General features: G+C 41.8%; 2 protein-coding genes across 2 annotated transcripts; both read right to left on the bottom strand.

The window, feature by feature from the left end:
* Positions 1-18757: 18757 nt before the first annotated feature.
* Positions 18758-39796, bottom strand: LOC147465666 (protein IN2-1 homolog A-like). Its single transcript, XM_086521266.1, has 3 exons — positions 39640-39796; positions 38900-39526; positions 18758-19917 (listed from the first exon to the last, which is right to left on the bottom strand). Exons 1-3 carry the CDS (start codon positions 39748-39750, stop codon positions 19270-19272), a joined length of 1386 nt encoding a protein of 461 aa, XP_086377392.1. The 5' UTR covers positions 39751-39796; the 3' UTR covers positions 18758-19269.
* Positions 39797-56510: 16714 nt separating this feature from the next.
* On the bottom strand, positions 56511-62107 carry LOC147465665 (transcription factor MYB41-like). Its single transcript, XM_086512069.1, has 3 exons — positions 61609-62107; positions 58684-58813; positions 56511-57474 (listed from the first exon to the last, which is right to left on the bottom strand). Exons 1-3 carry the CDS (start codon positions 61706-61708, stop codon positions 56607-56609), a joined length of 1098 nt encoding a protein of 365 aa, XP_086368195.1. The 5' UTR covers positions 61709-62107; the 3' UTR covers positions 56511-56606.
* Between the last annotated feature and the right edge of the window lie 9982 nt (positions 62108-72089).

The raw sequence follows: 72089 nt of genomic DNA, 5'->3' as shown, positions 1-72089 counted from the left end.
TTCTTCTTGGCAAGTGCACACACCACACACACTCACACACAACACTTGTTAAGGTCACACAAAGCCTCCACACAGCAAGTGTCTGCTACTTTAGACATGTGACCTAGCTAAGCATAGTAATCAAAGACTAGAGTCAACTTACTAAATGAGGAAGGGCTGATCTAAACTTAGTCTTTAGCTTTTCCCTTTCATTTAATTATAACAATAAACTTACCTTCTAATTAATTAGCTCAGGTGCAAGACCTTTGCACAAACCTTGGAGGCACCTGACCTGATGCTATAGCCTACCTGTTAATTTAGAACCTGCTAAATTAGGACAAACTTTGGCAAAAATAAAACTCACCTATGGGCTTTAAAACTTTCACCTCCTAGGAAAAACCTTAGCACAATGCTTTGGAGGTGCCACCAAGCTGCTCTTAAAATCAATTAAATTTAGACCTACTAAATTTAGACATTTTGTGGTAAGGTACAATTTTACTTTAAGGATTTTTAGACTTCATACTTAGAGTTTAAAGAGTTATTCTAATGACTTGAGTTAAGCACAATCAATTTCTATTCTTAGACTCTTATAACTACTCTCGGTCATCTCCTTTATTCTATACCTTTGTCAAGGCACCTTGTGATACATTTAACCTTCCTTGACCTAGCAATTACCCTTGCTCTTTTATGGAATTTCCCCTTTTGGTCCCAATCCTTGACCGGTTGGTCCATAAACATTCAGTCAACTTCACTTGTTCTCTTTTTAGTTTCCCTGGATGTAAGTGGCGGATTTAAGTTGGAAAATACTTTTAGAAGGTTAATATTCATGACATTACCTCTCCCTCAAAATCATATTTGTCCTGGGGTGGAAAAATAAAATCATAGTTAGTCATGTTGCTTTGGGTAGAGGATCCCATTTTACCCGTGGACTTTCTTCCATAGTGGAGAGACCAATTCCACTTGGTGCTTGGAAGGCTTAGCTACTGCAAGCATGTCTTTCCTCAGCCCTAATCATCTTTTATAGTGAATTTGCAAGGTCTACTAGATGCTTGAGAGATTGAACTACCGCAAGCGTGATTTGTGGTATGCTTAAAGAAATCTTAGCGTCAAAACAAGACAAAATTCTTTATAGAATCTACTTTGTTCATACCTGATTCTTACTACATGAGTCATTGTAAGTATTTACAAGGTTTACATTATCCTTTAGCTGAATGTCTTGCATCCACCTTGCATCTTCAAAAGGATACTTCTTAAATTTGACAAGATATAGTCGAATAATCTTACCACTTCTCAAAACCTTATCTTTGTGTCGAAGGATGCTCTCTTGTTGCAAAATCTATTCTTGATCACCAAACTCAGGTGGTTCTTCAATTACTTGTTCTTTGGGTGGCTCGCCCTTATAAGGTTTCAAGAGGTTCACATGAAAGGCATTATGAATGAGCCAAGTACTTTGGTAACCTTAACTTATAAGTTGTTTCATTGAGAGGCTTAAGAATTTGAAATGGACCATAAGGTATTTTTGCTAATTTAGCATAATATTTTTAGTGACCCATTGGATGTCCTTGTGTTCCCTTGCTAGTGTGACTAAGGCTTGCTAGTGTGACTTAGGCATGCTTTTGGAAACTTGAGCAATACCCAATCATTTTCCTTGAAAGTCAAGGCTCGGCTACGCTTATCGGCAGTAGCCTTTTGCTTATGTTGGGTGATGGATAAGCTTATTTGATCTTTTGAAAATATTCTTTTGATGGGAGTGTAAGGAGTAGGAGATGGTATCGATGGGTTTTTTTGCAATCAACAAGCATATGAGAGAGAGAGAGAGAGAGAGAGAGAGAGAGAGAGAGAGAGAGAGAGAGAGGTATTCTTCATGTGTTGTTGGCACACTTTACAATGTGATGTTTTATTAGTTTTAGGGTACACACTATAAGGGTCACTTAAGTGACCCTAGGGGTGGTTCACACCCAAAGAATAATAATAAGTGTACAAGGATGGCCAAAGGGCCTTTAGACCTTAAAGGCCTGATGTGGTGCCTATAAGTACCTCCCACTAAGTGTAAGCAATGCTGATGTTGTGTCTTTACAAGAAACTTAGTGAGAACATCTACAGGGTTATCCTATGTTTTGACCTTTGTGAGTGTGACAAGCCTGGCATATAAAATGGTACCGCACATCAATGTGTTTGGTACGAGCATGGAACATGGCATTCTTAGCTAGGCATACACCACTCTGACTATATCAACCAAGCACAGGAGCATGAGCTAGAAGATCAAAACTCCTCACAAGATGGCCAAGCCAAATGGCTTCTTTTGGAGCCTTTGTGACTGAAATATATTCAGCCTCTGTAGTGCTCAATGCAACAATCTTTTGCAATTTTGAACACCAAGAAATAGATCCACCAGCCAATGTAAAAATATAACCACTAGTAGATTTCTGAGTGTCAAGATCACCCACCATGTTCAAATCACAAAATCCCCGCACTGACAATGTACCCTTTCCATAACATATGCATGTGTCTTGTGTACCTTACCTGAAAATGCTCTTCACTGTCTCCTAATGTGGTTTTCCAGGGTTAGACACAACTCCCACTGCATAACCAATATCCGGTAGTGTAGCAACCATGGCATACATCAAAGAACCACAGGCTGATGCATAAAGGAATACCTTTCATAGCATGGGCAACTGCATCATCTTTTGGGCAATCATGCTTGCTAAGCTTTGTGTGTGGTGATAAATGTACAACAAGAGGCTTAGCATGAGCCATAATAAATCTCGCAAGCACTTTCTTGATGTACTTGTCTTGAGAAAGGAGTAAAAGATGCTTCTTTCAATTCCGTGCAATACGCATACCCAAAATATGTTCAGCTGCACCCAAATCTTTCATAGAGAAATCCAAATTTAACTCCTTTTCCAAAGCATTCAAAGTTTCCTTATGCTTGCCTGCAATCAGCATATCATCCACATAGAGGACTAGCACAATAAGACTACCATCATGAGCTTTTTTAGTGTAAAGGTAGTGATCTGCATGACTACGTTTGAAGCCATGGTTGAGCATAAAAGTGTCAAATTATTTTACCACTATCTAGGGGCTTGTTTCAACCCATACAAGCTGTGTTTCAGTTTGCATACCAAATGCTCTTTCCTTGGAATGATAAAACCCTCAGGATGCTACATATACAGCTCCTCATTCAAGTCACCATACATGTAAGACAACAGTGATTACATCCATTTGGTCCAATTCCAAATCCAACAAAGCACATAAAGAAAACAAAACACAGAGTGTAGTCATATTTCACCACAATTGAAAAGATCTCTTGGAAGTCTATGCCTTCCTTTTGTGCATAACCCTTAGCAACCAAACGTGCTTTGTACTTGGATTTGTCATCAACACATTTGACCTTATAAACCGACTTGTTAGGAATGGTCTTCCAACCTTTGACAAAAGGCACAAGCTCCCATGTATTGTTTGCATACAGTGACTGCATCTCAGATTCATAGCAATCTCCCTCTTACTTTTGTCTTCACAAGATTGGGCCTCTTTGTATGTAAGAGGCTCCCCCTCATCAGTCAACAAAATGAAATCCATAGATGGTTGAAACCTCTATGCTTGCCTTCTAACGGTTGAAACCTCTATGCTTGCCTTCTAACATGTGTAGACCTTTCACCCAATGATCTGCATCAACTGGTATTGGCTCTACATCGTCCAGAATGTGCACACCATCGATTGGTGGTTGATTTTTTGCATTATCTCGCTATTGTAATTCATTTCATCATACTAGTCATGTGGTATAATCCCAGTTTGTGCATCTATTTGTTGTCCATTGTCTTCTAGAAATTGTACAATAGGTTGCTTCTCATTTTCAGCATTAAAAGGAGTACAATATTCATCCAAAGGTGTCTTTATGGTGGCTGGATGATTTTGCTAAGACTTGACCTTCTTTTTGTCAATGTCTACATGTGCAACATTTTTTAGCAATTTAAGCTCATTGAAACCTACATCTTGACTGCGTACTATCTTCATGTACTGAGGTATCCAAACTCGGTAACCCATCTCTCCCTCATCTCCATAACCCATGAAGATGCCCTTGATAGATTTCATGTCAAGTTTGGTCCTCTAATCAACAGGTACATGCACAAATGGATCGCAACCAAAGACTCGTAAATGGTCATATGAAGCCGGTTTGCCATATCAAACCTCTTTAGGGATGCCATTATCTAACGCATGATTTGGAGAGAGATTGTGCACATGGACTGCAGTTTTAAGAGCCTCTCCCCAAAAATTCTTGAGGAAGATTAGTTGTGGACAACATGCATCTCACTCTCTCAAAAACTATGCAATTATATCTTTCAGCCACACCATTAGATGATGGATTATAAGGGGCTATCAATTCTTGCTTAATGCCATACATCTCACACAACTGTTAAACTCATGTGATACATACTCTCCTCCATTATCCGTCCTGACAGTTTTTAACTTTGAGCCCTTTTATGTGGTTGTAAATGCATGAAACTTCTTGAATGAGTCAAGCACATCACTTTTACTCTTTAGTACATACACCCATGTCTTTCTACTGTGATCATCAATGAAAGACACAAAGTATCGTGCACCTCCATGTGAATTCACATGCATAGTGCAAACATCATAATGTATCAAATCAAGAACATGCAATTTGTGAGAGACGCCAGAGGAATAAGAGAACTTCAATTGCTTTCCATAGATACAATCATTACAAAAATCAAGGCCTGGGCCTTTTACATCAAACTTCCCCAAAGAGGAGAGAACATCAAGCCCTTTTTCACTCACATGGCCAAGTCTTTTGTGACAAAGCTCCTTGTGGGAGTGAACTTCAGCTACAACCAAAAACTTGCCAGGTAATGCTTGCAATATAAATAATAAAGAGTTTCCTTCTCGTTGCCCCTTTACAATCAGCATAGAGCCTTTAAGAACTTTCCAAGAGCCACCACCAAACATAGTGTGACAAGCTTTGACATCTAGCTGCCCAATTGAAAGTAGATGTTTCTTGATGCCAGGTACATACCTAGCATCATGCAAAATCAACTCAGCCATTTTCAAGTGTCAAGTGTATAGTGCCAACACCCTCATTCTCACATTCACGGTTATTTCCTAGGTAAACTTCACCCAGACTACCTGCAATGTATGAAGGAAAAGACTCCAAAGATGGAGTAACTTGAAATTGGTAGTGTGTTGTTGGCACACTTTACAATGTTATGTTTTATTAGTTTTAGGGTACATACCATAAGGGTCACTTAAGTGACCCTAGGGGTGGCTCACACCCAAAGAATAATAAGAAGTGTACAAGGGTGGCCAGAGGGAATCTGTGCTATACTCATCAGTAGAAAATATGTTCCCAAGTGTCTTGACTATCAATCGGAGCTTGTGTCTTCCTTCAATTACTTCGAAGAGTGCCTTTCTTATAGAAGTATGTACAATGTTATCGTATGCATACTCTAGAAAGGTAAATGATTTTCCCATTGATCTCTATCATCTACTTTTGTAACATATGCTTTAAGTAGATCAATGATAGTTGAATTTGCTATCTTACTTTGGCCATCCATTTGTGGGTGATAGGCCAAAGATAAATTCAACTTAGTACCCAAGTTCTCAAAGAGACCCTTCCAAAACTTCCTGGTCATTCTTGGATCTCTGTTGAATACTATAGATATTGGTAAGCCATGGTACTTAAAGACCTATGAGACAAAGAGGGTTTCCATATGGTGTGTCTTAATAGTCTTTTTGACCGGTATGAAATGTGCTTGCTTGCTAAACCAATCTACTAGTGTCCATAATCTCGTATTCCCATGTATGGACTTGGGTAATCTAAAGATGAAATCCATGGATATACTTTCCCATGGGGAATCAGGTATAGGCAATGGCTGAAGTAGGTCAGGCTTCCCTCTATCATACTTTTTCTTTTGACATACAATGCATTTGGCAACATAATCCGGTATGTATCTCTTCATTGTTGGCCAATAGAAGTACATCTCTATTCCCTTGAGAGTGGCTTGAATCCCTCTATGTCCCGCATAAGGTGGAACATAAGATTCATACATAACCTTTTCATGTAAATTATGTGTAACGCATAGCCCCATAGAGAAGAAAACCATCTTTCACATTGTATGGTTCCTTATTCCCTAGTGCAATAGCCGACATTATATCCTTGAATTCTGGATCCGTAGCCTACTCGTCTATTGTAGAGGATAGATCATTGTGAGTAGCTATTGATACAACATTCACCCTTGGCCTTCGTGAAAGTGCATTGGCCACTTGGTTGTGCTTACCAGCTATGTGAGCAATATGAAAATTAAAATGTGAGAGTGTTTGCCCATCCCATTTGCTTATCACTCAATGTATTTTGCATCAAAAAGTATTTAAGACTTTGATGGTCTATGCACAAAATGAATGGAGTGCCTAGGAGTTAATGCTTCCAAGCATCTGTATGCCCTAGATGCTTCCAAGCATCTAGGGCATATAAGATAGCTAAAAGCTCTTTTTTATGTATGTCTAGATTCTTTCCTTGGTCATCCAATCTCCTGATTTTGTATGCTATTAACACGGATTGAGAGATAAGATTTACCTTTAAATTTTCAAAATCTTCATTCTCTTTTGCAATCCATATGGATGTAACATTATTTTTAGTCAAATCATACAAAGGGCTTGCTATGAACGAGAATTTTTCTATGAAGCGTCTATAATATGCACACATTCCTATAAAGCTTCTTAATTCACATAGATCCGTTGGTGTAGGCCATTCTTTTATTACCTCCAACTTTGTAGGGTCCATTCGGACCCCTGCTTGAGAGATAATATGACCTAAATATCGAATCCCTTTTGAGAAAATTTCACTTTTCTTTGATTAATGTAAAGTTTGTTGTCTCTGCTTAGGTTTCTCACTATTCTTCAAGTATATGATAATATCATCAAAGAGCATCCCCATGAAGCTTTGATGAGGTCTGAAGAGCCTTTCAATCATTCAATTAAATGTAGCAGGTGCATTGGTAAGTCCAAAAGGGAGTACCAAGAATTCATATAGGCCAAAAGTTGCTCGAAAGGTTGTCTTATGATTATCTTCAAGCACTATCCTTATCTAGTGATAGCCACTTTTGAGATCTATTATACTAAAGTAGGTAGATCCTTGTAGCTTATCAAATAGATCTTCTATCTTGGGAACAAGAAATCTATTCTTTATGGTTATATGATTAAGCGCTCGATAGTCTGTACACACATGCTATAAAGTACCATCTTTCTTTGTACTAGTATAACGAGTGAACATAATGGAGATGAACTAGGCGTGACCATCCCTTTCTCCACAATCTCATTTACTTGTGCCTTGTAATCTCCTCTTACTAAACCAATGAGATTGTGATAAGGAGGCTTATTAGGAGAGCTACCATGTAGAAGTTCTATGGAATGATCATCTTGTTACCTTTTGGGAGGTAGCTCCCTTGGAATGTCATTCATAAACACATCTTGAAACTCATTTATGAAACTAGAAAGTTCTAATTCCTCTTTAATTTCATTTTTAACTTCATTAGCAACACATTCATCTTTCTTAGACTCCTTGACAAAAACCAAATCATTGTCAAAGTTTGAGTCAATGCAAGAGGTATAGTGCTGTCTGCACTATTAACATCTAGTGCAACATCCTTGCATCGATATGAAAAGAGGACTTTTCTCTCTAAAAACTTCATAGTGGCAGCCATTCTATCAAACCATGGTGCCCCTAGGATAACATCTTCATGCTTGAGTGGAGAGATGAAGAAATATTCCTTATCACATAAATTTGCACATGGAGCCTTAGATTCCCAATCAATGGAGTGACTCAGAACTCTTGCCCTTTGAAAGCTCCATATGCTCGTACCACATCTCCCATCTCAAAGTCATGAATTCCTAGCTTGGTAGCTAGCTCAATATAAATAAAATTGTGGGTACAGCTAGGGTCAAACAATATAAAAGTGTCATAAGAGAGTGGTGCTCCTCTAAAATGGCCTTCCTCTGTTAGAGTTTCCACCATGGTGGCTCTAGGAGGATATTTTGTTCACTCCTCTTAAGATATGCACGAGAAATATGACCTTGCTCTTCACACTTGAAACACTTGTTATCTTTACAATAACATTCAAGAGAAAGTTTATTTTTACCGTTGTAGCCCTTTTGTTTTGCATTTCCCTTCTTGTTGTTGTCGTTAGCCTTGCGATAACTCTACATTGCATTGTTCTTTCCCTTTGGCTCAATTGATTCCTTTTATTCTATTGGCTTGAAGCCCTTCTTGGTCCCTTTTTGGAAATGAATCCTTGAAGAGATCATAGTATGATGTATGACGTTTGTAGTGGTTTTAGGTCTTTGTGAGTTGACATACACACTCATTTCCTCAGGTAGGCCATCACAAAATTGTTTCTTTTATTTTGCAAAGTCTATCCTTTTGTGGATGGTGCCTTTGAGATGTAACTCCCAAAACATATCCACATACTTTTGGACAGACTAATATGGGGCCATCTTCAAGCTTTGCCATTCCATGAGGTCTTTGCCTTTGGCATCAATTGAAAGGAATTGCTTTGTAATATCAATCCTTAAAGCCTTCGAAGTCTTTGGAGCTTCACCTTGGCTACGTACACTTGCCCACCATTGACAGGCATACTTTTGAAAATGCATAGAAACATTTTGGACCTTTGAAGATTCCGAGAAATGTTCATCTCCCAAAGCCACGTCAAATTGTTGGATAAAGGCCAACACTTTGTCAGTTGCTTTGAAAGTTCCATCATAGGTAAGAAAGTTGATGTTCTTTCCTCCTCCTTTGAATTTCTTCAACTTATGTGACCTCTTCCATGCCGCATAGCCCGTTTGTTTACCCCTTCTCTTCTCTCTCTTGGATGGCAAGTCACTGTCCTCCGAGTCAAAAGATGGTGATGATGATGAAGAGAAGAAGAGGAAGAAGGCAAAGATGGTGACCTCTTTCTTTGCTTCCTCATGCTTGGCTTTCTTTCTCCCTTCTTTGAATTAGAATGGGAGAGAGTGCTTGTTAGGAGGAGTAGATGACCGCCATGCCCTTCATTTTCTTGGGTAGCATTCCGGGGGGGAGGGGGGGTCAGTTAGTAATTATGTGATTATCATGTGTGTGCATCAGAAGGGGTTTTTTTTTAAAAAAAAAATCTCACATTTTCACATACAAAAGGGTATCATAAAATGGAGTCGCTGAAAAAAATACAGATTGAATAGGAAAAGGGTGTATTTTATGTGTCAAAAATTTACAAATAAGGATTTTAAAAATTAGTCCTTGAATGCACGTGATATACACGATTTATACATAGTGACCCCCCCAAGGGAAAACATCACTTTCAGAGGTAGGTGGAGTGTCACTTTCATACCTTTCCCTTGAAAGTTTAGGGCGCACTTCTTCTTCTTGAAAAGCTTGCCTTGGAGGTACTTCCAATATCTCCTCTTCATACGTAAAGAAATTCCTCTTTTGGAGTTCTCACTTGGAGGGCTTGCAGGAATGAGTCTCTCTTCTTGGGCACTTGGGGGAACTTGGGTTTGAAGAGCTTGAATTTGGCTTAGAACCTCTGCTTGCAAAATAGGGTTTCCCACTATTTCTTGTAACTTGTTAACAAGGTAGTTGACAACTTTGCAACCATCATCAAAATGTTATACCATGAGCCAAATCTAAGCTGTCAATATTAATTAAATACTCTTTTATGTGTATGCTAAATCTTTCCTTGGCACTACCAAAACTTTGTCTATCCCTCCTCTTATCCCTTGAAATTAGCATTTGAGTAATTACACCCATGGTTTATAATATTGTTAATTGCAAAGAGTAGTGGAATGAGTTTAAAAATACAAGGTTGGAACCGGTTCCAACCTTGTATTTTTAAACTTGGGTTTGAAGAGCTTGAATTTGGCTTAGAACCTCTGCTTGCAAAATAGGGTTTCCCACTATTTCTTGTAACTTGTTAACAAGGTAGTTGACAACTTTGCAACCATCATCAAAATGTTATACCATGAGCCAAATCTAAGATGTCAATATTAATTACATTCTCTTGATTATGTTGGGCCATAATTAAATACTCTTTTATGTGTATGCTAAATCTTTCCTTGGCACTACCAAAACTTTGTCTATCCCTCCTCTTATCCCTTGAAATTAGCATTCGAGTAACTACACCCATGGTTTACAATATTGTTAATTGCAAAGAGTAGTGGAATGAGTTTAAAAATACAAGGTTGGAACCGGTTCCTATCAAACTTGCTAATAGCTCAATATGGTTAGGTGGTAGGCAAGTCTCAAAAGACTTCATTATTAAGACCATAGTTATTGATGGTGTCCCACATACCCTGTAAACAAGCATACCAAACAAGTTAATAAATTCTAGTCCCACTTAACCTATTTCAATGAACAACTCCAACCTTTCATAGATACTCAAGGACCTTTTTTCTTCAGTAAGAAAAGAGAAACCTCAGCTCTAATACCAATGTGAGAGAATCTAAGTACAAACACACATTAGAAGCACTTTAACCATGCATAGTTCAAAGAGATTAACTAAATAAGATTGAAAACTTGATGAAGACCAGATTGGCTTGGAGCTGGTCCCCCCCTTCAAAAGGACTTGTATTATAATCCTCTCAAAAGAAAGCTTTGTTACAATACATGTTTGTGCTCTTGCGGAGCCTTTCTTGAATCAAGAATATGGTTTTCTTCAAGATTCCATGGTATAAACATCCTTCCCAAACCTTGAACACCCTAGCCGGGAGAAAGGAACTGCAGGGAAAGAGGAAGGTAAAGGTGGAAATAAGTATTCCTCAAGCAAGAGAATGGATTCTTTGGATACGCTTGCTCATGGTCAAGCTCTTAGCATGGCATAGTGTAATAGAATAATAGAGATAGAGAAGAAGAAACTTTCATTGGATGGGATTTGCATTCATAGCCAAGAGCTTGAGCATAGAGTCCGTCTCTAGAGCTCCCATGAGAGAGAGAGAGAGAGAGAGAGAGAGAGAGAGAGAGAGAGAGAGAGAGAGAGAGAGATCTTGCTTTCCCAATCTTGGACACTTGAGAGAGTGTGTGAGAGAGCAAGAGCTCCAAAAATGCAACGAGAAAACTTGAATTCAAATGCTTCATTCTTGAGACCAATGAGGTGGGAACACCTCCTAGTGCAACTCAAGCATGCCCAACACTTTTCATCTCTTGCCTTCCATGCTAGAACTCGCCCCCACTTCTCTTGGACTCTTCTTAGCAAGTGCACACACCAAAAACACTTGTTAAGTTCACACAAAAGCAAGTGTGTGCTACATGTGGCCCTAGCTAAGCTTGTTAAACAAAGACTAGAGCCAACTTACTACATGAGGAAGGTCTAATCTAATCTTACTCTTTAGCTTTTCCCTTTCATTTAGTAAAAACCATAATGTTAAGCTCAGGTGCAAGACCTTTGCACAAACCTTGGAGGCTTATGAAGTTGATCAGGGGCTACATCCTACCTGCTCATTTAGGACCTGCTAACTTTAGGATAAATTTTGGAAAAATAAGAGTCACCCTTTGGGATTTAAACCTTAGCATAGTTTTTTGGAGGTAACGCCAAGCTACTCCCAGAACCAACTAAATTTAGACCTACTAAATTTAAACATTTTGTGGCAAGTTATAATTTCACTTAATGGCTTCCCAAAATTCATACTTAGAGTCTAAAGAGTTATTCTGATGACTTAAGATTAGCACAATAACTTTCTATTTTTAAATTTTATAATTTCTCTTGGTCATCTCCTTTCTCATGTACCTTTGTCAAGGCTGCTTGAGATACATTTATCCTTCCTTGACCTGTACCTTTGACTGAAATAATTAATTAGCAATTACCTTTGCTCTTTTATGGAGTTTCCCCCTTTGGTCCCAAGCCTTGATTGGTTGTTCCATTAGTACCTAATCAATTTCACTTGTTCTCTTTTTATTTTCCATGGATGTAAGTGGCCCATTTATGTTGGAAAATACATTTATAATGTTAAAAAATCAATATTCATGACAGGTACTTAGTCATGAAGCGGGTTCTTGAACAAGCCCAAAGTAGGAAATTTGGTAAAAAAATTGACATCCTATCCAGATAATGAAATTTAGGTATACGTAGGGAGACGATGGCAGTCTCTAAGGAATCCCATAATGTAAAAGTAACAAAGATCAATGTAATATTTATTTTACCTTGTATCCAAATTCTTTCTATGTTGTATGATAGCATAAATAGCTATACATAATTACATGCTTTTTCTCAATAATTACTGCTCGGCCACAACAACAATTCATCAAATACTTGGAGCACTATGTCTTGTCATTCAACAATCACAAGGAAAGGTGCACACCATTGAGCTCCTTCCTCAACACTCCACTCACTTCAGATAATAGTCAAATCTCCTTCTGACCAATTTTCCTATTGAAGAGTTCTTTCAAGTGCATAACATCAATCTCCTCTTTTAGAGGATCTCTTCTCCAAAAAAAACAAAGTGAGAAATATCATCTCGAACACACTAGTTGAACACCTCCTTGATCTATCTTACAAATATCTATCAAAAAGGACCATGGTGAGCATATGCCCTTAGCATTGAATTTGGAAATAATATTGTAAGGAAGTATAGCCAATGTATTCTATTTACTAGTTGAACACCTCCTTGATCTATCTTACAAATATCTATAAAAAAGGACCATGGTAAGCATATGCCCTTAGCATCGAATTGGAAATAATATTGTAAGGAAGTATAGCCAATGTATTCTATTTATAGTCTACTAAGGTATATAGGTGTCACATTTGGTAACTTAGTAGATAGGTGTCACATTTGGCTAGAAACAAGGCGATTGAGAGGCATATATATGCTAGGCAAAAATCTCTCAAGCAAAAGAGACATGCTCGTATCCCCGATTTACGTTTCAAGGGGATACACAACTTCAAAAACAAAAAGTAAGGTCCTTTACACACGAGTATCCATACAAGGCAAATAGGATCATGGTTGATGTTGACTAGTAACAAAAAGTTGGGGATGCCAAAAGCTATGGGGAACACCTAGTCCTCTCCCAATGCAAAATTCAAACCCTATGCCTTGCAAGTGAAGACAATGCAACCATCCAATAATGTCCCATTTTGGCAATGGACTTGTAGACAACCCTTTGATGCAAGAAGAGTGCTCTTAGGCTTTGATCTTTATTGTGGAGCATTACATAAACATCCCAACACTTTATTGTGGAGCATTACATAAACATCCCAACACTTTGCTAATGCTTGCCATAATAGTCTAAGGGCCAGTCATCACCAAATAGCAAAGAATGGTCACTATGCTAGTGTGACTAACCCAAGACCTAAAGATAGACTTATATTCGCTATGAGCCTTGATAAAAATGTGGAATTTAGGGAGGATAAATTAGGGAACCATTCATGCCATTGGCATAATAAACAATACTTAAACAAACACTAGAAAATGGAGTAGAGTGTTGAGACAAGCTTGATTACTAGATTGAATAAAAGTGAGTACAAAGAGGCTCATACATGACATCATATGGAAGCTCCAAATGAGTCCAATCCACTTGAGATCTCATGTGTACCTTTTAAGCTACTTTAGGGACCTTCTAACAAAGTTTAGGTGAGTCCACACCCTCTAATAATGGCTCCCATGTGTACCTACACCCCTTAGGTGTCTTTTCTGCATACTTCCACATGGCTCCATTCCACCTACCCATCCCAATAGAAAATAGGTGTTACACACAAGCATAATATGAAGCCCGTAACCCTAACAACCCTCCCCTTGGGGTTTAGACTATGAAAACTTACATTTCTAATACACCCCTTAGGTGTCTTTTCCACATACTTTCACATGGCTCCATTCCACCTATGAATCCCGATAGAAAAGAGGTGTTACATACAAGCATAGTATGAAGCCCATAACCCTAACAACCCTCCCCTTGGGGTTTAGACTAAGAAAACTGACATTTCTAATACACTCTAGTCTAAGAGAAAAAGCACACCTCCATTCCAGGAGACAAAATATCTCTAATGCAAGAGACACTTTACACCTCCCCTTGAATAGATGTACAAGGACTGAGACTAGCTAACCTAAGAAGCTATCTCCAACAAAATACGAGAGAGGTAAAAAGCTTCTTCTCCTTGGATTATAAAGAGTTTATCACATCTTGTAAGTCGGGTGTTGGATCCTTATCTTTGATGATGGTCACTATCTAGTCAAAGCTAAATGTCAAGGCTCCTAGTAGAACTGCAATCTTGTCCTCTTTTGGTATTGCACAATTCACATAGGCGAGCTGTGTGGTGATTCTTTTAAGAAGATTGATTAGGCTTGCAATATCCTCATCAGGCTCCATTTTTAGTTTGTAGAGATCTTTCTTTAAGCTCACCCTATTTTTCTTTCTTCTAGCTCCAAATTTTTTCTCTAGGGTGTCCCATGCAGCTGATGAGGTTCCACAATCGTCAATGAAATAACATAACTATTGTGTAGTGCATTGATTATGATTCCTAGTTCTTGCGGGACTAGTTTTGTACACTCATAGCCCGTGTTTGCATTTGTGCTCCATCACTAAACCTTGATTATTTCCCACAACCCCTTTTTCATCAAATACCCTTTCTATTTGGTATGCCACATGTGAAACCCATCCCCATTGAATTCGTTGAAGTTCCTTCTCCTCCATTTGTGCAAATTTAGAGGCGTCTTAGCTTAGGAGAGTCTCCTTGATCCAGTGTATAGCTTCTTACAATAGCACAATGATGAATCCTCCCAGAATTATGGAAACATACATTCCAAATTTATTGTGCTTGGCTGCAAATTTTAAAAATTTAATTGATTTATGAGAGAGAGGAAGAGACAGGAATAGAAAATTTCCCTTTGATTACTTCTATGTATACCTCTTTGCTCAAAAGGTGAAGTCACCCTTCACATGAATGCAAGCACCTTCTTTACCTTTGTGTTGCTTTGAGCCTCCTTTGGAAGATGGGCCTCTGCCTTTGCTGTCGTGCAAGAATGCCCACTTAACTAAGGTCGACACCAAAAACTGGTGTGAATATTTTCCAAGTTGCAAGGGGTTCTACTTGATGTGGGAAAGTGCTCTTAGCTTAAAAATAGCATCAATTACTATTGTGGGAACCATCGCTTTGAAAGGATGGCACTTGTGGTGCCCTATGCGCACGAGAGAGCTCTTGGAGGAGTTGGGCTATTCGAGGAAATAAGCTGCTATTTTTGGTTTGGAGCTTGATGGACCTGATTTGGGTTCTGGCCAGGATTGGAGCCATTTTCGAGTTGGAGCCGAAAAGCCTATGTGCATGTAAAACTATCGGCGGACCCAAAATTACAAGTTCAACCCAATTTGGCGCGTTATTGAGGTACACCATGCTTGTCTCACCAAAATTAGGTGCTTTTTTAAACTCGTGGCCCTTAATTAAACACTCTATAGATAGTATGCTAGCCAACAAGCCATGCACCTTTGGTTGTGTGGAGACCCAAGTGCATAAATACTTTTTGTGATTTGCACGTTTGAAAAGATTGATTAATCAACTCAAATATCCTTCAAATGAAGTGGTTGGGAACTTGTTTTGGAAGGCATTTTTGAGGAGGATACTCACACATAGAAAATTGTAGAAACCAAGCAATTGAGTTCACACTTATGCTGACACCAAAAGGGAGAAATTTCAACTTTCTATCCACTAATTAAATGAAGAATTGCTAATTCTTAATCCCAATAATCCTATTCCCTCGGCAAGGAAAGTGGCCATAAAGACATATCCAAGGCTAATGACACAAAATAATTAGCATTAAGTCAATCTAGCCTAAAGAAATATGAATCAATCTAATGCTTGTAAAGAGAGGGAAGTATTAGATTTAGCTTTGGTTCTAAACCAAGTGTAATCAGGAAATACTAATCACATGTGTAGTTTTGATAATAGTTGTAGAGTTTTGGGGGAGATAAACTAGAGAACCATTCATGCCATTGGCATATAAAAAAACACTAAAGCACACACTATAAAATGGAGTAGAGTGTAAACACAAAGTTGATTGCTAGATTGAATAAAAGTGAGTACAAAGAGGCTCATTATATAGAACTAGTGTAAGCATCCCATCTGGCATCATACATGACATCATATGGAAGCTCCAAATCAATCCAATCCACTTGAGGACTTGTGGAGGACCTTTTAGGCTACTTCAAGGGCTTTTAAACTAAGTCTAAGTGAGTTCGCGCCGTGTAGTAATGGCCCCCATGTGTATGTACATACCTTAGGTGTCTTTTCTACATGTTGTCACATGGTTCTATGGCATGTATACAGCCCAATAGACAAGAGGTGTTACACACAAGCATAGACTAAAGCCCATAACCCTAACAAAACGAAAAGATTGTGCTTACACATTGACTAGGTTTTATAGAGGGAAAATTTGCTAAATTCTCAAACAAGCAAAGACAATGGTAATAGTCAAGGTAAAATGAATCTTCATGTTTCATTCGCCTCTCACTAAACACTAAGGTCATTATGCCTTCCACAACAAGGAAACATCCTAGCAAATAGAGTTCTATATTGTTGTACTCGATCGTCAAAGAGAATATATTCATGAAGGCAAGGTAGTAGATAGGTGAATACAAAAGTATACAATTCTTGTCATTTGATCGCCAACCATGTGAATCTACAAAGCATAAGTTGGTGGTTTCCATTAAATTGATGGTAAAGGACCCTTTCAAACCATGAACTACATCTAGGGGTTCACCTCTAAGAAATTATCGATACAACATGCGTTGAAAGGGTATTAAAGTAATCCTTCTACTTACAAAAGCTATTCCAACCTGAACCAAGGGAACTATCCTTTAAACTCTCCTTGATCCATAATTATTATAATGAGAAACAACTCACACAACAAAGTTCTTGTAAGGCACACTACTTAAAGGTGCATTTTGAAACAAAGAATTACAAAATTGATTAAAGAAACATCTATTAACATGAGTGTTTTTGACAAACATGGATATTATGATCGTCAATGTGTAGGAAAAAAATGCAAGAGCAACAAAATTATACAACGAATAAGATAAGAGTCTTGCTAAGCTAGGTATGGTCTTACAGGTAGAGTTGATAGGGAGGAGATTCATCGTGTGTAAGCCCTGAATATGACAAGAGGTGAGAGAGTTAACAAGAATCTTGAACGTAAAAATTATCAGCATGACCAAAAAACCTAACAATTAAGACTACCATATCTACCGTGTGATACAAAATCACAATTCGGCACTTGAACATGATGCAATTTGTATTAATATGGAACAATCAAGCTACCACCACTTGTTGCAAAACTTTGTTGCATCGTCTAGCAATAGTATGCAACCCAATGCAGTGATCTACAAAGAAATTTGAAATTGCATGCACTCATTCATATTGCAAGAATTTCAAAGACATATATATTATTCTTAGCTAGCGGTAGGGATCTAATGTGTCTTAAAAGAGCTTCAGATTTCTCGTAAGTGTTCTAATTGGTCTTAAATCAATCTCATCTAGCGTTTACCTCATCTTGCATGCATTTAAAAAGGCCATATGCAATAGAACATTCATGAAAATTTTGATCAAATCCGTTGGAGTGCAAATTTTGTAAATTGGTCTGGGAAGAAAACAGAGTGATTGGTGCATGACAACCTTCTACAATGGCAATTGACCACTCAGAAGACATAAAATAGGTCAACCGAAACAAACACTGAGATAAAAGTGGCCACAAATTACCTCGAATAGGAATCGAATGAATTGAGAAAATGAATTAGAAACTGCCTGGAAATCATACTTTACAAGCAAATCTTTGACAATTGTCCATCTTATATAAAGAAAACATTATACGAATCTTGTTGGACTTTCAATCTTGTGCAATTTATAGATACTACTTATACTCTTGGACGACTAGTTGACATAAACAAATTGATAGTTGGGACTAATGTTTTCTTGCAATGAAGCTTGTGGCAAAAATTCCCTCAATTTTGCAAGCACTTTGTAGACCCTCGCCTCCTGCCCCCAAAGGCATATGGTGAAACTCTAAAGGCTGCATATTCAACCCCAAAGAGAGAAAGTCGCATGTGGCAACGAGTTGCGTGCAAACGGAGAGTAGAGAGCGGCATGAGAAAGAATTACCTGACTGAATATGAGAGGGGGAACCTACGTAGATTTCCTTTCATTAGGGATTTAAAATGAATTGGGGCCTCCTACTTTCTATGAGGGATCATCTTATAACAAAGTTTGGGGGCATGATCCATATGAGTGTACATGTGAGCATGGGTATATGCATGCATATGAACGTGACTGTATGTACAAACTTTGCATATGTATTAACTGATCGTGTGTGTGTGTGTGTGTGCGGGTGTATACATGCAAAGGAGACATCGCACACGTACGTGTACTGCCATTGTGCACGTAAGGAGACATCGCGCACATACCATTGTGCAAATGTACACAAGCGCATGCACCCGCACGCATGTGTGCGTGCGCGTGTGGGTGCGTGCGCTTGTGTACACTTGCACAATCGCAGTACACGTATGTGTGAGATGTCTCCTTTGCATGTATATTCAAATTTACTGTACGGGCAAAAGCCCATATGCACACAATCCTGCACCTACATTCACAAAGGATGCAATACAACAAGCTAGGTAACCACATGACATTTGGGTCTGAATGAAACTTCAGATGGATAAGGAACAATTGAACCCATAAACAGCCTGAAAAGTGCAGCAAGGATGCATGACACTGCGCATAATGAGGCTCTGCTACCAAATTTTGGAAAGCAATAGCAGACGAGATGAAGATGAAACAGACGATGCTGTAGCTTGCAAAAGAGAGGCAACTTTGTAGACAAAACATATTGGGGGATGAGAACACGTCCTTCTTTGCCGAGTAAATAATCATCTAAACTTCAGTAAACCTCCATGCATGACAAGGAACAGTCTCCTTCAACTAAGGAACATTCATCTCGAGCTTTCCTGTCCAGAAAGGCATAAACTCCTTGTATCTAATGGCTAAAAAGTGCGCTCACAATACACTACATACCGTCAACAAAGCAACTTTGGCTTTAGTGTATACATGCAGCATTCTTCTGGATCTTCATCGTCTCCACTCACTACGGATACCATCTGGATAGGGATAATGTCATATCCTTCCTAACCACAGCGCATTCTCAAGGAGTGCTGGCTTCAAGTTGCTCTTGTCAGTAGAGAAAACAATTGGCTAATATAGAACACTAGGCACTTCGCTGTTTGCAGAAAAAAAATAGTAAAGATACATACAGGTGGTATTATTTGTAAGTTGGCAACAATCAAAGATCAGAGCCTGACGCCTTCACAAGCCAATGCAAATGGGCACGTAATTGCCTAGCAGCAGGATAAGAAAGATCTCGAGGAACCCCAACTCTGTCTCTCAAGTAAGCAGCTGCCACGGCTGCCTCCTTCGGCAGACTGACTGGCAACTCTCGAGTTCTCTCCACACCACCAAGCAGAGCATGGGAGACAAACCGGAACCCGTGATCCACAGAGGTGGTTGTTGGAGTTCCAGGAGTTGTGAAAGCTCTTGAAGCAAACTTAACAATGGCTTCATGATTGCTAATAAGCGACCTTGCCGCCTCTAATTTTGCATTATTTTTCCCAGTCCCATCATCGTGACCCCAGGCAGTTGTTTCGGGCTTCAGAGGCAAGTCCCATGAGCCATCCTTGCCATTTATTTTCGCCCGATATGCTGCACCTTCTGGAAGCAACCTGCATTTCCCAATCTGGGGTTCCAATGTGTGGGTTATTGTGAAATCATCTGATTTCATAGCTTGGTATGCAGGCCGGCTGTCCATTGCATCGAACCATGCATCTAACGCAGGCCACTTGCCAGTTCCTCGTACTCGTTGCCCTAGCCAGTAAGGAACACTTGCTGATATTCTTTCCAAAAATGGTGCATAAACAGCATCCACCAAAGAAAACTGAAATCCATCAAAAAAACACTCATTAAGCAGAGACTTCTTACCACGTTTGCCACTTAAATTTCACATGTTGCAGTTCTCCGCATCATTTGCTACTCAAAATGCATAAACTTCAAGCTAGGTCTTGGCCTTAAGAATGCATAACACTTGCATCACTCGTGATTTGTTTTGCATAAAACTCCAGTATCATCTTCACACATGACAGTCGAAAAGATGGCCCCAAACTCTCACAAACTTTATCATCCATTTGCATCTGGTCAAGCCTCATCAAAACTTTCTAAGAAGGACGAAACAAATAAGGGTAAGTCTGACAAAACTCTCTCCTAATGAAAAAGTCTCTCGAGAAATTCTGGGTGAGCAATTGACAAAAGAAGAACAAGCTTTGTATGCAAAGGAACATAGGTTTCATTGTCACGTTTAAGGTGGACATTGAAAAGGAGTAACCTGACACTATTGCTTCTCCTTCCGAGAGACCCCTCAAGTTAATACCTTCAGTTTGGTACAACAAGAGATGAGCAAGAGGGGACTTTCAATGAGAAGACTCTTTAAATGTTATGGTCATATCAATGGTAGTTGCCACATTGTTTGATTCTCGAATTTCTCAAGATGTCATTAGTGAGAATTTAGTTGAGCTTGCATGTCTTGAGACTACCCCGTTCCTACCTTTCCGGAGCAAGGGTTTTCAAAGGCATGGATGGCTCTGTCTCTCACGAGTATAATGATGTTCGCTTGGTCATTCAGGAAGATCGTTTACCCGTCGTCTTTTAGTCTCTTAGCTTGCTCGATGTGATGTTATTTAGGCATTTAGTGCTTTCGCACATTCAAACCACGTTTTTCATGTGTGCGTGTACACGCACGCGCGATCAAATGAACAGCGAACCCTCTGCTCTGCGCAACCTGCAAACCCTGCGTGCCGTCGATTCTCGTGCGCCCCTCGGCTCTGCGAATTGGGTGTTCAGTGCGCCCTGTGCATCTCCTCGCAGCAGCCACCCCTTCGCGCAGCAATCAACTGTCTGCGCAGGCTGCTCGCAGTGAGCTGTATCATTCTCGTCCAAGGATAGAGCTCTGCTTGAGAGAGAGTGTGTGTGCGTGTGTGTGTGTGTGTGTGTGTGTGTGTGTGCAGCTTTTGTCCCCTGCTCCTGCTGTGTGCGCGCTTCTTTGTCACGGGGACAAGCACCACGTGCCAATGGAAAAGAACAGATTGAACAACTTTAAGCACTTCAAATAACAACTGAACTCAAAGAGATGCACGACACATGAGACAGGGAGTGGCGGAGTTCCACCCCAAGAGAGCATTGGCCCCAAATGTTGGAGTCCCTTTCGGTATTTCTTTATATTGCTTCAACTTAGTACAACTCCCATGGCTCTGCTCTGCATCTCCCACAAGTAGACCGTACATCTGCAAAACAACTTAAGTTAGCTCAAAAATTTCCGAGGGACAATCAGTTTTCTCATTCCAAATCGGAGCTCTTGATATCCTGGGTCATTGACTTCCCAAAAAATCTCATCCAATAAGGAGTATATTCTCGTTTCACATTGGGGCTCTTAATATTCTGGCGCAGCAAAATTAGTCATCACACCCAAACCACGATGATCTCTAACAAATGTCTTGATGCACTAAAATTACATTCCCAAGCAATCTAACCCAATTAGGAATATTCGATGGTTGGCACATCACAATGCAACACAAATGCTCACATATGCATGTTACAAGACATAAACATATAGCCCTCACTCCTCCCGCAAATAACCTAAAAAGGTCCGGCCCATGAGATATAGAGGCCTTTAACAACCAAACGCCCCCCAGACCGCAACCTGCGTCGTAATTCGGTCCAAGCATTCTCAAACATCATTTCTCAGTACTCCACTTGGGAGTAAATCACCAATCAATGAAAACCAATATTAAAACCAGAGTCAAACAATTCAAATCGGCACCAAGAATCCATTAAACAGATTCCAAAGAGGACCGATCACCAAACAAGTTCTCAAACAAAATTTAGAAAATTGCCAAATTAAAGTGAAAAAGCATTATCGACATCAGTCGAGCTCGAAAGTCGACAGGGCTCCGATCCTCATACCTGCACCAAAATTAGGGTTAAATTTCTTCCATAAGGTTGTAGCCGACCGCAGCATGGTCCATAAGCTCTTGAATGGTCAAAATTGGCTTGGACAAACAGTGTTCCTGTGGTGGTGATAGTAGCCCAAAGCTATAGCAATCACACTACCTCCAAGGTTATCGGTTTGGGAAGAGACACCTGTTGAAAGATATCCAAAGACTGCAAGCTGTAATTTGCTAGGGTTTCCGTGGTAAGCATTTCAGGATATCCCCCTCTGTCAGAAGCTACACTCCGAAGGAAGATGTCAGAAAGCATGTAACTTTGGGCAAAATTTTTCTTGAAAGCTTGTCAAGTCCTTGGAGTGTACGGCTTGGTAGCTATAGGCATCCATCACTTCATGGCACTCCCTTTGAGAAAAATGGAGTCTCGAAAAATCTTTGATCTTTCTCTTGCAAGTGGCCTTTATGGCTTATGCCCCATAAGACACAGCGATGAAGACGGGAGCGCACATCGGGTGGGAGTGACTAGCAAGTCCGGGGCAGGGACATGAAGGTTCTTTCAGGAAAAAAATTTGAAAGTGCCATATTGCTCTGACTGTTCTTTGATAGAACGCCTACAACTACCTACATGCACAAGTCTCCTCTTCTTTGCCTCGAGCAAGTGCGTCAAGGATGGTACTTATTAACACACAAAGACATACACGATTGGCCTTGCTATTTGCTCCTTTTGTTTCATCTACATAGGCCTACCGCCACCCGTGCTCACATCTCTCTTCTCGTTTGAGAGGCCCAAAATTCTCATGTGAAAGTGCGGCTGCCTCCCCTCAAACAACACAACAAAAAATCCCTATCTCTCTCTGTGTCCAATGATGGATGGCATCTCACAGTCTCTCCCGGTATCGCTCCAAATTTTGAAGCTATAAAAAAACTTTTAATCCAAAAAAAAAATTCCAAGTCTTTTTAATGAGTATAACATAGTTGGTATCGCTCGGAATTTTGTTTTCTCGAAAAGTCTTGCTCGGTGTTTTGGTTTCCTCTCAGTAGGAGAGCCACTTGCTTGACTTCTCTCTCCAGAAGGCCTCTTCCGAGCTGGGGGTGCCCAAATATAAGAGTGGGGGACTGATTTTCACTTTTTCTGAGTGGATTTTTAGGTTCTGCAGCTTTAATGGAAATCTTGCCTTCTCCCTTGTCTCATGTAGCAAGATGATTTGCTCTCGCGCATCTCTCTCTTCCCTTTGCACGTATGGTAATGCCGCACTAGTTGGGCTACTCAGATGACCAAGTACAGTTCTGTGGGTTTTATGTGCATTTGCCAAGGCAAGAGCCTTCTAAACAGGGATTGGATTAGCTAATTGCTAATTCCCCGCAGGTATGCACACTTTCATCGCGGAAAATTGCGACAACAAAGAGTTTTCTTGCGTGAAAACTCGTCCAAAACAAAGGGAAGTGTCCCATTGCGTGCGGGAGCTCTTGAGACACGCATAGACATGTTTGCTCCGCTCAAAACAATCCAAAACAGAGAATTACAGCTTGCTGTGTTTATTTGCAGGTTTAGGGTTTCGCACCTAAACTGCAAGATGACACCAAGGAAGCCTCAGGGAAGCCATGAGGTGGTTAAACAAGGATTTGGGCACCTGACAATGACCAAACCAGGAAATTACAGCATGCTGGAATTGACCTACAACTCATCGGAAAGCTTCTAAAACGCAAGAAAATCCGCCCTAGATATGTACTTTTGACCTACAAGGGTTTTGGCGCCGTTATGCTGCCGTCATTGGGTCGAAAACCTGCAATTTCAGCCCTTGACAGGTTTGGACAGCTTGGTGAGAGTTCGGTGTAAGTGTTCAGGTCATTTGTTTGCAATTGAATAAAGAAATACTCTAATGAAGCTAAGGTCATTTGTTTGCAATTGAATAAAGAAATACTGTAACGAAGCTGTGGCAACCACTAACCTTAGTTGTTGGTTTCTTTCCCTTGATTTTTATTCAATTTTTGGAACCCTCTTTTTTGAAGTCACAAATGCCCAGACATTGTGTGGCCAATGCGAAACGACCGACGGTCGAAAATTTCAGCCGCAGTCGGGAAGGGCAGGTCGCCACGAGATGGTCACGCCAGTCGGCATTGAAATCTGAGCAATAAAAGGGTGTCTAGGCTCTGTTCAAAGTCAATTAGGCCCCTCACACACTTTATAAGTCAGTGGGTACTAGGAATTTAACTCAAAGGAGGTAAAGTGGACACTTGGTAGCTCTAGGTTGATTTTCAAAGTCTGCATGAAGAGCCCCGGGGGGGCCAATTTGAGAGTGGAGGCTGATTTTTGCTCCATAAGAGACCTCAAGTGTGTGTGAGCAGTAAGTGCAAGTGATCACATCTTTAATGGAAAGCTTGCTTCTCCCTTGTCTTATGTAGCACGATGATTCCGCTCTCGTGCATCTCTCTCCCCCTTTGAATACAAATCGTGATGCCCCGCTCGAGGGCTTTTCATCTGTATGTACAGTTGTGTGGGTTCATGCGAGTATGCTGAGGCAAGAGCCTCTTGTCCAGGTAGTACTCGATTAGCTAATTGCTAACCCTCGCAAGTACACGTGAATTCAGAGAACTTTCACACGGGAAATCTCGTCCGATTCAAAGAGCAAGTAGCCCTGCAGGTGCGGGAATACGAGGGCTTGCTACGGATGCGATCAACACCCGAAACGGAGCCCGAAACAGTGAATTACAGCCTGCTGTGTATTTTTGCAGGTTCAGGGTTTCAACCCTAATTGATTCCTAATACCCCCAAGAGCTTCGAGGAAGCGAGGGGATCACTGTACAGGTGATCTGGTGCATTTTGGGGGTAGAAAACAGAGAATTCAGCGTGCTGTAGATTCTCGCCAGGCTTGGAAAAGTGCTCATATGCGCCAAGAAAGTCACCTTTGGCATAGGGATTTTATCTGTGAAGCCTTCTTATGCTGCCGAAATCGGGCTAGAGAAGGCCATTCTCAGCCTGGTAAAAGCAAGACAGCTCGTAGAAATTTGTAGGTTTTATAACAATAAAGAAATATTGAAAGGGGCGCCAGTCTTTGGGGCCTAGAGGGTGTCATTGTCTGCTTGGTAGCACTCTAGCTGCCAAGCCGTGGTTTGTTTGAAGTGTTAATGTAAGGTGCAGCGGAATGAATGTTGTATTTTCTCAAGATTAGTGATCTTTATTGCTCAAGGTTCCTTTTAGTTCTTAGGGAAAGAGAGAGCTTTCCGTCTTGTAGAGTGCTGTGGTCACGAACAAAGTGAGTGGATATTGTGCGTGTAAGTGAATGAGACTGAGAGAAGGAGAGAGAAGAGATACAACACCGAGAGGTTGTAAAACCCTCCTCCGAAGGCCCCACTCTCGTCGGCGAGAGTGGTCTATTCTTTGATTGCACAAAGGTGTACAATGCGAATGCAATGGACTGATGCAATGGGACTATGCCGATGACGACGACGGTGGTGACGACGACGACTTGATGGCTGAAATCTGGGATCTTCTGATCGCTGAATTCGGGGACTGTTTCGGTGGCTGAAAATGACTTTTTTGGCTGCGTTTTGTTGGGCTAAACTTGGGGGATCATCTGCAACTGAATGGGGGAAATCTGCTAATGTTCTGCTACTGAAAACCTGCGTTTTCCAATGGCTGAAAACTGTGGATCTGCTGGCGTTTTTTGATGGGCTGAAAAACGCTGAGAATGCTGAAGTCTTGCTGGCGTTTTTGGATGAAACACGCTGGCTGAAGTAGAGCTTTTCTGCAAATGAAAAACGCTAATGATGATGGTCTTTGCGGTGATCATGCAAGGGGGAACAAGCGGGAATCTGTTCTGATAGGAATCGCCAAGGACCTGCTAGATTGGGCTGGCGATGGCTGTCCTGGAAACGCCAAGGGAAGGGATCACAGTGGCGATGGGGGTCATGAAGGGGAGGTACTGCTGAGAAGTTGCCTGTTGAGCGGGAAGCTCTTGCTGCCTCTTCTGCCAGAAAGTGTGAACTTTGGTTTGCTTATATATTAACTTAGCAAAATTGCCCTACCTACTTTTGTAGGAAAGTCACTTAAAAATAATAAGTGAAAATCCCAATAAATAAGAAATTAGGCTAAATGCACTGGAAAATTCCCCTAACTGATGCTAATGGATTCTGATGGGAATTCCGATGATCATGCTATGTGCAACCGGAGGATATGCATCTATGCTAAGTGACTGGGCATGCACGGTCTACGAATAGACTCACAAAAGTGCCAGATCACTGCTAATCTAGACTGAATGAACCTTGCTTTGGTGGAGTTTGTCCAAGGACACATAGGGTTGGGATGTGTCACGTGACAGTTAATTCCTTTTCAAAGTGAGGTACTGGTACCGAACTGTATGGCATCAAGGGAGATCGCCAACAGCATCCGGAATCCTGGAAGGGACTCTTCGCCGGCCCACTCTGCTGTGTGGGTCGAGCGGTACTTGAACTTCATAAAGGTCTGCAACGCTTGCTTCTTTGGGCCGCGCCGAAAGCGACTCAAAGTCTTCAGAATCTCCTTCCTTGCTTCAACTTCGTCGAGAGTCCTACTTCTTTCATCTTCAAGAATCTCCATGGCTGAAAATTCCTGAAACCATCTCCAACACAAAACCATGAACATACCCATTCCATGTAAAGTGAAGGAAAAAAATATTGTCTTCTCTAAAGACTGTGTATGCAATGTAGATGAACATAGAGACAGAGTGACAACCCGTTCATCAAACACATGCAAACAATGAGATCGAATCTTTTCTGTTTGATCAAAATCAATCAACTATGGCAAATCACAATGGAAATGCCCATGCTTGGTGCTCATACAATCATGTGCTCTTTCGGAAACTGTTTCATGCCAAGGAAGAGACATGCAATGCGACTTCCTTACATACAAACTTTTCGGCTTTTCATGAACAATCCGCATACATTCGAGCTCATCCATGAGAGAAACGTGCTCAACATGCAATATGTCATGCCTAGGAAAAGGGATCACATAACGATGCTGACTAAAATACAGGAAACCTTCACGAATGAAACACTCGAACAATGCATGCGTATCAATCATGCGAACACACAATACTTCCTGTGAGGGTGCTTTTGACCAAGGCTCGAGAGCCAAGATCGCTTTTTCTTGAATGATCGAATCGTCTTGTGGGGGTTCTTTGGACCTCGACTCGAAAGCCAAGATCGGATCTTCGTGATTGATCGAGTCTACAACGAGGTTAGCTTCGCTAGGAAAAGCATCAACTAACACATCATCCTTGTGAACAATCACATCATCTTCGTGTAATTCATCATGCTTGTGAGAAATCACATCTTGATCATGCAAATCATCATGCTTGTCATTGTCATCCAAATCATTATGCAAATCATTGGCATCCAAATCATCATGCTTATTATTGTCATTCAAATCATCATGCAAATCATTGTCAATCAAATCATTATCATGCTTCACACAATCATGCAAATCCTGTGTGTCATGCTTGGGAGAAGAAGAAACTAAGACAGTCTCCTTTCCGTGATTCTGTGCAAAGTACGCCTGTACTTGAGAAAAAAGTCGCAAGAACTCTTTGTTTTGTTGGTCGCTCTGCTCTTGTAGTGCTTTGGTCTTACGCGCTATGGCTGCTATTCTGTCTTGGTACTTACGCTCGATGGCTGCCATATCTTCTTCGTAGGCTTTTCTTTCTGCTTCTCTTTCTTGGTCCAACTCCTCCATAGGAGTTAGTGCAATCTTTGTCGTAGATGGGGAAGGGTCGGAAAAACCTCCTGGTGGGGAAAATTCTTCTTCGCCTCTCTCATGCTCATCACTTCCAAGCGAAGTATCCATTACGCTTCGAGTGATGATCATTCTGAAGTCGTGGGGTCTTGTGGGTTCTTGGGGGTCTTGGGTTCTTAAGTTCACGAGAAACTTGAGTTCTTGAGGCAGAGTTACCCGGAACGCGGAACGGGAACGGCGACGGGCCTCCCTGCGGAACGGGGGAACGGGAATGGGCACGGAATGGGAACGGCGCGGAACGGCAGGCTAAAAAAACACCCAAATATTATTTTTTTTAGCGTTATGTGTTTGAATACAAGTAGTATTAGAGTCCTTTGACTCTAATACCCACAAAAAACACAATTCGAAGACCATTTGACTTGATTGGGATGTGAGGCGCCCAAAGTACATAGCCAGATGAACAACAATGAGCAAACACAATGCCCATAGTACATACACAATGCTCTCAAATAATTGCAAGAGTAGTAGTCAGAGATAACACTTTGGAATTAATTATGGCTAACATAGTAACAAGCCTCAAGGGCCGCCAGCGGCCAAGGTGCTACAAAAAAACCAAAGGGGAGCAAAGTTCAAACCAGACTTCAGTGACCACAATACCAAAAGACTGAAGGTGACAAATACCATAAAGATGCTAGTAGCTACAAATGGCAAAGAGGGCAAGGCTCAAGCAGCCATACAAAAAGGTGGATAAATGGCAAAGACTCAAGACTCAAGAGACACTAGCCTGAGAGGCCTCCCAATCCGTAGTAGCCGGCTGTAAATCATGCACATCCTCCCATTCCTCATCATCGAGGTCTAGGTCCGGCTCGATCTCAGCCACAGATGAAGTACCTGGTGTTGGTGGATGTGCATCTCCACCCGTCTGAGAAGCCTCTTGCTCCATCTCCCACTGTGTAAAAGGATCTGTCTGTTTGTCTGTACTCTTGCAAAGCATTTTCAAATTTGCGCTGACGAAGACAAGATCATTAGCCTTCTCCACTCCAAGCCGATTTCTCTTCTTGGAAGCAATGTGGCTAAAGGTACTCCACAATTGCTCCAAGCATGAGGTACTAACTGACTGACTGAGAATACGGATCGCCAATCTCTGAAGCTCAGGGCCATCATAGCCATAGTCCTCCCACCAAAGCACTAAACCTATTTTCCTGCGATCAATCTGAGCATCTGGACTGCCAAATGACCCCCGCATCTCTCTGTACTGTCTCAGCTGATCTCTGACAATGCGTCGCCCATCTCTGTCTAGAACCATCTTGTTTAAGATCTCTGTAAATTGGTTCATGACTTCCCTATCTGTCTCTTGCCCTGCACCTTGGAACTCTGGATCCACCATGTACGTTGCCCCGTGTAAAGGAGAGGCATATGAATTCCACCTCGAGCTGCAAAGCGCATGGATCTCCTCATATCGCTCTGCGTTCGGCTCAAGCTGTGCAAGCTGCTCAATCATGCGGTCCATTGCCTCATAAATCTTGCCAATGCAAGGATCCATGCCATCCAGAACTCGAAGCAAATGAACCACCGGTTTTACCTGTGCATCTAGACTCTTGAGCTCCTTCCAGAACTCAAGATCCTCTGCCTTATCCTTGCACAAAATCCCTGCAACTGTCTTTGCATAGGGGGAGGTGGTGAACTCATCACTGATGAAGACCTGTCGGACCGCATTTTGACATTCAGACAGCCTGCGTACAAGAAGAAAGTTGAATGCGAAGCGGGTATCTGAATACTTTAGAAGCACTTTGCCGCCCGACCTCTTGAGGTACTCACTCCGAACCAAGTTGTGATTGTTGATGAAAGTAACCATCTTCACTGCATCAGCAATGACTGGAGCAATCCAGTCTAGCTTGCCGATGTCTTTTAGAAGGTTGTTCAAGCAGTGTGCCATGCAAAAGCACACTATCACATGCGGATAGTGGCCCTCTATGATAGCTGCTGCTGCCCTGTTTGATGCCTCCCCATCTGTGACAAAGGCCACCACGTGTTGCTCACCGATGGTTTCTATGGCTGCTGTCCACTCTGCAGAGAGGACATCGGCGGACTTGCCACTGAGTGGCATCATGAGAGTGCACAAAGTACATCTCTCCACTGGAGTATGCGATGAGACCATGGATAGATCTCTTCCTTGTATCGCTCAACCCGTCAGCAATGAGCGAAACGCCATGTTTTGCCCAAAGACGCTGAATGTTGAGGGTTGCTTGCTCCACGATAGCCTTCTCTCGATCGAGCAAGGTGGTTCGGAGAGCCTCTGAAGATTGCGGCACATAGCCGGTGCCATACTCTCCTATCCGTTGCACCATGACTTTCCAATACTCCGACCTATTTCGATCAAACATAGAAGAGGTTAGTATCAAAAAAGTGGAAACGACGATAACGGAAGAAATGAGAGAGAAGATTGATGAATCATAAAACAATGAACATACCTCGCTGCGACAAATGGCATATGGTCGTGATAGAAGAATCGGGCCACGGTCGCATCCACCTCTTCTTTCTTCTTTGGGTCCCAAGAGGTGGCAAGGGTCTTTTGGCGACGAATTGGACCTTTTGAAGATGCACCAACACCTACACCGGGTAGAGAGGAAGAAGGGAAAATGAGGGTCTTTGGATCAATACCTTTGCGTGCCGGCTTGGCTTTATGGTTGAATTGCCGATCCTTTTCCTCGAGCTCCTTCCTCTTCTCGATGGTTACGTTGACACAAAATTTCACCTCATGTCCCGGCACTCGAAGAAAGTGTGCCCTCACTTTGTCATGCCCCCCTTTCCGCGCGTAAGAGCATAGCTTGCATCCCCATGCACGAGAACCTCCCGCCGCCGACAAGGTGCCCTCCGAGGTCACTTCATCCCACCACGACCATTCCTTCGCCTTTTGAGTGTTGCCCGCATGAACGGAGGGGGTTGAACGAGAAGAAGAGGCCATGGATGATGGATTATCCGTGAAAGAGAGAGCTTGATCTTGAACTTTGAGAGAGAGAGAGGGATTGAGAGAGAGAGGCTTGCCGCTTGAGAGAGCTTGAGCCTTGAGCCTTGAAAGTTGAGGGTTAGAACTTAGAAGTTAGCCCAAGAGAGAGAGAGGTTGAGAGCTTGAGCCTTGAGGCATGCCGCGGCGTCACACTATGGCTTGAGAGTTGAGAGCAAGCTAGGGAGAATGAGCTTTGCTTGAGAGTTGAGAGCAAGGCTCAAGCAAGGGAGAATGGGCCTTGAGGCTTGATGAGTGTGTGAAGAATGGGGGAGGAGGGGGGCATTATATACTTTTTTGACTGCTGAAAATGGCCGTTGGCTGCCTAACAGTCATTTTTTTCAATTTCAAAAACTGCCGTTTATGGCCGTTGGGGCCGTTCCGGTCCGTTCCAGCCCGTTCCGGTCGTCCCGTTCCGGTGACAGTTTCCAGATGGAACGCCGTTCCGTTCCGATGCGTTCCAGAAAATCCCAGCCGGCCGGAACGCCGTTCCGGTGTTCCAAGGCCCGAAATGTCCGTTCCCTAAATGTCTTGAGGTTCTTGAGGACCTTGATTCGTGAGAATCTTGGGTTCTTGAGGTTCTTAAGGTGTTCTTTCGCTTGCAAATCGCGTTGGAGAAGGATCTTCTCTTCACCCGAGTTCTACTCCTTTCTGCGGGCGCACCCCTTGGCGGCCTTGCGCTCACACCAAGGTTGCTTTTTCCCACCTCACGTTGATTGGCCGGCCGCTAAGTGCACGGTCCGCTCTTAATGAGTGAAAAGAGACACAAGGAGAGGCTGGACAAGCCCTTCTTTCTTGGGATTCCTGTCACTCTTCAACAAAACACGATTAGGAATCGCCACGCCCAAGTAAACTTGGGTTCGTGCGATCACAACAAGCAAAAAAAAATTCTTGTGGTTCTTTCCTTGAGTAATGCAGAACACTTCCAAAGCTCTGATACCAATGTTAGGTGCACGCGGAATGAATGCTCTATTTTCTCAAGATTAGTGATCTTTATTGCTCAAGGTTCCTTTTAGTTCTTAGGGAAAGAGAGAGCTTTCCGTCTTGTAGAGTGATGTGGTCACGAACAAAGTGAGTGGATATTTATTATTGTGCGTGTAAGTGAATGAGACTGAGAGAAGGAGAGAGAAGAGATACAACACCGAGAGGTTGTAAAACCCTCCTCCGAAGGCCCCACTCTCGTCGGCGAGAGTGGTCTATTCTTTGATTGCACAAAGGTATACAATGCGAATGCAATGGACTGATGCAATGGGACTATGCCGATGATGACGACGGTGGTGACGACGACGACTTGATGGCTGAAATATGGGATCTTCTGATCGCTGAATTCGGGGACTGTTTCGGTGGCTGAAAATGACTTTTTTGGCTGCGTTTTGTTGGGCTAAACTTGGGGGATCATCTGCAACTGAATGGGGGAAATCTGCTAATGTTCTGCTGCTGAAAGCCTGCGTTTTCCAATGGCTGAAAACTGTGGATCTGCTGGCGTTTTTGATGGGCTGAAAAACGCTGAGAATGCTGAAGTCTTGCTGGCGTTTTTGGATGAAACACGCTGGCTGAAGTAGAGCTTTTCTGCAAATGAAAAACGCTAATGATGATGGTCTTTGCGGTGATCATGCAAGGGGGAACAAGCGGGAATCTGTTCTGATAGGAATCGCCAAGGACCTGCTAGATTGGGCTGGCGATGGCTGTCCTGGAAACGCCAAGGGAAGGGATCACGGTGGCGATGGGGGTCATGAAGGGGAGGTACTGCTGAGAAGTTGCCTGTTGAGCGGGAAGCTCCTGCTGCCTCTTCTGCCAGAAAGTGTGAACTTTGGTTTGCTTATATATTAACTTAGCAAAATTGCCCTACCTACTTTTGTAGGAAAGTCACTTAAAAATAATAAGTGAAAATCCCAATAAATAAGAAATTAGGCTAAATGCACTGGAAAATTCCCCTAACTGATGCTAATGGATTCTGATGGGAATTCCGATGATCATGCTATGTGCAACCGGAGGATATGCATCTATGCTAAGTGACTGGGCATGCACGGTCTACGAATAGACTCACAAAAGTGCCAGATCACTGCTAATCTAGATTGAATGAACCCTGCTGTGGTGTAGCTTGTCCACGGACACATAGGGTTGGGATGTGTCACATGACAGTATTCGTAAAGTTTCTCTGTGTCATGAAGTTCAAGTAAAGTTTTTCAAGAGAAGATTCGGGTGAAAGCAAAAGTCTACCGCCCTACGGGCCGGTTTCAAATACCAAAAGGAGCGCCAGTCTTTGGGTGTCAAGATGTATACCAGCAAAGTGGCGCATACCTCTTGAGCCGGCAGCTCCCTGCTGGATGGAAGTGGGGAGCTTTCACTCGAGTGGAGGTCCTCATTGCCTTTAGAGCTTGCTCAAACACAGGTTTCTACATGTTTTTTGAGGTTCAGAGAGGAAATCGCCTCTACAAGGTCACTACTGAGGCATCAGAGGTGGCCGAGTGTTGTTTTCAGCGAGAGTTCACCTTGTATGCTCTTAGGCCAAGGGCCCTTAAATTGATTGCCAGGTCCTCTCTCTCACGCAGATTAGCTTGGGAGCATTGCAGAGAGAGGATCCTCGGTCCTCGAACATTGTACCTTGTGAAGCATCAATAAGAAAGAAATACTGTAAGGGCCACCAATCTTTGGGGCCAGTGCATTGGAAGCAAAACTCCGTTGCTTCGCCTCTCTCTCTCTCTCTCTCTCTCTCTCTCTCTCTCTCTCTCTCTGTGTTCAAGTTCTGTTCATTTGTTTGTAGTTTTCTCACGTGTGTTGTTGTAAATTTCTCGCTTGGAGTGTCCAAGCCTGTTTAAAATGCACTTAAATTTCTAAAAAAGTATGCTTCACAGATGTACAATGCCATCCAATGCCAATGTCATAGATGTGCAAGTCACAAATGCATTCACGTAAACAAGGTCGATCCGCTCGGGCCAAGTCTATTGTATGAAGCCTATACTCTTGTCTGATTGTACAGGAAACATTAGTTGCTCAAGGACGTACTTAAAGCAAGAACATTTTCCTTGTCCATCCGCACAAGGCAAGAATCATCCTTCGCTCAGAGTAGAACATATGTTTCTGTAAGATGCAGCAGGAGTGAATGTTGAACTTTCCTCAAGATGAGTGTTCAGAACTGTGCTCAAGGTTCCTTTTACTTACGGAAGGGAGAGCCTTCCGTTCCTTTAGTGAGAGAGTGCAAATGATCACAAACAAAGTGAATGACACTGTGAATGAAGATGCATGAGACTCAGAGATAGAGAGAGAAGACTACGACACCAGAATGTTGTCAAAACCCTCCTCCGAAGGCCCCACTCTCTATGGCGAGAGCGGTCTACTATTGATTGCACAAATCTCTACAATGCTTGGACTTGCCGACTCTGCCCATAAGTGCTAGCGCTAGGTTTCTATATATACAAGCTTATCAAACTTGCCCTACCTAGTTCCCAACATAAATCACTTAAAAATAATAAGTAAAAAATGTCAAAAATAGAGAAAATAGGTCTATGCACTTTAAAAATGCTCCTGATGGGTTCTGATGGAAATCTGATGATCGTGCTATGTGCAACCAAAGGATATGCATCTAATCTAAGTGCCTGAACATGCACGGTCTACGAACAGACTAACAAAAGTGCCAGAACACTTCCTAAGCTAGACTGACTGAACTGGACTGAACCCTTGTCATGAAGTAGCTTGCCCACGACTCCACGTACACATAGGGTTAGATGTGTCACATGACATCCCCTCCTTTTCAAAGTGAGGTACTGGTACCAAACTATATGGCATAGAGGGAGATCGCCAACAAGGTCTGCTCTTCGCCGGCCCACTCTGATGCATGGGTCATGTGATACTTGAACTTCATAAAGGTCTGCAATGCTTGCTTCTTTGGGCCGCGCCGAAAGCAACAGTCATTTGTGGCTCCTTCAATGCTTCAACTTCGTCGATAGTCATGCGTCTACCTTCTTCAAGAATCTCCGAGGATGAAAATTCCTGAAACCACTTCGAACACAAAAACATGAACATATCCATTCCATGTAAAGTGATTGGAAAAATACTATTTCTTCGAAAAAACTGTGCCTGCAATGCAGATGAACAAAGCGACGGAGTGCCAAATCGTTCATCAAAAACAGGCAAACAATGGGATCGAATCTCGACTTCCTGATCTAAATCAATCAATTGTGGCAAATCACAATGGAAATGCCTATGCTTGATGCTCAATCCTTCTTGTGCTCTTTTTGATACTGTGTCATGCCAAGAAAGAGACATGGATTGTGAATTCCTTGAATGCAAACATTTAATCTTTTCATGAGTAATCCGTATACATCCGTGTTCATGCATGAGTGGATCGTGTTCATCGTGCAATATGTCATGCCTATGAAAAGGGATCACATAAGGACGGTGACTATACTACAAGAAAGCATCACGAATGAAACACTCCAACAATGCGTACTGACCAATCATGCGCATACGCAATACTCCCCGTGGAGATTCTTTGGACCTTGACTCGAGAGCGGAGATCGGTTCTTCGTGATGGATCGAATCTGCAACGAGGTTAGCTTTGCTAGAAAAAGCATCAACTAAACCATCATCCTTGTGAACAATCACATCATTATCATGCAAATTATCATGCTCGTGAATAATCACATCTTGATCATGCAATTCATCATACTTATTATAATCATCCAAATCATCATGCTTATCATTGTCATTCAAATCATCATGCTTATCATAATCATGCAAATCATGTGTGTCATGCTTGGGAGAAGAAGAGACGGAGAGAGTCTCCTTTTCCCGAATCTCTTGCATCTATACCTGCACTTGAGAAAAGAGTCGCAACATCTCTTTCATGTGTTGGTCGTTCATTGCGTTTCTTGCTTTGTTCTCGCGATCAAATTTTGCTTGTCTTTCTTTGTTCTCACGCGGTCAAATTCTGCTTGTCTTTCTTCACGCTCACAATCCAATTTGGCTTGTCTTTCTTTGGTTTCCAAGCGTGCTTGCTCGTGCTCACGCGCTATGGCTGCCATTCTTTCTTCGCTTTCACGTGCTATGGTTGTCATTCTTTCTTCGTATTTACACTCTATGGCTGCCATTCTTTCGTCGCTTTCTAGCTTCCTATCCATCATCATCTTGTCGAAAGCCTCCATAGGAGTTAGTGCAATCCTTGTCGTAGATGAAGAAGAGGGAGGGTCGGAAAAACCTCCTGGTGGGGAAAACTCTTCTTCACCACTCCCATGCTCACCACTCCCATGCTCACCACCTCCATGCGAAGTATCCATTCCGCTTTGGGTGATGACCATCCACTGAGATCTTTGGACCTTAAGTTCACGAGGAGCTTGGGTTCTTGTGGGTCTTGGGTTCTTGGGTTCTTGGGTTCTGGGGTTCTTGGGTTCTTGGGGTTCTTGAGGGCCTTGAGGTTCTTCTTTAGCTTGCAATCTGTGCTAGAGAAGGATCTTCTCTTTACCCGAGTTCTTCTCTTTTCCGCGGGCGCACCCCTTGGCGGCCTTGCACTCACACCAAGGTTGATTTTTCCCACCTCACGTCGATTGGCCGGCCGCTAAGTGCACGGTCCACTATCAATGAGTGAAAAGAGAAACAAGGGGAGGTTGGACAAGCCCTTCTTTCTTGGGTTTCCTGTCACTCTTCAAAACACGATTAGGAATAGACACGCCCAAGAGGACCTGGGTTACGTGTGACCGCAACAAGCAAAAAAATTTCTGTGGTTCTTTCCTTGAGTGATACAGAACACTGTCAAAACTCTAATACCAATGTAAGGTGCAGCGGAAGTGAATGTTGAACTTTGCTCAAGATGAGTGTTCCAAACTGTGCTCAAGGTTCCTTTGACTTACGGAAGGGAGAGCCTTCCGTTCCTTTAGTAAGAGAGTGCAAATGATCACAAACAAAGTGAATGACACTGTGAATGAAGGTGCATGAGACTCAGAGATAGAGAGAGAAGAATACGACACCAGAATGTTGTCAAAACCCTCCTCCGAAGGCCCCACTCTCTATGGCGAGAGCGGTCTACTATTGATCGCACAAATCTCTACAATGCTTGGACTTGCAGATGATATCGACGATGATGAGGATGACGATGGGACATGCTGAAATCTGAAAATGCTAATGGCCGAAATCTGCAAATCTTTATATGCTGAATTCTGACTCTATGTCGGTGACGATGTCAATGACGACGATGCGACGACGATGCGCTGAAAACGCAGATGCTGAAATCTACGTTTTCCGGGCTGAATCTGCAAACTTCGCGGGATCTAACCGTGCGGCAAGGATCTGCTGCGGGAAGGTGAGATCTGCGAGATTCGGGACTTGTTCTACTGTGTCTAAGTGCTGAAAATTGAAAACACTGATGCTTCTTGGGATTCCGTCACGGTGAATCTGCAAAACGCTGAAGTGTTATGCTGATGCAAAAACGCTAGGCTGAAAATCGTCTGCTGCAGTGGGAATCTGCTAACGCTAGGGAACCTGCTATGTTGCTGTCGCCAAGGCAGATTTGCTGTGCAAAAACGCCAAGGCTGGTCTCTGTGATGAAAACGCTAGGTCCTTGCTTTTGATACAAAAACGCTAGGCCTGCTGGGGTCCTGCTGAGAAGGTGCCTGTTGAACCGAGTTCTTGTTGCCTCTTCTGCCCATAAGTGCTAGCGCTGGGTTTCTATATATACAAGCTTATCAAATTTGCCCTACCTAGTTCCCAACAAAAGTCACTTAAAAATAATAAGTGAAAAATGTCAAAAATAGGGAAAATAGGTCTATGCATTGTAAAAATGCTCTGATGGGTTCTGATGGAAATCTGATGATCATGCTGTGTGCAACCAGAGGATATGCATCTAATCTAAGTGCCTGGACATGCAAGGTCTGCGAACAGACTCACAAAAGTGCCAGAACACTTTCTAAGCTAGACTGACTGAACTAAACTGAACCCTTGTCATGAAGTAGCTTGTCCACGTACATGTAGGGTTAGATGTGTCACGTGACAGCTCCACACAAAGCTAGAAATCCATCAAGTCCAATCAAGCTTAGACAATGGCTCGGACAAAGTTCAAACAGTATTCTCAAATAGCTAGTTCTTCTTGTATCCATAGGAATGGATCTCCATCTTAGTACTGTTAAAAGTAAATTCAATCTCTGGGAGATAGAATCCTCAATCAAGTTGACGACACGAGAGCACAAAGCATGTCCTCCCTTTTCTCATTAGTGCGTTTAGTTTGTCCATCAGTTTCACGATGATCCAAGGATGAAATGCACAAACGGGTCTCCAATTTCTGGAAAACCATTTGCAAAAAATTACCAATGAATTGGGATCACGGATTTTTCTCATGCAAACCATAGAGCTTATATAAGTGCTCCACAAAGAGTTGGGCTAATTCATGGCTCTTTATGGTGGCGAAAGCAGGAATGAAGTGCGTCATCTTTCTGAGTCGATCAACGACCACCCAAATGGCACCATGACCACCGTTGGTCCGCAACAATCCTACTACAAAGTCCATAGAAATGCTATTCCATTTCTTGTCAAGAATCTCAAGAGGATGTAAGAGCCTAACATGCTTTTGATATCTGCTTCATTAAGCTGAAATTGTGCGCATTCGTGCACATACTTCTCAACGCTAGCTTTCATGTGTGGCCAAAAGAGATACCGATGCACTAAGGCCAAAGTACCCACCTTGCATTGGGAGCATCGTGACACTCAAACATACCCTTCTTATGGATATCCTCATCCAGTAAGAAGATGTGGAGAAAGTCGAGGCCAATCCATCCGTATGTGTGCTCATCCAAATTCCCATGCATGCTCATTAAGCCCATTAAATAGTACACGATAAGACGTCTGCTGAAAGTTCACTATACCTGGCCATTTTCTATGTTTACAAGTGTTTAAACTAGCCTTTGTGTTTTAGAGGCTACAACCAATCTCTAGATAATGTGCATTTTCCTTTGTGTTTAATATAAAGTCTCCAGCACTTCTCCTCCTTTCTCGCCTTGTTCCCTTTCATCTTCTTTCTCACCTTGGCTCCTGGGCTCTCTAATAGCTTCCTCAATAATCACATCATTACAATACAGGAGTAAGCTCTAACTATGTGCCATTTCCAAAATTCTTGGATACTATGCTTAACAGCTGAAGATACTTGGAGGATCATCCTCTTTCTCAAAACACATTTTAATAAACAAATTCGGTATAAGAAAAGCTGAAAGAGGGATACCAATACCTCTTGTCCTAAAAAATAAGGTCCACCAAACTGCTTCAATGAAGCATCAACACCATCCACAGCCTTATTGAAAGAGTCCATGGAGCCCCACATCCCTCCTCGCAAAGCTGAAAGCCATGCCCCAACAAGCCGGCGTTCTTGTTTCAACAAGAGGTTCACAGCATTCCACTTCTCTAGCGATGTTTTTGATGGAAGCAGGGGCTTATGTTCAGGAAAGGAATCTTCTAGAATCATCATGATGTCAAGAGACTCAGGAATAACTTTCCCAGCCAGCTTTATCGCAGGAAGAAGACCCGAGGGTATCATTTGAAGGTACCAATCTGGTTTACTTCCGTAGCAGTTCATGTTGATTTTCTCTACAGAGTAGGGAATGCACTTTTCTTCAAGCTGAAGCCAAACACGTTCACAATAGGGGCACCAGGATGAGTTGTCTCTGTAGAATGTGAGAGCAGGAGCAGAGTTCTCAAATAGACGAGTGTTTGCATGCGAGAGCCTAAATGGTCCTTCCTTAGCCTCACCAAGCTCCTTTGCAAGCTCCTCCCAAGAAGGAGCTGTCTGTCTAGAGGAGGAAGCCATGCCAATCAGCCTAGTTCTTGATCGTATTTGTAAAACACGCTGAGAATAAGCCTGCACAAAAAAAAAAACTTGGAGCTTCACACTCTCTCTCTCTCTCTCTCTCTCTCTCTCTCTCTCTCTCTCTCTCTTCTTCTTCTTCTGCATCAAAGAAAACTTCAGCTTACCGTACAGAGATTTCTTTGTGAAAAATTGATTGAAAACGAGAATGGACGAGACAACAATGGTGGCGGAACTGCTGCAGCTGCCCCCGCGGCAGAAGCAGCAGCGCCATCCATTTCGGGCCGGAAAGATTAAAGTATAATTATTAAATATGTATTCCTTGTTTGTTGGATATATATATATATTTGTTGGATAGAGAGAGAGAGAGAGAGAGAGAGAGAGAGAGAGAGAGTGTGTTTCTACAACAAGCTTCTCTATTTATCAAAATGCCCAAAATACCCCTCTAATTGGTGGAAATTCCCAACATAACCCTCATGTTTGGCCAAATTCCCCAAAGTGCCCTTCACTTTCTCCAAAATACCTCTCTTTAACCTCACAAACATCTCCAAACGCAAATTTTTTTATAACTATCCATAGGAAGATTGGTTCTCCCTTGACAGAATATGATATTTTAGATGGTTTTGTAGGCTCCTGCATAACTGTGTGTCACTTCTGAATGTCCAAACTTGAGAACTGCTCTTGATTTCTTGCAGATTAGGAATCTATTATCTGTTAGTAGAACTTGAAGCAGTGCTTTCAACATAAATATAATTGCTCTGATAATAATTGGTGCACCCCCTCTACATTGCTAATTGAAGCCATCACCAATGCATATAGCACCTAACCACTTAGTGACTCGCTAAACAATAACACCATACCCTGTGATCATAATAGACATATCAATCCTCGATGTACCATAAATAAAATCAATTCTAACTAAACAATCAATAAATATTCAAATATGAATATCCATAACATACCCTCCTGCAGACAAAGGACGATTGTCCTCAATTGCTACCAAAACCAAACTAATGGCACAAGTGGCCATTCACTTGCGGAATGGTCTAACAATTGGTGTTGCCTAAATCAGCGGACCTACACCAGTCGACGTGCTACCTAAACTGATGAATCCGAACTTGTGCTCAAAAACTGACAGATCTGCAACGTAGTCATGCTACCTAAACCGACAAATTTGCACTAGTGCTAACTAAACTAGCAAATCTGCACTGAAAGGGGATTGCTCCTTGAACTGTCTTACAATACCATGTATAAAGAGTAGAGGTTTGGAGCAAGCTTCAGAGGGAGCTTTTTTTGGATATTGCTCTACTAACCCAATCTAGTAAAAAAGCTCACTCAAAAATCTTGCTCCAAAAAGCTCGCTCCAAAGAGAGCTTTTCGAGCAAGCTTCTGGATTAAGCTTTTTTTTCTCTCCCTCTCCCCTCTCTCTCTGTCCTCTCTCCGACTCACGTTCTCTCTCTCTCTCTCTCTCTCTCTCTCTCTCTCTCTCTCTCTCTCTCTCTCTCTCTCTCTCTCTCTCTCCACCTCCCTCCCTCTCCCTCTATACATATAGATATCTCTCTCTCCCCCTCTACCTTTCTCTCTCTATCTCTCTCCCCCCTTCTCTCTTTCTATCTTTCTCTCCCCTTCTCTCTCCTCTCTCTCTCTCTCTCTCTCTCTCTCTCTCTTTGTGGGTGCTAAAGGAAGGAAGGAAGGAGAGAGAGAGAGAGAGAGAGAGAGAGAGAGAGAGAGAGAGAGAGAGGGAGGGAGGGACTGAGAGATAGAGAGAGAGAGAGAGAGAGATTGAACTTCTTTTGAATCCCCATGTATAAAGTGTATATCTGTATGTAAAGGAAAAGAAAGAACTTATGACTTTGCATCTTACTCGAGGATTTTGTCCTTAGTTCTATGCAAGCACTAAACTCCAAAAGGTTAGCAGTCTGCATATGTTGTTGAAGATGTACCTCTTGCATATCTATTTGAAGAAAGTGATCCTGTATAGCTACATAATTAAAACGCTCCATATTCCAATCTTTGTGGGCATGTTGTGATTCCCCTAGGTGTTTCTTTTACTCCCTCTTGAGTATTGGTTTTAGATTGTGTATTGGATATTAATTGTATAATTCAAAGAATCCTCAATAGCTACGGGAAAAATAAACCGCAAAACAAGTTTAATGTCTTACTATGGTAATTAAATTGAAACATGTGATTGATTCATTTGATAATTGTTGCCTGAGTAATCAATTTGCAGGATGATAAAGATATTCAAGACAAGTAAATGACACAACATAGAGGGCCGCATTTCATGAGGTCGACTTCCCCTTGAAAAGACTTTCCATTAGAGGATTACATCTGTGTGCAAAAATAAACCATGAATATGTCAAGCTCTTCGGTAATTACCACACTCTGCGAAGACTTAAAACTTTACAAAACAAGGAATGTGCCCAATCTTCTCCTGTAATACCAGCGCCCTCCCTCTCAAAGGCATCCGATTATGTAAATTAGGTAACCCTGTGGAGAGGGAGAGAGATGGGAATTGGAAGATAAATAACTTATCATGCTTACACAACTTAAACGAGTAGAGATTTTGCCTATGAACTCTCAATGGCTTCTAGCAAGCTGTGTGTGTGTGTGTGCGCGCACACACACAAACACACACCAACCAAGAGCATAAAAAGCATAACCGTATGCTTAAGTAGCGAGCAAACATGATGCTCAATATGCATCTAGCAAAAGTGTATGCACAATCTGACAATTGCAAGCAACCTCTATTTATAACCTATAGAACTTATGACTACCTCTAAGCTGTAGCCATTATGAGCATAGTACGGCCGGCCGCCTTCGGCGGCCTCTCTCTCTCTCTCCCCCTCTCTGCCTCTTTATCGTGTGCAAAGGGGCTTGTTTTTGTTTTGGACTTTAGCCTTCAGGTCGCAGATTGCGACAAGTGTAAAGGGCTCCCCCTTCCGCCATATTGTGTTAGTAGATACACGAATCTCACTCCTGTGAGAGTGGGTACAAAACACCAATCCGTGTCTGAAATTGACAAAGCCTATCAAAGTGAAAGTCAAAAACTTGATCACAGTCAAAGTGGAAGTAAATCTCGACCACTAAAGCATCAAAGAGTAAGCTGCAGATATGTAGAAAGCATGGCGAGAATCTAGGAAAAAACCGACAGAGTTTCCCCTGAATTTTGAGTAAAATCTCAAAAAATTATCACCAAAACGCATAGCGCATAAACAGACACTCAGTGTCTCAGTAGAAAATCAACAAATGGTATACATAAACTGCCAAAGTCATGGCAACTTAGCTCAATCATAAATGACTGGCTCTATGAACAATTGTACCTGTCCAAAATCCCCACATACCTGTGAATCTACCACTTGCTAGCTCACTCGCTATCTGCATATGCATTCATAGCAACAAAACCCGCACAAAACTATGATGGAAAACTTAACCCACATAGTCATACATGAGTAGATAACATGTGCATCATAATGTGCACTGCAAAACATGATATGAGAGCAAAAAACCTTGATCAAAACTGCTCTAGAATAATTTTTAGATCCATAAGTCGTCAAAGGAGGGAATCAAGTCAATGTTAAGCAATCATTGAGGAGACTACGTTGGAGCCAAACCACTCTGAATGCGGGCTAGAGAAGAGTTGATCAAAACTGCTCTAGAATAATTTTTAGATACATAAGTCGTCAAAGGAGGGAATCAAGTCAATGTTAAGCAATCATTGAGGAGACTACGTTGGAGCCAAACCACTCTGAATGCGGGCTAGAGAAGAGTTGATGCTGCTCTCTCATGCATCTCTTGTTATGTCAAGATCGGGATGCTAAGGAGACTCCGTCGGGAATGCAAGGCAATTCCATCGATTGGCAAGGCTATGCCAGAGGAGAACCAAACTGCTCTCTCTTGCTCTCGCTATGTCAAAGCCGAGAAGAAGATGATGATGCCATCTTCTGCCATCAGACAGAAGCTCACTAGCTAACTCGCCAAGAAGTTGAGAGGAATTAGTCATCAAAGCCGATCCACTCTCTCCTCTCCTCTGTGTGTGTGTGTGTGTGTGTGTGTGTGTGTGTGTGTGTGTGTGTGTGTGTGTGTGTGTGTGTAGAAGGCACACAGACTCTTGTCAATTGTCTGCAAATTTGAAAGTTTGAAATTTGTTGATTTTTTGGTCTTCTTGTGAGTGTGAGTGTGAGTGTGTGTGTTGCATAGAGCCTTGCTCCACACACACCCTCTTCTCCCCTCTTTGATTGTAGCTGAGAGAGAGTGTTCTCTCTCTCTCTCTCTCTCTCTCTCTCTCTCTCTCTCTCTCTCTCTCTCTCTCTCTCTCTCTCTCTCCCCCCCCCTTTAGATCTACTACTCTCCAATTCTAGTTGCCTTGCAAGTTTGCTTTGCGCTACAACAAGTTGCCTTGTGTATGTCAAGATGTGTGTGTGTGTGTGTGTGTGATGCACGCACACTTCCTTCTTCTCCTCCTGCTATGTGTGTTGCATAGAGCTGCTAGGTCATACCCAATGATGCTAAAGTGTCTCTCGTTGAGTAGAGAGTGTTTGGTGCTACCGTAGATGGCTATAAACGCATGTGTGCACGGGGTGTGCACCCTCTCTTCTGCCTGCTCTCTCTGATCCCCACAGATGCAAAAATGTTTTTTGTGTGTTCTTGGAGCTCTTGATGGCCAATTGCCTCCCTTGTGTGTGTGTGTGTGTGTGTGTGTGTGTGTGTGTGTGTGTGTGTGTGTGTGTGTGTGTGTGTGTGTGTGTACGCGCGCGCGTGCATGGACACATGTCCCCACTTTAGCTACAAACAATTGTCACGCTCGTAAAATGTCAAAACATGATCTTCTTTACTCTCTTCTTTGCATGATGCCAAAATGAGCCAGCGGGCCAAGAGCTCCCCTTTCTTTTCCTTCTATTGTTGGGCTACATCTAAGATCCACTAGCGCTATTGGTTTGATTTTGCCTTGCGTTATCTTTTGCAATAATCAATGTTGCAATTTTGGCCTTGTTCTCCCAATGATGCTTGCTTTATCGTGCTTAGCCTTGTCTTCAAAATCCTTCAGTGCTACTGCTAAGAATGCCTTTTCCAAATTGGTTCCTTTGCTTGATTCCCCTATAGTAGTCAATTCTCTGTATACCTTGAACCTTGTCAACTCCCAAGCTTTTCAAGCTTTGCAAGACCTTAGGCTCCTACTGACCCACTTCAAACATGATAGAAAATGGGGCAGCGGCCTATGCCGGTTTGAGCTCCAAGAGCTCCATGCTCTCTCTGATTCGCTTCAAATTTGCAAGCTCATATGTTGAGCTCTGCTGCCATCATTCGCATGCAAAGTGTTGTTGCGAAGATCCCCTCTCTACCAAACCGAGACTGTGATACCAGTTTGTGAGTGCGTGATGCATGCGTGCGAGAAGGGGAAGAGGAAGAAGGACACATTGTGTGGGGTGGAGTAGAGTGGCAAGAAGTCCCCACTCCTTATTCCTTTATGTATACAAAGAATAAGTGAGTAGGTCAGTGAGCAGAAAACATTGGACGTCTGTCGTGGGGCCACCTTTACCCCAACTGCCAATCGTGTAACTTAGACTAGTGAGCTTCCTATTCTTTGTGAACGACATCCTAAGTCAGTGCATGACATTCTTTCTGAAGGATGTCCTAAGTGAAGGACATCCTGAGTCAGTGCATGAAATTCTTTCTGAAGGATGTCCTAAGTGAGCGCATTAAACCTGTGACTTCTTGTTCTTCTTGAAGGACTTCCTAAGTGAGTGCATTAAACATGTGGATGTTTGCATGGACTGTATAATCTCTTTCACCTTCCGTTCTTGGGTGGCAAGCTGCTTTGATGAGCCATCACCATAGTTGTTTGCCACTAGTGGCTCTTCAAAGAGATGGTCCCACAAAAAGCTTCCCACATTCTTGAATATGTTCAGCGAACCCAATAGGTGGTTGATTTTCAATTTTGTCCAATATCAAATCAAACCATATTGAGAAACTATTCATCCCTAAGGGAAGGCACTTGGCATGCCTCTTCTTCATCTCCAATCACTCTTGAGCAAACATCCTTTGAGGCTCCATTCCCGAGCTGTTGGGCATTCAAGCTTGGGTTCAGTTAGTTTGTCAAGCCCGTGGGAAATTCCTCATAAGGCATGCAGATACACTTCAAGCCCATGGGAAACTCCTCATAAGGCATGTAGATACACTTTAGTCTTCTTTTAGAAGTTTGCATGGCAAGATTGCTTTTATATTGTAAGGATTTTCACAATACAATATACAATATAGCGTGGTGTTTTTATTTTATTGTGTCGAATCTCTCTCTCTCTCTCTCTCTCTCTCTCTCTCTCTCTCTCTCTCTCTCTCTCTCATTCACCCTCCTTCTCTGTACGCTACCCTGCACACCATGTCAAATCCATCAAGACTATAGAGAGTTTAATTATTTCAAGTCCAAAGAGAACGCAATTAGTGATAGCATAGCTAACTCACGCTGGGTGAAAATGCATATGCCATTACATGTTTTTGCTTCTTTTATTGCCCCTAGATTCCAAATGGACGATCAAGCTATACATAATGAGGTTATGGAAGACTTCAACAAGATATAAATGTAGTTGCAATCATGGACAAAGGCAAACAGGCCCTTTACCAAATGGTGGATTACCCCAATAGGCTTGGGATGATAGATGATCCATAGCACATAGAAGCTATCAAGGAGGTAAGTTCCCCATTGTGGTGGAAGGAATGGAAAAAAAAGACTGGAGTTGTGATATGTAGCATGAAAGGTTCTTCTCCTTGTAACATCAAGTGGTAGCTTTAGAGAAGATTGGCCGACTTATAATTTCATCCACTCCAAGTGAGCTCCAAGTGATGGTTTGTCTTAACCCAATGCAAGTAAAAGATTTGGTTTTGTGGTTTGTAAAATGTGCCTCGTCCACACACCACATGTAGCCAGCTTGGTCTGCCCAAGTGTTATTCAAATGAGAGATTCAATGATGAGGATATGAAATGGGACAAAAGAGGTTGATGATGTTGGTCTTTGTTATGGTGGAATCAATTCTAGTCAAAGACACTTGTATAACTTAAAACCTTGTACAAAATACTTTTTTGCAATTCAACTTAGCAAGATGTGCACTATTTTTTTAAATTAACGTTCCATAATAGATCAATCTTTTAATGTGTGTTGATACATCAAGAAATGTCTGTTTGGTTATAAATTCAAAGAATTCCCATAAAATTAGCATAAAATTAGCTAAGGCAATCTCAATATTTGTAGAAACTTTGTATCCTTGTGGAAAATTCACCATAGCATGATGCTCATATCTAGAGACTTGGCCTATATTACCTCTATCTTGGCATCCTTTGCATTCAAACATGCCTTCCTAGACTCTCCACTATCTCCCCTTGGGTGGCAAATGGTGCCCTTGACTTTCCATCTCCGTAACACTACAAGAGGCTCTTCATATTAGCGACGCTCAAAAAAAAAATTCCCGGCGTCGCTATGAGCGTCGCTATAAGCGTCGCTATGAGCGTCGCAAATTTTTTTGTAAATTTGCGACGCTCATAGCGACGCCGGCTGGGGTAAAAAAATAACCGAGGGCGTCCAAAAACTCAGATCTCAGATCTGAGTTTTTCGGCGCCCTCAAGCAAGGAGCAGGTAACGCTCTCCCTCACTCTCTCTCTCTCTCTCTCTCTCTCTCTCTCTCTCTCTCTCTTTTTCTTCTCCACACACACACACACACACACACACGAGGAGAGGAAGGAGAGCCAGGTATGCTCCTTCCCTCTCCTCATTCTCATGTTCCCTTCCCCTCTTTCTCTCTCCCTCTCTCTCTCTCTCTCACACACACATACACACACACACATAGTGTTTTTGAGAGAGAGAGAGAGAGAGAGAGAGAGAGAGAGAGAGAGAGAGTACAAACAAAAACAAAAATGCGCACACACACATACATAAACAAAGAATGCACACACACATTGAGAGAGAAAAAGAGAGAGAGAGCATGCATAAACAAAAAACACACGCATTGAGAGAGGAAAAGAGAGAGAGAACATGCATAAACAAAAAACGCACACATTGAGAGAGGAAAAGAGAGAGAAAACATGCATACGATCCAAAAAAACGCACACATTGAGAGAGAAAGAGAGAGAAACTAATTTAACGTCGTAGGAAACTAATTAAAATTAAAAGACCTAAAGATCTAGCCGACGAGGAGTTGACCTCAAGACCTATTATTCAAGAGGGAAATGGCATAATCAATCTATCATACTTGGCATGGGTGATAGAAAGGTTATACCATTTATCTCTTTTTATTGGCACACATATCCACACACGCGCACACACACAAGAAGAAGAGAGTTATAACGTCGTAGGAAACTATCTTAAAAGACGTTAAAGATTAGGTTATATGTAGACTTACATTAAATTAGATTTAGGTTTATTTTTAACTAGATTTACGTTTATTTAAGCTAGATTTAGATTTACGTTATATTAGATTAGATTTAGGTCTCCATAGACTGCGATGCCTGCATGAAGCGGGTGAAGAAAGCCCTCAATGGAATATAGGGTATTGCTGCCTTCACTCATGGTGGGCTCCGTCGATCCAAAAGTACTGGTGAAATGTCTTCAAAAGATAGGGAAGAAGGTGGATCTTTAGGGCGGCAAGAGTCACTACATCCCCGACACAATGACCATCTAGACAACCTCTAGTCATTAGACTTACGTTAAATTAGATTTAGCGTTATTTTTAGTTAGATTTACGTTTATTTAGATTTACACTTATTTACGTTAGATCGAGTCCACGCAAGAATTACTTACGGTTTAGGGTTTAGAGTTAGCAGTGAAAAGATCTACTGTGAAAAGATGTTAAGATGAAGTGAAGTGCTACAGCTAGAGAAGAGGCAAAGGGGTTTTGTCCACTACATGCAGTATCATGTAGACGTGGGTGTGTAGATTTCTTGTACCCACAAATATAGGTATTGACCAATAAAGACGAGATTATAACCCGGTGGTTCTGATCTCCGTGCACCTCTAGACCGAGGTGTGCGGGGATTGGACATGACTAGAGAATGTGAGGTAAAGAGAGAGAGAGAGAGAGAGAGAGAGAGAGAGAGAGAGAGAGAGAGAGAGAGATAAAACGAAGAATGCCAATAGAATATTAAATTTGTTGTCCAGGTTATAAGTTTTTTATCCTCATTATGAGTAGCGACGAGGATGTGGGACCATCCAACCGAAACACCTATCTCTCAACGAGGGTCTTATGTCCTTGTAATCAATGCAAGCATGCTGTGCGACGGACAAGACGTGTTTCTTTGCAGCACGTTCGCGAATTTGGCGAGTTCGATCCATCTATTATAGATCGAGTTGTTGCCAATTATAACTCGTCGGACTCTGACGCTGGCCAACAAGCAGCAATCTTGCAACCCAATACACGTGTTCGCAGGCGCTTTGGTCAAGCAGCATATGTGAGGCCACAAGATGTAGCCTCTGACAGCTCGGGGGATGATCATGCAGAGCACATTCCCAACGAGGCAATGTTTGAGCCCGAGATTGATGAAATGATCGAGACGATCATGGATTCAGAAAGGCTTATCTATGATGATATGAAAAGTGAAGCCGATACGCCATTGTATAATGGAGCACGTATGTCTAGATTGAAAGCACTCCTGGTTCTTCTCAACATGCAGACAAAGTTTGGATGGAGTGACACTAGCGTCACAGCGCTTTTCAGGTGATCTATTACAATTAGTTTACTTTAATAGAACTCTAAATGTATAATGATCTGATAGATTTTTACACGACTGTATCATATTTTTATGTTGTGTAGATTGCTGAAAGAGCACATACTACCAGCTGACAATGTGATGCCAGATTCCCGAGATGAAGCAAGAAAGATTTTGCGAAACTTGGGGATGGATTACAATTCTATCCACGCTTGTCCTAATGACTGCATTCTTTTCAGAGGGGAATACATAGACATGGAGAAGTGTCCGAAATGTGATTCCGAAAGATATCGAGTAGATCTCCACGGGACAAAAATTCCACAAAAGGTTTTGCGACATTTCCCTCTGCTTCCTCGCATCAAGCATTTCTTCGAATGTAAGTCCATGGCCGCCCTAGCATCATGGCATGAGGAGAATAAATCTTTGGATGGTGTGCTACGAATTCCTGCAGATTGCGTAGCGTGGAAACATATAGATGGAACATGGTCGGATTTTGCCAGGGAAGCTCGAAATTTGCGCTTAGGCCTGGCTATGGATGGCGTAAATCCATTTGGTCAAAGATCAACATCTTACAGTGTATGGCCCGTTGTCATCGTCAACTACAACATTCCCCCGTGGTTGACTACGAAGAAGGGGCACCTATGGCTAAGCTTGATTGTGCCAGGGCGATATAAAGTGGGGAATATGGATGTGTATCTTCGTCCACTATTGGAAGAGCTACAACAATTGTGGATTGGCATAGAGGTGGTGGATATGAGCCGACACACAGGACGACGGAATGCTTTGATCAGAGGCATTCTAATGTGGACCATGCATGACTATCCCGGGCTAACAGAATGCTCAGGTGATCTATTGACACTCCTCACTCAGACACTGTAAATCTTGTTTTTTCCCATAGTTGATCTATTATCATGTGTATACATGCAGGGCTTCAAACAAGCGGATACAGAGCATGTGTCACATGTGGACCTAGACTGAATGCACGTAGGGCACCCTCACTGAAGAAGCAAATCTACCAAGGTCATCAAGCGTATCTTCCAGAGAATCATGTGTTACGCGACGGCTTTTTGGGAAGAGAGCCACCAAGGATGTCTGCACAAGCATGGTTAGAGCAGAAGGAGATGTGCGATGACGGATTGCCTCCAGGGATGAAGAGACTATCTCTATGGTACGAGTTACCATACTGGCCCCGACTCATGATCAATCACTTGCTCGATCCAATGCACATATTCAAGAATGTGGGTAATCTACTATGGGACCATTTGACCGGCAAGAAAGATACTTTGGGAGCCAGAGTTGACCTTAGAAATGTGGATCGTATGGAGCAATATTGGCCGCAAACAGCGTCTGATGGATCGATAAAACTCCCTAAAGCACCATGGATTTTCACAGGAGCCCAAGAACGCAAAGTAAAAGAGACCATTCGATCTTTGCAGACCCCCACTGGCGTAATGCACTCGCTCCGAACGTGTTTTACTAAAGAAGGAAAGCTTACCGGTTTGAAGTCACACGATTGGCATAAAATGTGTCAGGTACGTTCATAGTGGACTTTAATATCATTGCATAAAATGTGGACTTTAATATCATTGTTGCACATACTTTACAGTTTATTTTACCTGTTGCCATTGAGGGATGTTTGTCTCTTGACATCCGTAACACAATCTACAAACTTGCAAAGCTGGTGCAATGGATCTCACAAAAGGAGATCAACGTAGACTCCATACCATTCGCCAAACTAAATGCTGCGGAGCTTGTGTGCATGTTTGAGAAACATTTTCCTACTACAATGCTAACCATTCAGGTGCATCTTCTTGTTCACATAGTTGATGAGGTGGAAATAGCTGGCACAGTTCATTGCAGATGGATGTTCTTCTTAGAGCGTTTCATGAAAACGCTTAAGGGATATGTGCGTCAAAAGGCTCGTTCGGAGGGTAGCATGGCAGAAGGTTGGTTGGTATCAGAGTCCCTAGTGTACATTGGAGAGTGGCTAGACGGATTTGATAAATCTCGGGACACGCTATGGCGAACCATAGATGATGAGCGCATATCTGGGATTGTCATGTGCAATCTCGGTGTTGAGAAGAAGATGACGGAAGATCTAGAGGCTAAAATCAACCGATTTTGCATGCTTCACAATCCAGTGATGCAAAAGTGGATTTCACAATATGAGGATGCAAAGCAAGAGCGACAAAGGGCACGAATCGAGTGGAGACGGGGAAGACGACCACCGATGCACTATCCAGAGGTTCTGGAGAGCCTACCAACCTTCATGAGCTTAAGATGGTTGCACAACCAATTGAAAAGCGCACAACAATGCGGTGACGAAGTGACTGAAGAAGAGTGGGAGTACTCTCGGGGTTGCGCGACCAAGGTAAGTTTGCAATGTACGACTAGCAAGTGACTTTATTTATAAACGTTTGAACGGCCACTCATAACCTTTGTTCGTTGTAGTATAAGTCATACACAGCAGCATGGTGTAAAGGTCGACATTTTAGGGTGGAACAAATCGACAAAAAGCGTTTTACTCAAGATTGTGGAATCATGGCAAAATTTGAACAGTCTAGTCGACGACGTTCCTCTGATGCAGATCCTGTGGTGGCGGAACTCACTTACTTCGGCACGCTGCAAGAGATTTTGAGGATCGATTACAGAGGATTTTTTGTCGACTTGTTCGACGTGCAATGGTTCAAGATAATCATGGAGGGTCGCAACGCTACTGTGCGTAGAGGAGAGTCTGGTTTTCTTGAGGTGGATTCTACTAAGAAATGGACTGACCTAAGAGACACTTTCGTACTACCCGAGCATTGTGAACAAGTAAGTATGTAAATAGTTAACATCCCCCTTTTACAAGTTATGTGCTTGAAAGCTCTCATGTAAGTTATGTGGCTCTGGCAGGTAATATTTCATCCTACAAAGTCTACATCAAACTGGTGGTACGTCATAGAGGTAGCCCCTCGTAGTGCAAGGACGTATGAAGGCTACCATGTGCCAATCACAACAACATCAATGGAGGAGATCAGAGAAGATGCTCAATCAGAAGCCGCTGCGGTGGTGCCAGACGAGCATCAAGATGCTACTACTCTATATGGGGTGCATGCAGAGGAGCTACAAAATGAAACAGAGGATATGTGTTTAAACGAGAGCTCTATATAGATATAGGAAGTTATGCTGAGTTATGCGAGGATGAGAGAGAGATCTCTTAAAGCCACAAATATTGTATTTGAACAATTTTGCTCCGTGTTGTAAAAGCTCTGGCTCTCTAAGTACCTTCCATGGTGTATAACGCTCTTTTCTACTCGCGCTCACATCTTTTGATTGAAAATTCTGAGTTTTCGACTTGCCTCTTCTATCACTCGATTCATTGCGTCATTGTATTTATATGCGTCATTACGTCATTGTATTTCTCTCTTTGCGTCATTGTCTACTCTATTCATTCAATATTAAGTTTAAATATTCGTGTGTTTAATGCAGGTATGGATGATGAGGAGTTTCTTTCTTCTTTGTCACCGCAGCAGAGACAGTGGTACGTGGAGCGTCATCGCTCTGGCGCATCATCGCGCGTTCCTACTCCATCCGCATCTCCCTCTCTTTCGGAGCATTCGGCGCGCTCCGAAGCTTCGGCGTCGACGAGACGAGCTTCACACTCGTCTAGACACCGGCGCTCTAGTGGTGGCGGTGGCGGTGGCGGTTGTTGTGGGGATTCCGCCACCGATGCCTCCACACCGCCTCGTGTTCGACGAGGCTCTTTACCCTCCCCTTCTTTGCCCGTCCCCACACCAGCCACAGCATCGCCATCTACGCCAGGTTTTGCACGGCTGACTGTTCCTAGAAGCTACACACCTCTACCTACTCCGCCAGGAGCCACCCCACTCGACACTCCTCGTTTCGGGGCCCAGACGCCGGTGGAGACACCTGACGTCCGTACCCCCATCGACACGCCGCTAGAGACCCCTGCCGGGACACCCAGGTTCACGCGTCACCGGCCAGAGGGCTTGCCTTACTCCGTCGACATCAGCGGCGGCATCATCATGGATGATGACGGCAAGAAGGTAATCTCGCGCATGCGTGGTCTTTGCTCTCAGCTGTTTAGACACTACATACTAAACAAATGGAGTGAAGTACCAAGTGATTTAAAAAACAGAGTCATCAGCATACTTCATGATGAGTTTCCCGTTCCAACACGGGATCAGCGCTTCAATGAAGACCTGATGAAGATTCGAATGCGCGAATACTGCAAACACAAGCGTTCCGAAGTGCAAAAAGCAATCAAGAATGGGTGGAACAGGCCAGATTTGCTGGCCAAAGAAGATTGGAAGAATGCGAAGAAAGCAGCGCGCGAGAATCCCGACAAGTGAAAGCAACAAAAGGATGCAGCCAGAGCGCGAGTAGAGGCAGGGAGCTCGCACCACTTGGGGAGCGGTGGATGGGCATCACTTGAGGCCGATTTTGTAAGTGTTTTCACATTGCTCTTTATGCATGTTCGATAGTTTAGGGTTTATGAGTTTTTTAGTTCTAACATAATGAAATCTTTGTATGTTTTGACAGTGGTCGATGACAGGACGTGATCCCACACCGTACGAGCGCGAGTACGCAGGCAGGAAGGGCTTAAACGCCCTGATGGACATTCTCAGTTCTCGCGGCGGCATAGTTAGTATTAGGGTTTACTCTTTTTTATTTTTTGTATTGTTTTATAAATGTCGTTATATGTTTATACTTACTGAAAGCTGTCTTATTGTCTTTTTTTGCAGAATCCGACAGATACGCCGCTTGGACGCGATGAGACGTCTGACTAGACGACGTCAGTTTAGCCGTAGCTAGATAGCATTAGTTTAGGGTTTCTCATAGCTTATGTATCATGAGACGGATTTTATACGTCTTTTTGAACCATGTATATTATTACATTTGTCACCGCAATTCCTTTTGCCAATCAATTCTTTATGCCTATGATGTTGTACAATTGTCATTATTACATTTGCCAATCAATTCATTTTGCCTATGATGTGTACAATTGTCAATTTTGCAAACAATGCGTCTTGTGGGTGACTATTTTGGGTCTATTATCTACCTTTGCACTTTTTTTAAAAAGTGAATCAAGTACAATATGGTTGATGGGTGGCAGGGCATTCAATGCCCTGCCACCCAAAAAAAATTCTCTCGGGCGTCGCTATAAGCGCTATAAGCGTCGCTATTTATGGCTTTGTAGCGTCGCTATAGTCTTCTGTGTAAACGTCGCTATATGCGTCGCTATGAGCGTCGCTATATGCGTCGCTATATAGCGACGCATATAGCGACGTTCTCGTAGCGACGCTCGTAGCGACGGTTTTAGCGACGTCGGGGGTTATAAAAACCCAGTGTATTTCCGTCGCTAACAGCGTCACAAGAGCACACAACCTCTTGTAGTGTAAGTTGCTTGAGCTTTTTTGGTAGAATCATAAATGGCCGCTTGCAACCCTCTTTTGTGTGTCAACATCCTAACCCTAGCATGCCCTATGCCAACCCCCAAAATTAGGAGGCTTGTCATCCTAATTAAAGATTTAATAATCAAGTTCCATAGTTTTGGATATTGCATATACATAGGCCCATATCAAAAGCTTTTGGGAGTGGGATATGGTGCCATGAGTGAATTGATTTAAAATGTCCCTCATTTTTCCAACAACGCAAGCAGTGGTTGGTCATGAAGTGGGGCAAGAAATTCAAGAGACACCAACACACCTCTTGCTCTTTAAATTATAAATTAAGGTCTTGTAAATAGGGACTCTAGGGCATCAAAATAATACAAAATTTGCACAATTAGTTTCAGTAAGGGGATTTAGGTTATGCAATTTGGGGAAGTTCAAAATTGTAAAAAAATCAATTGCTAGAATTCCCAATTGATGAGGATGGTAGAGACCCCTTCTTGCTACCCAAAGTCAAATATGATATTCATATTGTGAAGTTCATCATGTATAGACTTGTAATGTTACATAAAAATCATGGTTTTTAGATCTACACTAATAATCAAAAGGTTAATTTGTTGCACTATCACATGCCTCCATTTGTTTGCTCAAAGACTCTAGCTAGTGATCAAATGCCATCTCTCTAGATGACATTAATTCATAGTTGTAGCTGGATATGGCTATTCAAATGTTCGTAGACAGCAACGAGGTTCCTTTCATCTTGTACAAAGCCCTATAGGTGCCTTTACCCCCTAGTTTTGAATATTGATATGTGTAGCCTCATATACTGCAATTTTGTCTATATCATATTTTTCTCCACTACTTGATGAGTTACAAGATTTAGAAATTTTGGGTCTTTAACTCAAGTTTTGGAGGATATACCTAAGAAAGCCCCCCTCTAGCAATGGTGAATGAGAGGTTTCACTATATAGAAGCATTCCCAATGGGGCCCCAATTGAGTAGGAACAACCTTTTTTTTTTTGTCCATACTCACAATTGTGAGTGGATGGTAATATTAATTACCTAAAAAGAAATGTACACATATCCTCAAGCACGTAAGGTGCCTTGAGGGATCAAGTTACACAAACAAAGCTACACAGTCCTTGAAGGTTGAGAGCTACTTAGACAGTTACATTTTATTGTGTCTGATAGATCCCAAACCCGATAAGGCTTTGATGATTAGATTCCAATCTTCAAAGTTCTTATGTTTTTTGATAGAGATTATCACTTCCTTGATTTCTTGGATAATCTCATCAAAGCTTGCTGTCAAATGGTCATTTTCAAAGATACGTTGGTTTCTAGCCTTCCAAACTTGTTTAAAATATTAGAAGCGGACAATTAAGTAGGAATGACCTTGGGAAAAAAAAGCTCTTTGATGCTTCGCATCAACTAGTTTTACGGGATTGCACCCACACACCCACACCCGTGTGTCGCAAGGGTTGAACCATAGTGAGCATGCTTAGAGACCCCTTGTCTTAACCACTACGTCAACTCCCCTTGACCATTTCTTACAATGGCAGAAAATTGTGTCTCCTTATCATACTCTATGTCTATTGAATCTTCTTATGCTACAAATTTTACGTTAAATGTTTAAGATCGTTCTTTGACTTGCCCAAAGGAGCTAGCTTGGTTGGTTGTGTACTCGACCTCCATGACCCGAGTCATGGGTTCAAGTTTGGCCAAGCGACCCTATGCACTCATAAAGATGTTTGCTTCGACTCGCACAGGGTTTTGTGCCATTAGAACAAAAAAAAGACAGTTCTTTGACTTGTTATATTAAAGGACATTAATAATGTTAAAGAGATGAACAAAAACATAACACGAGGAAAATGTAAAGACTAAGACGATAAACACAACTAATTTAACTTTATTTTAGTTGAGATGTGCAAGTAGAAAAGGCTATGACACAATGATGGAGCAATAATTATTCAAATTTGAATTTATACAAGTTAATCTAAATCTACATACAAAGGTTGAACTTTGTATCTCAAGCAAGAGAAACAAATACTCTAGGGCCAGGTGGTCTTTGTATATGCATCACAATAACCAATCAAGGCTTCAAGAGCCCATTGTTCACATGAAGTTGAGCTCCAACTCTCTCTTCTTGATAGGCTGCTTACATCATTGTCATCATCTTTTAGGTATTGATTATGGTCATGGTTCCCTAAAGCTTCTTGAGATTGGAGTTGATACTGCAACTCACAAAGAGATGGCTTGCAAACACTAGAGGTATCATCACCAAGATTGATTGTACCTGTACTTGATCGAGAGTCATTGCTTGATCCAGGACCCTCCCATGAAGCATGTGAAACTGACATGTGTGGATGAATATTGCTATACTTACTCTCATTGGGTGAAATTTGTGATTTGCATTCATCCAATTTTGGAACATATTCACCTATGTTACCTGTAATATCACACTCATCCAATAAGCAACAAAAGGGGTCTTCTCCCTGTCTAGCATATTGGCTAATTGTTGTCACATGTGCATCTTCATTTGTGTAAGCTTTTGATGTGAACAATGAACTGGTACCCTTATTGATGTCATCAACATGTATTTGGTTGACGTCTTCCAAATTGTGTTGTAAATTGAGCTCCAAAGCATATGTACTTAATGGGCTCAATGAGTTTGCCATCAATTGAGTCTTTTTTGCACTACAATCATCTCTTGGTTGCATTGCCATTTCAATGTAAGGATGCTCCATTTTCTCAAAAGTAGAGTCCATACCAAATAGAAAGCCATTAAACTGTCTACTTGTACTTTTTGATATTGGATCATATTGCCCATTTTTCAATTGTCTCTTTATTTGTGTGTTCCACAAATTCTTTACATCATTATCAGTTCGTCCCACAAGGTAGGTTGCAATTTCTGACCACCTATAAAATAAGCAGTGACCTTTTTAGTATTTAAAACCATATCGTAATTGCAGTACAAATTAAAGGCAACACATGGAGATAATCAAATATATGAGACACTCGGTCCACCTTGAAATAAGTGCTTGTGTTTGCAATTGGAGAGAGAGAGAGAGAGGGGTGCTTAAGAGTGTTATCAATTTTAAGAACATAAATAATCCTTTGATGTGAGGAGAAATACTATAGTCCTTTTATAAAAAAAACAAGACAAAAAGCAGTACTCACTCAAATAGGAAATGTTATAATCTTTTTTTGTTCGTTTGCAATACTCACTCAAAAAGTTTAATGAGAGTGTTTGAGTCCTCACTGTATAAGCATCGGTATTTACAATATTTTATGGTTTTCGTGCACATAACATCAAGATTTATCATTTCAATTAATTTTTTGGCTTGCTCAAAAAGCCTTAAAAAACAAGAGATTAAGCATTAACTCGCGAAAATTTTCTTAATATTTTGATTTATGAAAAAATCCTTTAAGGGAAATAATCCTTGCTCAAAAAGCGTTAAAGAACAAGAGATTAAGCATTAACTCATGAAAATTAAGCATTAAGATTCTAGTTTGTGAAAAAGTCCTTTCTTGTAAAGAATTCATAAATGTCCATGTCATTAAATTGTTTTATTATTTCTTATGCTTATTAGATCTATCTTTTCTTATGAAAGCATTAAACTATTCTTTTGTTTTAGTTTGTCGCTGGGTTCCATTATTTTATTGTTTTTATTTTATTTTTGCTTCATGTTATTTTGTTTCAAAATGACAATCACTTTGTTGTTTAATTGGGGACGTTTGTAACATAGAAGGCATTTGTGATTACTCGGTGTATATTGGACAATACAATTTTATATTAAAGCACAACAAAATTGACATGTGATAAAAGGTACTCATTCAGACCTACTCCCGATAACTCTTATTTCCCCTTAACTTCAACAGATCTTCACCTTCTTTGTTGGGACTACCTTGCACAAAACTGTCTTGCTTTTATACACATGCATCCATTCTAAACCAAGCTCGAGTACCCTAAATGGTCATATTGAATTTCATATACCCATTTTTGCAATAGAAAACAATATTCACATTAAGGAGACAGCTCCTCTTGGTTTAGCAATGCGTGTTTTTTTCCCCGAAACTCACGGAGCAATGCATGTTTTTAAGAATGGGGAGTTTTTAGTGACTCACTTGTTTCCCAAGGTTTGATGAAGCTTAGTCACTAATTTCACCTCCTCTAGAGTGAACTTTTCACGTTTTAAATCGGGTCTTAAGTGGTTCATCCAACGCCGACGACAACTTTTTCCACAACGTTGTAAGCCTGCAAAGTACTCAAAAATACAACATTTTAGAAGCCAGAGATTTTAATTTGAGCTAGAAACCAATAGAACTTCATGGATGCACATTTTGAATGTTAGATTCACAAAACAACAATCAAATTACACTCTAATATAACCTCTTGTCCATGTGCTATAACCTTCTAGCTAGTGACTTAAAAGATAGATAGATAAATTATCATAAAAAATAGTAGATAGTACCAAAACAGGAGATGCTTCTTAGGGTGAAGACATTCCATATGTGAGTTACAATATTATGAATGATCAAATATCATAGTTGCACAACAACATGGAAAGAATTGTGCAAGGATTTGTCAAAGTCTTTCAATTGACTTGTTCTTTCCATTGACATAAAGGATATTGGAAGAAATTTGCATCCCTATGATGCAATAGTTTTTTTCCAAAAATGTGATTGCTCTACACCCGACAAATTAGAGTCCCATTGTTTGCTAACACTATATATCTCCTACTTGTATCCAAAACAATGTATGTTGAAATGCACACTAGCTTAGTTACCCTTGCATTTGAGACATTACATTCTTAGTTGAATTATCTAATTTAGGGCCATGTCAATGATCTTATGCTAGCTTTGTTTTCCATGGCTCTTGTAGTTTCAAGCCTTAGAAGTGCAATGATGATTTATATGACCAAGTAATGTCAAATATAGAACCTTTTTATGCGAGCGCGATTGTGGTTGTGGTCTACAACAGTTCATAAAGCTGCGATAGCTATTGCACGTCTGTGTTCGACTTTCCTACCCCATTTTGGCAAGATCTTGTAAGTTTTTTGGGATGATCAATATAATTCACTCACAATTGTGAGTTTTGAAAAAAAAAACAGAGCCTTTTTTTTCCACAAAATCAAATTGCCTAATGCTATAAAGAATTGTAATCCACAAAATTCTAAGATGTTACTGTTCTAAGAAAATTTTTGATCCCTTTCTTTGATTTATCATCTTCGTTTTGAAGATAGAGATAAATGATCAAAATAAATTGAACTCTGCAAAGTTAAATGGGTATGTAATTAGAAGAACAGACATGGAAGACAATACACCTCGAATAATTATTGGGGCGCTTTTGTAAGTAGGAGAGGATTCACCCCCCAAAAATATAGGTACAACATGAAAATTCAAAAAATAAGGAGTCTTAATTGAGACAATTTTAAAAAAATTTTAAAATGACATTAAAAGAAGGGGCTTTATATTGCATTTTGGAGAAAAGTTTTTTTTCTGAGAAGGATTGTTTTATTACCTCAAAGCATGTAGGTATAAGAGTTTTTAAATATTTTAAAATGCATGTGATATAAGGGATTCTTGTACGTACTTATCGTCCCCCCTCCCCCCCCCCCCCCCCCCCCCCCCCCCCCCCCCCCCCCCCCCCCAAAAAAAAAAAAAAAAAAAAACCAAAACGCACACCCCACCTCGCCCAAAAAGTAAGTTTTTAGTCACTTATTGCTCATGGCATAAGACATTAGACCCCAAAAAAGTTGTTTACAGAAATTTTGTTGATATTTAGCATACATGGTTGATCCACTTTAACCCAATCACTTAAAAATGATATTGCATTGTGTCTTTAGAGAACAAAGAAATAGTCCATATGGCAAGAATATATTATCAGAAATTTTGAATATGAAAGTTCATAGCTTCTGTCTTATCTTGTATAACAAGGTGCGAAGACTCCCATTGCCATTTTTTAAACAAAGTTGAAAAGGAAGTCTTGAGCCAATGAAAGCACCATTTACAAATTTACAAACTAGACTACCTAAGTCCTTCTAAAATAAAAAGTTGAAAAAGAAGTCATGAGATTCTTCAATGAAAAAGGACCCATTTTCTCAAACTAAAACAACGTGAAGGTTCACGTTGGTAATTTAAAATGATAAAATTAGAAGGAAATTCAGTAATGTATGGCTTTGAAATGAAGAGACCTTTTGACAAACAAAGCACAGAAGAGAAGAATCTGAGGACTGTTTCAATGGAGCACTCAAGTGGTTTCTACTCTTACTCAAGTGGCAAAGAGACAACTACCCACATTGCTAGAGCTTTTGCCATTGAACACTCGTGTAGTGGATATCTCCATAGAACTAAACAAGGAGATTGATATTGTTGATATGCTTTCTTTGATCCGAAATATTGTCTGTGCTTGCATATCTATACAATTATAATGGGGGAAGGAATTCCGACCCTTCCCTCCGGACATGTGTCAGCAGGAGCTTCAACTGACAGTGTCCCTTGCAACCTCCCAGCACACAGCGAGGAGAGAGAGAAAGAGAGAGAGCCAATCGGTCATACTAGTTATAGTTATGGGGGATGGAATATTGAATGTTGGGATCCTTCTTGGATCAATTCCAAAATGTTGTCCTTCTTGTTCCCTTCATTTGAGGATTCACTGAGGGTTGTTATATGGTATCATGTGAGTGTAAGGGAAGGGGTCATAGAAGAGAGGGAATGTGTATAATTCAATGCAAGGTCTCATATATATGTATAGGGATAAATTAAGGGCATGTGGTTCACTCAGGTGATGTCTCATTATTACTAATTAATATCGGTTGGGAGCTTGCGCCGTAAATGGAGGTCAGGTGGGGGGGGGGGGGGGGGGGGGGGGGGGCTATTGATAGGAATCTCAGGGAGGGGAATCCTTCTAAAATTGGGGCCAAGAGACTCATTTGTCAGTAAGAGCTTGTGAGACCAATGGGGAGGGGCACCCTTCCGTGGAGAATAGTCAGTAATTGGGATCAATTAATGTAATGTGAAACAAAATTAAGGAAAGAGAAGGTAGGTTACCAGCTTTGCGGGCAATGTCGCTCCAGCTCCCGCTGGTGTGGAGCGCGATGCAATTCCTCAGCTTCTCGTCCTCGTCGGGGGACCACAATCCTTTTCTCATAATGCTCTCTCTCTCTCTCTCTCGCTAGCGGCCTCAATAATTGTTGATGCAAAAGCGCTGATGCTGCAGCTCCGGCAGGGGTCGTCGAGCAAAGCTTGCAGCTGTATTGCGGAGTCCTCTCTCTCTCGCTCTCTCTCTCTCTCTCTCTCTCTCTCTCTAGTAATTAAGCATTACAACGCAGAGCCCACGACGTTAAAAGGCTCTCTCTCTCTCTTACACACATATATATACTAACACAGTATACACACAGTACACTCTCTCTCTCTCTCTCTCTCTCTCTCTCTCTAAGCCTACAAACCGAGCTCTGTCGGCGGCGACACAAACATAAGCACTGCAGCTGATCTACCCCCTCTCTCTCTCTCTCTCTCTCTCTCTCTCTCTCTGTGTGTGTGGGGCGTCGAAATGGCTGTGCGAGAAGCCTCCTATTATTGACGTCGAGTCTTTCAAGACGCCAAGCTGTCCGCCATTTTATTTAAATTGAACCAACAGACTAATTTAAACAAGAACAAAGAAAGTCGATGATGAAACGGACAACCCTACATGCAAGTTAGATACCAAGTGACAATATTATGGTGAAAAGTCACTCTCCTTTGCAAACTCCAGCTTTGCTTATGTACACACACAAGCAAAACATCACAATTCTCTCCTAATAGTGCTAATTGTCTCTCTATATATTAATCATTCCACACCACCATTCTATTAAAATATAGCCAATTTACACCTCATGGATTACACTTATTGTCACATGAATTAATCCCTCACTTAGTATTGGAATGGACCTTATAAGTGATGCTATCCGCCTTAAATGTTATCAACGACCAATTGTTGAGAGATGGACCCTTTCTAAAGCTCAATCGTCGAATCGTAGTCGCAAATCTCCAACTCAAGGGCAAGGGTACGTAGGTGACATGGATCCGTGGTGACCATTCAAGCACTGTGGGAAGACAAGCCCACATCACTTGATCGCTCCTACATTGCAACAACCATTACGGTACCGTCCAGGAGGGCGGTCACCTTCCAAAAGTACCTATAGGTGTTTTTAAAATCTCTCTACACACACTTGATCACCATCAATAAACGACCTCTTCTTATTCATAAATCTGTAACTTTTTTCAAATTTCCATTCTTTAACCCCTCATGTACATGCAATTCTGCAAATTTTGCAGATTAGAAAAATCCCTTTGAGTAAACGTTCTCACATGAGCTACACTCACATATTTTGTGGTAACCCCCGAGACCCACCCTACATAGATGTACCCTCGAGACCCACCCTGCATAGTTGGACCCCATAAAGAAGCATCCTTTCTCATTCCCTCTATGGTTCGGTGGTGAACAAATGTGTGTGTGGCCCTCTCTCTCTCTCTCTCTCTCTCTCTCTCTCTCTCTCTCTCTCTCTCGTTGAGAAGCACAATTTGATAGCGTAGTGTGTACATCAATCAACAAGTGGCAAGCAAATATTGGTAATTATAAATATATAGTACAATTATACTAATGTGGAAGAGATAGTTTTCATAATTTACATACATTAGGTATTAATATTTTAAAAAAGGAAATCACGTTCGATATTTAGAGCATCAATCAGACCAAGAGCTTCCAAACAGTGCAAGATACCAACGTGAGAAAAAGCTTCTTTAACCATTGATTACCTTTTCCAATTGATAGAGTGATTGACTAAAGAAGCCCTTATTTATATGAAGAAGTCCAAGCCTATTGGACATCTAACAAGGGCTTAGATGTAAAGTGGGTGGATGTAAGTCAAGACAAGGCCCCTTTTCTTGAGTAGGGACAGGGTTCTTGCTACTTTACATGTTGAAAAGGATGGTGATGGCCTCAGCATGATGCTTCTCAAACTCCTTTGGGCCCATCTTCATCGTTTGAAAAGGCTACTAGAAACAATCTTCCCCCTAAAGTTGACATATACTACATCCATGTGCAACATGGGCATATGGAATTTCAAGAGAGCTTCATTACTTAATAGAGACTCCTTTGGACTTTTCACACTGCTTACTTGTCCTTAATGTGTGTCTTTTGCTTTTTGCTTTTTTCTTTTTTCTTTTTTCTTTTTTAAAAGGCAAAGAAGAGGAGGAAGTGTGTCACTCTATCCTAGCGAGTGCTCCGAAAAAGTGTGCCTCAACTTCGCCTTGAGCCGGTTGAAAAACCAAATCAGCTAGTTGAAGAGAGGGGAAGAAAGAGAAAACCCGCTTGAAAAATTTAAGAAAAAAAGGGTTAAATTGCAAAAAATGTCATTTACTTTGCAAAATTTTCTCTTTGAATCTATCCTGAAAGGAATTTTGTATGTTTGTGAAATTGAAAAACCAAATCAACTGGGAGAAGGAGAAAATCCGCTTGAAAATTTTAAGAAAATAGGGTTAAATTGCAAAAAAATGTCAATTACTTTTCAAACTTTTCTCTTTGAATCTATCCTAAAAGAAATTTTGTACTTTTGTGAAATTGATTTTTCTCGCACACTAGACTCCTAGCAAAAATGAGATACATTTTTGCAAGTTTTTGAAACACCTCCTAAAATTAGTACCCTACGGTAGAAAAGGTGTGTGTCAACATCAAGTGACATTGCAATGGTAAGATGCTTGATTTGCATCCACAACGTTGAGAGTTCAAGCACCATTTTCACTATCCCAATTGGTGTTGTTTAGGGTTCTGTTTGCGAAAAAATGTCCTTTACTATGATTTTTAATTGGCTAAAATTGCAAAACCCGATGAGATTTTGCGCTTGCCTTTTAAGAAGATCGGTGAAATCTCACAAGTTTTAGTATGAAAATTGGAAGATCCTTCAAATTTTGACCTTGAAACCCCGTAAGTTTTAAGTGTGTCCTTTTTCTCTCTCGTTAAATAGAAAGGTTTTGGTAAGCTCTACTTCAAGAAGGAAAGCAACCCTAAAATTAGAAAGCTTCGACACCATTCCAAGGGGCCAGTTTTACCCTTCTAAAGAAAGGCTAGGAAAATGCTACCCTTCAAAAGAATTGTATGTGGTGCAAATCCTTTCTTTGAGTCCTTCCAATTTGTGTAGAAAGAAAAGGGGAGTTTCTTTAAGGCCCTTGAAATGAAACGTAGAGTCACCCTTCAAATTTTAGAGGTCTGTTGCCATACTGTTTGAGAAAAGTGTGTCTTCTTGAGGCGGTTAGAAATTCATGGCAGCCGCTTGAGAGGATAGTGAAAAGGAAACCTTTCACTTGAATTTTGCAAGAAAATAGTGTAAATATAATAAAAAATATAGTTTAATTTGCAAAATATTCGCTTACAAATTAGGGACTTACGTATATATGTTTGGGATAAAGGTTTCTCCCAAACACTTGTCGATGGTGTCACACTATTTGCAAACCACTGGTATGCATGTAGTGTTCCAAAAAAGTGTGCCTCAACTTAGCCTTGAGTCGGTTGAAATTTGAAAAACCAAATCAGCTAGTTGAAGAGAGGGGGAGAAGGAGAAAATCCGCTTGAAATATTTAAGAAAATAGGGTTAAATTGCAAAAAATGTCAATTAGTTTGCAAAATTTTCTCTTTGAATCCATCCTAAAAAGAATTTTGTATGTTTATAAAATTGATTTTTCTCGTACACTATATGCATACGTGTGAACGTGTCTGTCTCGTCGGGTTTTCAAAAGGTGAAAAATATTAAAAATTGGCACATGCACATATTGTGGGTACCTTTGGGAATTATTGCTTACTACCATGTTTGCGTATGGTGAGCTTGTGAGGGCTATGGCTATGGAAAGTGCAAGATGGGGAACAAATTGCCTAGGGTCGGTTTATGTGTTTGTATAGGCTAGTGCTTACACCAACCTCAAAAGACATTGCTTAGCGTGCCTACAATTGCTTGCCAGACAGCATACCCGTACTCACTTGGTGCAACGGTCAATTTTGTATGGTTAGACGAAGAATTCCTCAAAAAGAAGAAAAAAAGTAGTAGTGTTGAACGATTGAATCTAATTCTTTCTCTTTATGAAAATCTTGACAAGTCCTTTTGAGAGGGGGAATGTACATCCTACATACACTCACAATTGTGAGTTTGGCGTAAAAAAAAGAATAGAGGGAATGTATATCTTGCTTGCACTCATGCACGCGCGCATGCGCGCACACACACACACACACACCGTGCAAGGGAGTGGTTACCGAAGCGGTGTTTGAGAGAAATCAATTTCACAAACATACAGAATTCCCTTTGGGCTAGATTCAGAAAGGAATTTTTTTTAAACATACTAGTACGGCTGGTCGCCTTTGGTGCCTCTCTCTCTCTTTCTCTCTCCCTCTTTATCGCATGCATAGGGGCTTCTCTCTATTTTGGAGTTTAGCTTTCATGTGGTAGATTTCGACACGTGTAAAGGGCTACCCTTTCCGCCATGTTATGTTAGTTTAGATGTAGATTAGACTTTCACAAAATGTAATTGCACATGCACCAAATGGCAACCAACACCAAATGTGTGCAATAGCATCCGCAAAGCCGCAAAAAATTCACAAAAAATGATACCTATAAGCCTAATATCTCAAGCGGCGGCAAGCTGTCCCCATGTATGCACCGACAGAGAGATGTGAAGCGTGTGTGTGTGTGTGTGTGTGTGTGTGTGTGTGTGTGAGAGAGAGAGAGAGAGAGAGAGAGAGAGATTGGCAATGCCGTGTGAGCTGCAACATGTGGCAAAAGGTGGGGTAAGTTAGCAGGTGCCTCGTGCACTTGAGAGAGAGAGAGAGAGAGAGAGAGAGAGAGAGAGAGAGAGAGCGCGCCCATAGATTCTACAGATTTGCGACGCTTTCATTGGTCGCCCCTACTCTATAGTGAGCCTCCTCGACATTCCAAAGCCCAATCTCCCTCAATCGCCTTAGCCCTTATTACCCTCCTCCACAGTTCTGTCTTCCAAGCCACTAATTACATCTACTTTCTTCCTTGCTCCGTTTGCTTTGATGACAAAACTTGCCATGTCTCTCATTGGCCTGACCTTTAACGTAGGGTAACCGCCTTCAGCATGGCCTTGCTGCAGCGAACACAGCCCCCAGGCTAATGGAAATCAGCAGACACAGTAGAGGTAGAGAGAGATTGAAGAGAGAGGGAGAGATTCTTATTGCTGAGCAGACGTACTGTGTGTGTGTGAGAGAGAGAGAGTGAGAGAGAGAGAGAGAGCCTTTCCAAGCATGAAGGAAATAACGTATATGTTGTTGCGTGGCACACCTTCTCGTCTTCGTCCTTGCAGCCCTTAGATAGTCTCTCTCTACTCGCCACCCTTTCCTTAAGTAGCCTCGTCCCCACAATATGCTTCCATCAAGCTTTAGGGACATGCTCTTGGACTACGAGGCAAGCATTGAATCGCGGGAGTATGTTCCATTGTGCCCAACGGGTAGCTGCACCTCAAAGTATACCCCGGCTTGTGCTCGATACCCTGCTGGCGTTGGTTGTCCTGCCACATTGGCGCCAACTCGCATGCAAATAGGGAGGGGAAGGGCCATCCTCCCGTGGCTTGTAAGCAGTTACAGCCACGTGGATGTACATGTATCTCTCTTCCCGACCTGGCCTTTTTGGACATATACATAATACACATGTATGTAGTTGTTACCAAGAGTGGATACAAACACAACCTACAGGTCTCTTTCATCCTCAAGGCAACCCGACCCTCATCTTAGAGTAGCATTGAGAGAGAGAGAGAGAGAGAGAGAGAGAGAGAGAGAGAGAGAGATCTCACATGGCTCACTTTCGTATAAGCTATAGTCTGGTTGTCTTTGTTTGAGAGAGATAGACTAAGAACATGCACAATAACCGGTGTCAATACGATCGCATGCATTGTCGACAGCTACCATCGCATATCGAGCACATGCAGGCGCCTTTTAGGTGTCGTAGTGAGAGAAATAAAAAGAGAGAGAGAGAGAGCTAAAAATTTCTTCTAACAGAGTGCAAAACGCTACACGCCAATGGAGGATCCTCCTGCCAAGCAACCGGTGCTTCATTTCCAGTGATCGTTAGGACAAACTCCTCTTAGTTCCGATGGCGACGGTGAGCCGTCGATGGCTTCTGTGATTCAAACGGGCAGTTTCGTGCAATGTTGATAGTGGGCCAAGACTCTCTTTTTATCGTTTGAGACTTCGAGTGCACTGCATGTGCACACCCTAAGAGAGATCCCAATTATACATCTTGTGTTTGTGTGTGTGCGGGGCAAGTATATGTAATTGTGAATGTATTAAGATTCGTATTGCATCTGATCAATAGCAAGACCCAAATTTCGGGCATGCTTTATGTCTTCATTAGATTGCCTTTTGCAATATGTAGGCTACCATAATTGGGCAGCTCTTGCTGCCAGATCTCTATATTGCCCTCCCTCCCCCCAACACACACACACGCGCAGAGGTGTCCATGAGATTAAACTTATGAGATGGAGAGAGATTCCAGTAAAAAGAAAACGGAAGATTGCCAATCTACAGCATTGCCAGCAAGTGTAGAAGCTACCTTCGCTCCTAATTTCCTATTTCCAGTTATTTGCATGTGCATAGTTTTAGAGAGAGAGAGAGAGAGAGAGAGAGAGAGAGAGAGAGAGAGAGAGAGAGAGAGAGAGATTTATATGATGCTTTATATTACATGGTTTGCAAGGGGTTTTGTCGACGTGCTTCTCAGGCTGGAACTGGTTGTTGAAGACCAGCCGCACCACACCCTTCTTATGGACGACGTAGGCCTGCTGGTCGAAGCCAGTACTTAATCTTGGCAAAGTTTTGACTCTGAGGTATCACCGCTCACATTTGTTCCTGCTTTCTTGAACTTCTCGTATGAATCCCGGAATGCATTGCCCTTCGACACCTTGCAAACCATGAGTTGTTGAAGGTGAGTACTGGAACGCGAAGAGAGAGAAACTGAAGAGGAAGAGGGCTGCAATGTTGTTCCCAAGATCTTTGGAGAAGAGAGGAGGAGGAGGAGCGACTGACATCGAGGGCGACTACATGGCTCACAGAAGCGCATGCCAAGGTCAAGATCGCCACAGAGGAAGCGATTGCTCACTCATGCTTTCTCCCTTGCACCACACACACTCCCTCTCTCTCTCTCTCTCTCTCTCTCTCTCTCTCTCTCTCTCCCTTTCACACACACACACACACGCACATAGTACACACACGATTGAGCGGAAGCTTGTTTAGTCATCAGGGCAGGTAGATGAGCGTGCAACAAAGGAGAGTTGAGGCTGTGCTGAGCGTGAGCATTGAGGAGGGTGTGGCTATTGCGAGCTCTGCCTACAACTTGCAAAGGTGAGAGCTGATATGTGGTCCGTAGCTTGACACTTGGACTCCCGTTTGAATCCTTCATTTGCCCGCTACTCAAGGCACTGCCCGCTAATCAAGGCAAAGGACCCTCGATTTGTGGGGTGCAAAAGTCAACTCGACCATGCAAGAGCCAACTCGATTCCACATCTGCTGCCGTGGATGATGGCAAACGTGAGCACTGAGCACTGAGAGAGACTGGAGGCAGTATTTGCTGCCACATGGCAATCCACACCTCTCATCTTTATATAGATATAAGATTTTGCAATTTTACTTTATTTTTTTAAATTTTTCAAATGGATTTTCTCCTTCCTCTACTACCCTTAATTGGTTGTTTTGATTTTTCAACTGGCTCAAGGCTAAGCTAAGGCACACTTCTTTCGAATACTAGACCGGAGAGATTGTTAAGAGGGGCAACATTTTTAGACACTTGGGGGAATCTGTGTGGGAGGGGACGACCTTCAAACAAACGTTTGATTGGTTTCAAGACATGCTTAAACAAAATATGACAATATCCCATATTGTATGGGGATGTCCAACTATTAAGTGTTTCACTAGAAGAGTTTGTAGATAAGTACTTGGTACCCCTTTCTTTGGACGAGACCTTGCGTCGAAGCTCTGGGCGCTTGGACAATGAAGATTTGAGAACAAAAATTTGTATAGTTAGAGCTACAATCCTAAAAGCTACATGGATTTCTAGGAATGAACAACTATCTAGAAAAAGAACGAAGTGTTGCATGCAGAAGTGGTGCTGGAAACCTGCGGATAGCTTTTGTTAAGCAAGAGGAAGCGACTTGCCGAGAAGAGAAAATATAATACAATGGAAAAAGAAAATTGTATTTTGTATCAAGGGTATGATTAGGGTCAATGATTTCAAATGTGCCAAGGGGCTTTGCACACATTGAAGTGATCAAGAGTATGATTACGGTCAATGGTTTCAAATCCGCCGAGGGGCTTTGTACACATCGAAGTGATCGTTTTGTACATGTTGGAAGCTCCTCTGCAAATAATATTCCAAGGTTTGCATGCATTAGTTTGAGTCAATTCAAAACAAGATCTAATGAGCATTTGGAAAAAAAAAAGGAGTGGTGTAGCATTCTAGTGCTACTACATCTATAAGTTTATATGGCATTAGTGCACATGCAACGTGGGTTGCCATTTTTGCCAAAGCTTGTGAAAGTGTAAGAGGCACCAAGGTGGAGCAAAGTGCCTATGCTTCAAAGGCAAAGAGGCTCAACAGTTCTGTAGCCCTTCTACCCAGACGAGGTCGGATCTCTGGCTATATATATTGAACATCATCACAAGCATCACTTTTAAAATGCTATTTTTCCACCATTGATGTTCTAGTTACAAACTAACAAAGCAACACACAAAAAAACAATTAAAATGGAAAAAAAATCCTTATAGGCCTGTGCCATGATTTTGTATTTTCAAAAACACTTTCCGGAGCTCATGTTTTGTGTGTGTGTGTCTGTGTGTGTGTGTGTTGGGGGGGGGGGGGGGGGGGGGGGGGGGAGAGAGAGAGAGAGAGAGAAGTCATTGGTCCTTAGTCTAAACCCTTTAGTGTTCTAATATTTCCTCCACCTCTCAATGTCTCGGCCTCAATTCAAACTCCTTCTCCATTTTCATCTAGTAGAGTGTGACACATCTCCTATCATGATAGAATCGGTCCAAGTTTACCCTCATTAGAAAGAGCTTGGTACAACAATGCTTTAGTTAGCATATCTATCACTAAACCCCTTACTCTTCTCTCAATGAAAACAGCCTAACATTCTTTGTCTTTTCTCACCATTCGTATGCCTATGTCTGCTAACTACATGCCTTCAAGATGCAAGCGTAGGAGTTCGCATTTGGAGAGAGGTCCTCACTTGGGTCTCATGAAAACAAATTAGAAACACCCTGAGGCATCCAAAATGAGGAGAATTTCTTCAAAAGAGAAGATTTTTTGGCACTTGGGTGGGAGTTAATAACAAGCAGAGATTCTTATGGGTATGGAGAAGGTCAAGATTAAGATGTGAAGGTGGGAGTTCGTGCTTCTCCCCTTCCCAAGAGCAGAGTGAAGGTTATCAACTCTTTCATGTTACCCTACATAGCCTTCAATGGTCCGTTGCTGAAGCTATCTAAATGCAAGCGGAAAGAGTTCTTGAAACTAGTAAAGAGATTTTTTTGGAAGAACAACACTAAAGGCACAACACCCTCGCAGTGGGCAAAATGGGAGACGGTTGCGAGACTTGTGGAGCAAGGTGGGCTTGCGATTCTTGACCCCAGCACTCACGCAGAGGCTCAATGTGCCAAGTTTTTAGTTGCCCTTGCTAAGGAACACCAAGCTTGGCTATTATGGCTAAAGATATGATGGAAAACTGCAAAATTTGCTTGCAAGGCAGACAATGGAAAGAGGTTCATGTACACAACAAGCTGTTGGCCCTGCAATGGGTCATCCTAAAACTCAGGGGTACGACGGGTGAGATTACCCGTAAATGCAACATAGTAATTGGGTCTTTGGAATGGGGAGAGTTATCAAGGTACTTCCACAATTCTATATCTCATTGGCCAGAAAAGTTAATAACAAAGGTATTAGGCGTATAGGCCAACTATGGGACTATAGGAGAGGCTATTGGAAAGGAGTTGATCAATTGGCTTCTGAGTTTACCCTCAGTGGGCTAGAAAGATTGCTGGTTAGCAGAGCCTAGGAACAACTCTCTTTGTGATATCTGCCAGAATGTGAGTCCAAGCTCGAGCGAAAGCTTGGCATTGGCCTATGAAAATACATTTCCTAAAACTCCAAACAAAGAATGTGTATCTTGCTCTTATGAAATCACATAATGGTTCTCCCCGCTCAATAAACAGTGGGGAAAGAATTGACCAGAGTCAAGGTGGGAAACAGTCGTCATGAACATTTGGTGCCCTCAATGGCCGGATAGGATGAAGGTTTTTCTATGGAAGGTGCTATGGGGAGCCGTGCCAAATGGAGTGAAGATCCTTGCTAGGGGAATTGGTCCAGATAGATGCTCTCAATGTAGAATAGCTTGTGAAGATCTTTCCCACCTGTTCAGGGAGTGTCCATCAATCTATGGACTTGCAGGCAAGATTTGCAAATGGGTCCAAAAAACTTGGAAAATAGGATTCTTCAAGAACAATC

The sequence above is a fragment of the Adiantum capillus-veneris genome, chromosome 1, assembly GCF_014529385.1.
Source record: "Adiantum capillus-veneris isolate H3 chromosome 1, ASM1452938v2, whole genome shotgun sequence".
In the NCBI taxonomy this organism is placed as follows: domain Eukaryota; kingdom Viridiplantae; phylum Streptophyta; class Polypodiopsida; order Polypodiales; family Pteridaceae; genus Adiantum; species Adiantum capillus-veneris.
This window is presented reverse-complemented; position numbering and strand designations above follow the sequence as displayed.

Excerpts from the sequence above, each read along its gene's own strand:
- LOC147465665 (XM_086512069.1), bottom strand. The coding sequence starts at position 61,708 with ATGAGAAAAGGATTGTGGTCCCCCGACGAGGACGAGAAGCTGAGGAAT. Across the intron at positions 58,814-61,608 it reads CGACATTGCCCGCAAAGCTG|GCTTACAACGTTGTGGAAAA; the intron begins GTAACCTACCTT and ends AGTACTTTGCAG. Across the intron at positions 57,475-58,683 it reads CATCAAACCTTGGGAAACAA|GTGGTCAGAAATTGCAACCT; the intron begins GTGAGTCACTAA and ends CTTATTTTATAG.
- LOC147465666 (XM_086521266.1), bottom strand. The coding sequence starts at position 39,750 with ATGGATGGCGCTGCTGCTTCTGCCGCGGGGGCAGCTGCAGCAGTTCCG. Across the intron at positions 39,527-39,639 it reads CACAAAGAAATCTCTGTACG|GCTTATTCTCAGCGTGTTTT; the intron begins GTAAGCTGAAGT and ends TTTTTTGTGCAG. Across the intron at positions 19,918-38,899 it reads CTTATTTTTTAGGACAAGAG|TTTTCTTTGGTGGATGCTGT; the intron begins GTATTGGTATCC and ends GATGGATTTCAG.